A 66,868-nucleotide genomic window follows, 5' to 3' on the forward strand; every position below is an offset into this window, starting at 1 on the left:
CCTTGGGGGTGTGGTGTGGGAGGGCGACTGTGGGGAGAACCCAGCTTTGCACTCTGCAGGAACGAATGGCGAGTGGCGAGCTGCCCCAGACCCCGCCGGTCCCAGAAGCTGCGGCCCCCAGCACCCGTCCCTTCCCTGAGTGCACCAACAGAGGGGCAGGGCAGGGAGAGCCGCGGGGGGCGGGGGAGCAGAGGCCAAGGCTGGGGCTGGGCTGACCTCAGGGTCTCCGAGCGACAGCTCCAAGTCCGCCTCCCCTCCCGCTGCTTCCTGAAGATGCTGAGTGGCTGAGTGGCCCGTTCTTCCTGACGCCCCACGAGCCTCCTCCGTTCTCTACTCCAGGGAGCACAGCGACCCAGTCCGAGGCGGGGGACTGGAGAGCGCGGACACACAGAGCCGCGCCGTCACCCCCGCACGTGACCCTGCCCCTCCGCGGAGGCCGGAAGGAGTCTGCCGTCGTCCGGTGTCCACGCCACAGCCAGGGCCAGGGCCGCGTCACAATAAAGCAGGCTCACATGCTCACCTGGGGCTGCGTCCTCCAGGCAGGAAAGGGATGGGGAGCCTTGCGCCCCGCCCCCGGCTCCCTTGGCCACTCCCCCCTCCAGACAGGCAGACGCCAGGCCTCAGGGCAGCCACACGGGCCCTAGGTCAGGGGCCCAGGGCCGCGTCCACCAGGCGGGCTGGCTTGAAGCCCCATCCCTGCCCCTCCGAAAGCTCACCCCAGCACTTGGCTGACAGACAGAGCCACAGTGTCCGCCTCACAGGCTCCTCCTAGGATTGGAGCCACGGGGCGGGGGTGGGGGCGGGGACAGGGTGGGGGCAGCATTCCCTAAATTCCGCGGTCAGACGCCACGGCAGAGCTGAGGGGCACGGCGTGGTGGAAGAGTCCATTCCCGGGACTTCACGTGCGTCTCCTGCACTGCGCATGGTGCTCAGTCACCACTCCCTGTGGAATCCCCCACACGCGTGTAGCCCGTGAAGAATCTCTCGGTTCTCCACGTACCCGCCCTGAGCCCCATCACTCCCGTCAGTACCAGCGCCCTTCCTGGGGCGGGGGAGGGGGGCGGGGCAGCAGCCCCTCTGCACTCCGGGTGCTGCCTGGTCACCAGGTCAGGGTGCATCCTGGACTCGGGCCGTGGGGGCACTCGGTGCTCCCAGGGAACCCAGGAAGGCCCGGCGCTCCGGGTCAGGCCACCCACACCCTTGCAGGGCCGCGTCTGGCTGCAGGGCTGTGGCCGTGAGCCTGGTCCAGGAGCTGCTGCTGCCTAACCCCAGCCGGCCCTGTCCGGTCACGTGGAGAGGCCTCGTGGCTCCGTCCCTGTCTGGGTAAGAGCACCACCCATCCTGGGATGCCTGCTTAGCTTTTTCTCTTTGCAAACCCAAAGCTACGGGCTGGTTTCTTGTCTTGACCCGAATCAGTGCTTGTGTGGACACTGCGGGCCCCTGCACGGTTTTTAGGCCCCACCCTCTTTGTCCCAACTCAGGGCCGGATCCTGGGACTGGGACTCAGCTCTTTCAACAGCTGGGACCTCCCGCTGGTCGGGGTGACTGTAACGCCTGAGGTGGGCCTGCTTTGCTAAACTGTGGTTCCTGCCGTTACACCTCTGCAGATGGGGCTCGCCACTGGCCTCTGGGTAGGTCTCCCACGACGGGGGCCACCACGACTTCAAGCGAGCTGATCTGACATTTGTTGAAGGTCACTTGGTGGAGAGAGGTTGTGGGGGACCAGCCGGGCGACCTGGCCTTGCTGTGGCGGAGGCGGGGTTGGGGGGGAGTCCAGCAGGGCTGGTGCTGGGGGCAGCACAGTGGTGGGGGCCATTGGAGGAGGAATTTCAGGACCTGGGAGGTGAGGCAGCGAGGCTGGGGCTCGGAGGTTCCACTCCCAGCAAAGGAAGAGCTGGCAAAGGCCCCGGCCCCGCGGGGACCAGGGAGAGAAGGTTCAAGGCGTGAGGAGGCTGAGAAGTCAGCCCCAGGCACACCCTGCAGCCATGGGTTCACGCACACAGGAAGTGCAGTGGGAAGGTCGTTGCGACCTTGACCTCCTGGGGGTCACCAGAAGTGCGGACAAAAGCCCTGACGGCTGGGAACCGTGACCTGAGTGCACGTCTCCTGCGCTCCAGGAAGACCCGGCCCTGTGGACTCGCAGGCGCCCTCACACCTGCTGCTTGCCACTGCGGGTGGTGGCATGGATTTCCTGTGGACCGCGTGTGACCGCCCCTCAAGCACACCAGGGACACTGCAGGGGGAAGCAGCAGGCGCCCGAGACAGGGCAGCATCACCACTCCCATGTGCCTGGCGCGCCTGCACTGGCATCCAGCACGCCTGGCTGTGCCAGCCCAGGCACAGGACCGCCTTGTCCAGCACAGTCCCTGACGGGAGCCACGCACTCGGCTCGATGCCTGGCGATGACCTCGGGCGAGAAGCAGGAGCGCCTGCAGAAACCCGGGAAGGCGAGTGATGGCCCCTCCCCCGGCCTGGACACCGGCCACCCTGCTCCGTCATCATGGGAGGGGTCTTCTTGTCAAGCAGCAGGGGTCAGGCACCCCGGGGGGGGGGCGCTAGGCTAGCACGGGAGCGTCACTCAAGGAACAGAGACGTCATCGGAGGGTGCAGGTTTACTGGCGGGACACACAGATGGGTGCTGTGCTGGGCGCCCCGGCCACCGCTGCGAGTCGGCGGCAACAGCTCAGCTTCCACCCACCCCCACCCCGGGAAGCTCCCCAGGACCTGTCAGCTGCACCACTGGAGCCAAGCACAGCGTTCTGGTCCGGTGACCCGGGAAGGAGTCACGGCAGGGACAGGTCTGAGCTGGCCCTCTGGCGTCGTCAGTCCCTCCCGGCTCCCTCGGGGTGAGCGGCCGTGCTGGAGCCTCGCTGAGATAGCACACAGGGGCCGCCAGGACTCCAGACGAGGTGGGCACAGGTACCGCAGCAGGTGCACCGTGGCTCCGGGTGGAGGAAGCCAGAGAGAGCACCGGGGAGGGGGCAGGGACGCTGCCCCCTGCAGACGCAGCCCCTCTGTGTGGGGGGTGGGGGTTGTCTTTGGCCCTGTCCCTGGCCGCTGCCCATCAAATGCCAGTATGTCGCCGCGTCACCCCGGTCTCAGGGGCCAGCACTCAGGCCTGGTCCGCCGGCCCAGCCACCTCTGCCACACAGAGGCCAGCGTGTGGAGTGAGCTGGGGAAAGTGCTCCCTGTATTCCGTGTCCCGCAGCTTCCTGTACACGTACATCAGCAGATCTGGAAATGTCTTCTGGAAGTAGCAGGCAGGGTCTCCGATCTGCGCCTTCATCCTGAAACAGCACAGAGGAAGGCTGGCCACGCCCGCCCCAGGCGCCCTCCCCAACACAGCCCTGCACACACCCCACCACCCGCCGGCTCCAGCCAGGTGTCGCACCGGGTCTCAGTCATTTCATCGCCTCACGGGAGCAACGCACAGCACGGCCCCTACTTGCAAAAAAAAAAAATTCCCAGGACCCCAAGGGCCCCGAGCTGTGCCCTGAGCTGTGCCCCGAGCTGTGCCCCGAGCTGTGCCCCGCCGGGCTCTGCCCAGCTGCCCTGTGCCCCGAGCTGTGCCCCGCCGGGCTCTGCCCCGCTGCCCTGTGCCCCGAGCTGTGCCCCGCCGGGCTCTGCCCCGAGCTGTGCCCCGAGCTGTGCCCCGCCGGGCTCTGCCCCGCTGCCCTGTGCCCCGAGCTGTGCCCCGCCGGGCTCTGCCCCGAGCTGTGCCCCGAGCTGTGCCCCGCCGGGCTCTGCCCCGCTGCCCTGTGCCCCAGAACAGGCAGGGAGAATGGGGAGAGCCTGCGGGACACCCCCCCCCGGCCCAGGCTCAAGGCAGACAAGCGTCCTCTGCCCAGCAGGCCGAGCAGGACCTGGACTGGACGTGAGCGGGAGGAAGGGACCCGGCACCTGCCTCCTGTTCCTGTCCTCGTGGATGTGCTCCCCGATGTTCCGGATGAACTTGAGCAGGTCCCCCACGCTGTTCTTGTAGAAACTGCCGCTGTCTTTGTAGAACGCGTTCATGTCCCTCATAACGCCCTTGTGGATCTGAAACGCAAACATGACGCAGACACGTGGGGTCGCCAGGGGAGGGAGCACCCAGAGGCCCAGCACCGACTGGAAGGCACGCCACAGCTACCAGCGGTTACGAAAGAAGAGTGGAGGCAGAAAGCCACCAAGGCGCCCAGGGGAGCTGGCGGTCTCAGGCAGACGCACAGAGCAGGATTCTCCCACAGTGCTTTGCACGGGTCCTGGGGCTCCACAGCATCACTTCTGCAGCCTCCCATGGACAGACGCTTGCCTGGCCTCTCGGGCTCTGCAGGAGGCTGCTTCCAGGACCCTCGGGACCCCAAGTGCAAAAGGGCACCAGTCCCTTACGTAGGATGGCACAGAGCCTGCCCGGACCTGCCCAGGCTGCCCATGCTTCTGAGGTTGCCTCCTGGTGACCTGTCGCCTGAATTCAGAGCAGGTGCTGTGCCCCGGGTGACCTGTCTCCTGTATCCAAGGCAGTGCTGTGACCTCTCGGTGACCTGCCGCCTGTATCCAGGGCGATGCTGTGACCCCTGGGTGACCTGTCGTCTGGATCCAGGGTGGTGTTGTGACCTCTGGGTGATCTGTCGCCTGAATTCAGGGCAGGTGCTGTGACCTCTGGGTGATCTGTCACCTGTATCCAGGGTGATGCTGTGACCCCTGGGTGACCTGTCGCCTGGATCCAAGGCAGTGCTGTGCCCCTGGGTGACCTGTCGCCTGGATCCAGGGCAGTATTGTGACCTCTGGGTGACCTGTCGCCTGGATCCAGGGTGGTGTTGTATTCTGTTTGCCAGGTAGGTGTAACAGACGCGCATCGCAGGGCGTTTTTGATGGAGGTTGGCTGACCGCAGGTGCAGAGCCTGTGGCTCCCTCGGGCTCAGCGTGCACAGTGCCGCAAGCTCCTCCCTTCTCTGAGGTCCAGAGCCCCTGGGAGCTGGATGTCCCAGGTGGCAGGAGCGGTGGCCTCACTGGGCTCCAGGCTGACTCGTGGCGATGGGCGAGCAGCCAGGGCCACCGTGAGGGAGACCAGGCAGGGAAGGCGTCACAGCACCTGCTCCCGCCGGCCCAGCCTTACCTTCCGGGTCCAGCGGGCGAAGCTTGTGTGGCGCTCTGAGGGCCCGGGCTGCAGCAGCTGTAGGAGCCGGCTTCCAGGCTTCCGACTTTTGATGTCAGATTCGTTGCCCACGTTCCGAAGCGTCCTGAAGCGGCTGGGACGGCAGAACCTCGTTACCGCCCCCCCCCCCCCCCGTTCTCTCTCTCCAGAAACTGCATCCTCTCCCTGCTCCCAAGAGGCCTCGCTCCAAGCACGCACAGCTCCGAGGCCCTGGGCCGCGGGTCCCGCCCTCCTCCCCGTCCACCCTGCAGGCCCCGGTGGCTTACTCCTGCCATGGCCAGAAGAAGGGGTGGTCCAGCAGGCGGCCGAGCAGGTCCCCCACGTCGTCCCCCGGGCGCAGCAGCTGGCGGGCGAGGTCCTTGCTCTCCTCGTCTGGACAGCGGTGCACAACCTCACCAGGAGGTTTGGCCTTCAGCTCCTTGAAGGGCACGTCCCCGTTCTGGACCACGTAGAGGACCAGCCGCCCCAGGGCCTGCACGAGAGCCAGGGTCAAGGCACAGCCAAGGTGAATGGGCGGAGCCTCGCACACAGAGCGCCCGCAGGCAGTGGGCCCTGCAGAGTCCTGGCCTCGAGGGGATGGAATGCTGGTGGGGGGGAGGCCCTGGATCCGGAGCCCCGCTGGACAGACGCAGGAGCAGTGGAGCCCCAGGAGTCAGACCCTGGGGGCAGAGGGGTCAGCCCGGGAAGACTGCCCAGACGCCACTCAGGGAAGGGGCTGACCTGGGGGCCCCGGGCCAGGAGGCCAGGGTCGGGTCAGCCTGTGAGCTGCCGTCCACAGGGGCTGGGCCCTGCCCTCTCAGGAACTGCGGCTGCCCAGGGTCTCCACCTGTGGGGCCAGGCTGGGTCTCCCCAACAGGGCTGGGCCCACCCCGCCACCCGACCTGTGAGTTTCCCGAGGGGCTTTGCTGCTGGCCCCCTTGAGAGCCAAACACAACTTCCAGTCGCCTGGGCAGACGCCACGCTCACTGCGTGCTGGGGACAGAAGCTCCTCCCAGAGGAGTCTGGGAAAGAGGTTGCGGGAGCCCGGGGGTCCCAAAGGCACAGGAGGCCCAGGGTCCGCCCCCACCTAGTGCAGGAGGGACCAGGCAAACGGCAGCCGTGCAGGGCGGGGCTGGGGGCCTTCCCTCAGCGTCCCCTCGGTCCCGGCCGGGCAAGGGGGCAGGAAGGAGGACGGGAGGGGTGGAAGCGGGGACGGGGTTACCTCAAGATCCCGCCTGACCTCCGGCGCGGCTCCGGCCAACTGGACACTCTGGTCGAAATCCGCCAGGCGAAAATTGCCCCTGGTGTCTGCCAGGGGTGGGGGAAGCGTGTGAGGCCCCCGCTCCCCCACCCCACCGCAAGAGCCAATCACTGAATCACGGGACGCCAAGCACAGCCGCGCCCTCCCACACACAGCCGCACACACGCGCACAGCCCCACACACTCAGCCGCCCCACTCAGGCTTAGCCGCACCACATACACACAGCCGCACACACGCGCACAGCCCCACACACTCAGCCGCCCCACTCAGGCTTAGCCGCACCACATACACACAGCCGCACCCACACACACACAGCCGCACCCACTCAGGCTTAGCTGCACCCACACACACACAACCACCCCCTCACACCCACAGCTGCCCTGCCATGCGCAGCCGCGCCCACACACCCACACACGCACAGCTGCCCTGGGCCCACATGCATAGCCACGCCCACAAAGGCACAGCCATGCCCACACACTCAGCCACCCCCTCACACCCACAGCTGCCCCCCACGCACAGCCACGCCCACACACGGCCGCCCCCCTACACCACAGCCACCCCACTATCGCCACCCCCAGGTCCGCTCCACTCCATGGCGCTGGCTGTCCCTCTCCTGTCACGGAGTCTGACACTGGGTTCCCGTCCGATGCTGTGCATCCCATGGTTCCCACACATGTATTTGGAAGAAGACACCACCACTGGGGGTCCCACAGAAGACAGCCACTGCCCCACGGACCGAGAGGGCCACCGCTCCCTGCCCCTCAGCCACGCAGGCACGGCGCGCTTTGCCGTCTGCACAGCTCTGCCTCCTCCGGAGGGTGCGGGGGCTGGCGGCGCACAGCCCAGTGCCAGATGCTTCTTTCACCTTTCACACTGCACTCGTGCCCCCTCCCCGTCTCCTGCTGTCTCCGCCTCTTTCTGAAGGGTGCTGGCGGGCACGCATGGCGGTGTGCGGGCTTTCTCTAAGCGCACATGGGGGGCAGCGGCCGGGCGCCTGGGCCAGGTGAGGCTCCTGTCCTGGAGTTGAGCCACTCCGACAGGCGCATCCTGGTCTCACCGCCTCCGCCTGCGTGTCTGATGACAAACGATGCGGAGGAGTGTGCCACACGCTTGTCACACGCATGCCACACACCTGCCACGGCCCCTCAGCCAGTCACATGGTTGTCTCTGTGTTGTTGGGCTGCCAGGGTTCTTGGCGCAGCATGGAGACGGTCCTTTACCGACACAGCAGCCATGCTCGCTCTCGACTGCACACGACCGGGCAGCGCAGAGACCTTAATGAGGCCAATTGCTTCCCGCTCCGCACCAGCTCATTCCTCAGCCGCGCCACTGATACACCTGGGAGCCGCCTGTTTCTCCTCCGCCTCGCAGGGAGCGTCGTGGTTCAGGCGCTACTTAGGCCTGTGAGCCCCTTCGAGTGGGTGTTTTCTGCAGGGTATGAGGTTGGGGTCCGTGGGGTGCAGGGTCTGTGTCTAGTGTTCTCTGTTCTCTGCGTGTGTCAGCGTCGGCGTCCGTGTCCAGTGTTCCCTGCGCGTCAGCGTCCGTGTCCAGTGTTCTCTGCGCATGTGGCGTCCGTGTCCAGTGTCCTCTGCGCGTGTCAGCGTCCATGTCCAGTGTTCCCTGCGCATGTTGGCATCCAAGTCCAGTGTTCTCTGCATGTGTCAGCGTCCGTGTCCAGTGTCCTCTGCACGCGTAGGCGTCCGTGTCCAGTGTCCCCTGCACGTGTCGGCGTCCATGTCCAGTGTTCTCTGCATGTGTCAGCATCTGTGTCCAGTGTTCCCTGTGTGTGTCAGCATCTGTGTCCAGTGTTCCCTGCGTGTGTCAGCGTCCGTGTCCAGTGTTCCCTGCGTGTGTCAGCATCCGTGTCCAGTGTTCCCTGCGTGTGTCGGCGTCCATGTCCAGTGTCCCCTGCACGTGTCGGCGTCCATGTCCAGTGTTCTCTGCATGTGTCAGCATCTGTGTCCAGTGTTCCCTGTGTGTGTCAGCATCCGTGTCCAGTGTTCCCTGCGTGTGTCAGCGTCCGTGTCCAGTGTTCCCTGTGCTTGTCAGCATCTGTATCCAGTGTTCTCTGCGCGTGTCAGCGTCCGTGTCCAGTGTTCTCTGCACGTGTCAGTGTCCGTGTCCAGTGTCCTCTGCACACGTCAGCATCTGTGTCCAGTGTTCTCCGCCTGTGTCGGCGTCCGTATCCAGTGTCCTCTGCGCGTGTCAGCGTCCATGTCCAGTGTCCTCTGCACACGTCAGCATCTGTGTCCAGTGTTCTCCGCCTGTGTCGGCGTCCGTATCCAGTGTCCTCTGCGCGTGTCAGCGTCCATGTCCAGTGTCCTCTGCACACGTCAGCATCTGTGTCCAGTGTTCTCCGCCTGTGTCGGCGTCCGTATCCAGTGTCCTCTGCGCGTGTCAGCGTCCATGTCCAGTGTCCTCTGCACACGTCAGCGTCTGTATCCAGTGTTCTCTGCACGTGTCATTGTCCGTGTCCAGTGTTCTCTGTGTGTGTCCAGTGTTCTCTGCACATGTTGGCATCCACGTCCAGTGTCCAGTGTCCTCTGCCTGTGCCAGCGTCTGTGTCCAGTGTTCTCTGCGCATGTTGGCATCCGTGTCCAGTGCTCTCTGTTCTCTTTAGGCATCGGCACCCATCCAGCGCCATGTTGCAGACCCGTCTGCCCACCCTTTGCTGCCATGTGGCTCTCATGGTTTCTCTGCTCCTCCTCGCTTGTCTCCTGGGCTGCCGTTTCCCTCATTCTGTGGTGGAATGAGAAGGCCATGCCAAGATGGCCGTTGGCAACAGAAACTGCCTGGCAGCAAGCTGATTGGATGGTTTCGGAAACCACATGACAACGGAGCCTGTCTGGCAACAGGCTGTGATTAGATGGCTTCATAAACTGCCTGGCAACAGGCTGTGATTGGTTAGGGCATAGACCTCCCCTTGACCAGATTGGCTGCCTTGGCCATATAAGCTGCTGTAGCAACTGAAATAAACGAGTCTGCAGGCTGCTCGCTTCAGGCCCACCTTCACCCGACTCCCGGGGTCTGTGTGGTGACTCCACGCCTCTTGCCCCCACCACGCTCCTCCTCCCAGAACGAATCCACCGCAACATCATGCTGTTTCGGGCTGGGGTCCAGGTGCTGCCTTGTTCTCTGGAGTCTGTCTCCTCTCACCAGGGATGCTCTGTTTGGACCCAGCTGTGCCACCAGGGCCATGATGGCTGCCACCTGTGCTGGAAGAACTCACTTCACGGCCCCCTGGCTGGCTGGCAGACTGCTCCAGGAGTCCACATTGCTGGAGCCAGGGAGATATGAAGCCACCTGGTGTCACCAGCCTCGGCCGACCGCTACCTGACACTGGGCTTGGGGGCGGCTGCCCTGGGATTCTGAGTTGGTTGACCCTGGAATCAAACGTTCCAGATTCTCGCCAGGCCTTTCCTCCATGGTGGGAGGTGAGGAGGCCGGAGGGCTCCGCCTTCCACGCGGGAGGGCGGGGCCTGTTAGAAAGGCGGCTGTCCACTGCTTTCCTGCCTTCGGCAGAGGGATGGGGTGGCAGGAAGCCCCTCACCAGCCCCAGGCCCTGCTTGTGTCCTTGTGGGAAACAAATCTCCCCCACTCCCTGGTCTCTGCAAGCAGCCACGCAGAGCGGACACAGAGACTCACCCACGAGGATGTTCTGTGGCTGCAGGTCCCCATGGGCATAGCCGCAGCACATGTGCAGCTCCCGGACAGCCGCGAGCAGCGTGGCCAGCACCCTCCGGGCACGTAGGTCCTCCTGGTCCTCCACAGCCTCCTGCCGGTGCTCGTGCAGGTACTCCTCCAGCGTCCACTCGCACAGCGCCACACACACGTACTGGCGGCCCCGGTGGCTCTCGCACCCGTACAGCGTCAGCAGGTGGCTGCTGGGCCGGCCGCTCTGCAGGCAGGACAGCTCCTGGCGTGCCCGCCTGCTGCCCACCGCGAACACCTTCACCGCCACCTCCTGGGCCTCGTACAGCCCCAGGTAGAGGCCCCCTTCGGTCGTGGGCGCGATCTGGTAGTCCTGGTCGAGAAAGATCTTGAGCTTGCCAATCATGGGACGGTTCATCCCGTGGAGACTGCTCAGGGCTGCCCCCCAGCGCCGGCTCTGGGGCCTCCAGTCCTGGGCGGGGACCTGCGGTCGCTCTGGAGCTCCAAGACTGAGAAAGAACCGGGCGAGGTCGTTGTTGTAATTCCTCCTGGCGATGCCGACCAGGTCCCCGCAGTCCACGCTGGCCCCTCTTTGGCACAGCAGCTGGGCCACCTCGCCCAGGTCGAGCTGGGTGGCCACGAGCAGCGCCGTCCTCCCCTCGCTGTCCCTGCCATCCACCTCGAGGCGCTCTTGCTCCAGGAGCGCCCTCACCGAGCCCAGGTGCCGCCTCTCCACAGCCAGGATCAGGGCCGTCTTGCCCTCGGCGTCCTGCCCGTTCACGTCCGCGCAATGCCGCAGCAAGAGGCGGACCGTGTCCTCGGTGCGCTCCGCCGGGCAGCTCAGCAGCGCATGCGTGAGCGCGCTGCGGCCCATGTTGTCCCGGGCGCCCACGTCCGCGCCCATCTCCAGGAGCGCCCGCGCCGCCTCCACGTGGCCCTTCTCGGCCGCGTCCATGAGGGCCGTGGCGCCGCCCTTGCCCAGCGCCTGCTGCTCCCGCGTGGTCTCTCGGGCCAGATTCACCCGCGCGCCCCTCTGGTGAAGGAACCGCAGGGCCTCGACCCGCCCATTCCCTGCGGCCTCCATGAGCGCAGTGAAGCCGTGGGCGTCGCACTCGTTCACGTCCGCGCCTCGAGCCAGGAGGAGCTGGAGCACACGCACGTTGCCCTGCAGCCCCGCGACGATCAGCGGCGTGGCCCCGTTCCTCTTGCGCAGCCCGGGGTCGGCGCCATGCTGCAGCAGCAGCTCCACGATGTCCGGCTGGTCCCGCTGCACCGCGCTGTGCAGGGGCGACCAGCCCCACTTCGGCTCCTGGAAGTTGACGTGGGCCCCACGCCCCAGCAGCTCCCGGATCCGCGCCACGTCCTCAGCCGCGACCGCGGCCATCAGGGAGGGGCCGTCGGCTTCCGCCCCGTCCCCGCTGCTGGGGGGCCTGGGTCCGTCCTGGGGGCCGTGACGGTCCTGGGTGTCCATGGCGAACGCCATGCTGGCCACAGCTCTCTGCCTCGCTCAGCCCTGGGGCTCAGGCTGGGAGTGAGGGAAGCAGGTGCTTCGTTCGGTCTCACAGCAGCGAGAAGGCGCTGGAATCAGAGAGGTCAGTTTTACGAGCAATCTTACGTAAATACACTGCGTGGGGTTTTTAGGGTTTTTCAAATTTGTTCAAGAGGAAGAAGAGGATGGGGGGATGGAGAGACACGTCCTCCCGTCCCATCCACTGGTTCACTCCCGAATGCCCCCAGTGGTTGGGACCCGACAAAGCCAGAAGCTCAGAAAGAAATCCAGGTCCCCCGGGTGGGCGGCAGGAGCCCAAGCGTGCGTCCAGCCAGGGAGCGCGGGGCAGGGCGCAGCTCCAGGCGCACGCCACCTCCCCTGGCAGAAGCCTGGCGTTCCGAGTGGTCTGAGCGAGTGTGCGTCTGCAAGGGCCGCTGACTGCCGCCCGCTGCGGAGGCAGCCGGGTTCACCCCGTGGCCACGCAAGCGTGCTTCTTCCCTGTCACTAAGTGGTCTTGTTTCAGATTTATTTATTCATTTGAAAGCAGAGTTAGAGAGGGAGTGGGAGAGACAGAAGAGAGGGGACAGGTCTTCCATCCACTGGTTCACTCCCCAAATGGCCAAATGGCCAGTGCTGCGCCAAGCCGAAGCCAGGAGCCAGGAGCTCACCTGGGTCTCCCACTGGGTGGCAGGCACCCAGATACTTAAGCTGTCCTCATCTGCTTTCCCAGGCCATTAGCAGGGAGCTGGATCGGAAGTGGAGCAGCTGGGACGCGAACCGGGGCCCGCACGGGATGCAGGTGTCACGGGCGGCTACCCACTGTGCCACATGGCCCACTTGTGCCCTTTTTTAACCTGCGTTTGTTGTTGTTTGGTTTGTTTGTTCATTGCTGAGAGACTGAGAGAGCTTCTGTCCTTTGGTTCGCTTTCCAAATGCCTGCGATGGCTGGGACTGGGCTGGGCTGAAGCCGGGAGCCAAGAACCAGATCCAGTCTCCTATCTGTGTGGCCAAGACCCAGCCACGGAGCCCTGGCCCCTGCCCACAGGGTGCACTCACGGGGGCGGGGGGCTCCAGGGCAGGCTGCAGATGTCCCGACCCGCGCCGCGCCTGCCCTCCCGTCAGCTTGGGACAACGTGCCTTGTGAAACTTCTCAGAAGTCTCAACGAGACTGCTGCAAATCCGGCTTTTTCAGCTCCTTTCCTCGCGGTAGCTTGCAAGGGGCGGAGTGACCGGTCTGCACTCAGCCCGCACTCACTCCTTTCTCTCAGGATCACAGAAACCACCCCAGCAGAAAGACACACAGCCTTCGAAAACAAGAACCCTCCGGGAGCAGGTCAGAGGCACCGCGGGGCCTGAGCTCACTCCCTGCGCGGGCGGCCGGGCACAGCCCGGGAAGCCACTTCCTGTTTCCTCAAACACCGCTCGGACGGCAGGGAGGCCGGCGGTCCAGCGGAGGCCACTTGTGGGACAAGGTTCACGCACCCCGTCCCCGACGCTCCTGCAGGCAGATGAGCGACAGCCACGGCCGGCAGCCCGGACCCAGCCAGCTCCAGGCCAAGGGGCCTGGGGAGGCAGCAGGAGACAGCCCACGTCCTTGGGTCCCTGCTACCCACGTGAGAGAATAAGATGGGGGCTCCAGGCTCCTGGCTCCTGCCTGGCCCAGCCCTGGCTGTGACCGTGAACCGGTGGATGGAAGACCTCTGTCTCTCCCTGTAACTCTGGCTTCCAAATAAATAAATGGGGCGGGAGAGGGAAGGGGGAGAGAGGGAGGGAAGGAGATCGAACCCACAGGGAAGCAGGGAGGCGGAGCCCCGGCAGTCCCGCAGCCTGGAGCCCGCTAGACCCCCGGGCAGCCCCCACTGTTCCCCCGTGCACGGAGCAGCCAGGTCGCAGCCCACCCGGGTCTGATGGGCTGTGCGGCACAGGTGCGGCTGCCGGGAGGCTGAAGCCTTTGAGTGCAGACCCTGTCGGGCAGGGTGGGGGCTGGCAGGCGCCCAGAGGGAGCAGAGGAGGAAGCAGCGCCAGGGGAAGCCTGGTGGCCCTGCGGGGAACCCTCGGTCTGGCTTTTGGTTTCGTTTTCCCGAGACTGGAATGAGCCTCGTCTGGGTTTCCCCTGCCCACCCCCCAGCCCCTCCTGCTGCCCCCTTACCTCCCGGGCTGCTGCTCCTGCTGCTTCCTGGACAACTGCTGGCCCCAGAGCCTGTCCCTGGGGCAGGAGGGACGGCCGGAGGAGGGGAGGTGGGGCTCACCGCACCTCGCTCCCCTCCCCCCTCCCCCGCCCCCTCCTGTGACCGCTCCGGGGAAGGAATGGACGCTGGGCCAGTTGGCAGGAGGTGTGTGGTGAGGGTTGGTGAAGGTGTATGCTTGAGGGGCCCAGCACAAAGCCAGCTGCTGTGGAGAGCACGGGGCCGCCCAGACCCCCACAGCTGTGCAGAGCGGCCCCTCTGTGCTCAGCACCACATGGGCCCCAGCCTGACCACGCCGCGCGGCCCAGGGGGTCCCCAGTCACCTGGCTCTGGGCAGTGAAACCTGGGACTGAATGTCACCCGGCTCACACTCAGCAAACCTGTGTCCAGGGCCAGGGCCACACCCCGCCCTCCTCCCCTCTGCAGCCAGTGAGGGCAGGAGGGGGAGGAAGCAGCACTCAGCCTGCCAGCCTGGGGCTGGGGCTGTGAGGCTCCTGGGCCGGGGGTGGGGGGTCGGGGGGGCAGGGGAGCCATGGCGGAGGTCAGTCTGGCCTGCTGAAGCTGGACCACGCCTGTGCCAAGGCTGTGAGGCAGGCAGGAGGGAGCCTGGGCGGTGCCGGCTCAGGTCAGAGTTTGTGGAGGGTTCCCAGAAACAGTGGTAACAGTGGTGCCTTGGGGGTGGGGCCTGGCCCCAAGCTGCCTGGGATTCCGGAGGAGCCCAGAGCCGGAGCTGCCTGAGAAAGGAGCGGCCCCGCTCGGCCGCCCGGAGGGGCCAGGTAGTGAAATCGATGAGCTCATTAACAGTTTCAGTATTGATATCTTGAGGGTCCTTGCTGTCTACTCAGGTCGGAATTCTGGATGTCAGCTCGAATAAACCAGGTGACATGGTAGGTGTTAGCATTTATTCAGTGAGAGAAATACACAGGAAATGAGGGCTTTATTAGGGGAGAGAGAAGTCTTGAAGCCCTAGCTGGGTCCACACCAGGCAGAGAGCAGGCCGGGAGCCACATGGAGCAGGGCGTGCAATGAGAAGCAGCCACAGGTAGCGTAGCGTGGGCAGGACAGCAGAGGCAGAGCAAGGCCACAGGCCCAAAGAAGCGGGACAACAAGGGGCGACCCACCATGCTCCAGGCCTTTTATTCACCTCCAAAGGGGGGTGGTTCCATAGTCTGATTGGCAGGCGGGCATACAAGTGAGGTCAGGTAGGGGCATGAGAGCACACGGGGCAGGGTGAAGGTGTGGTCTCCAGCTCACTAATCTCATCAGTTTTATACCTTCAGCTGCTGTGTCATTCCTGCCTGAGTCTGTGGCAACACCTTTGTGACCCAGGACCTGGCCCCGCCCATCCCTGGGCCTCACCCTTCTCTGGTCCCGCCCCTCTGTGGTCCTCATCCCTCTCTGGCCCCGCCCCTCTCTGGCCCCACGCCCTCTGGTCCTGAGGTGCTGGCTCTGTGCTGAACAAGGGGCCCATTTGCTCAAACCCAACCGGGCCGGATGGATCGTTTTAGAAAATCTACGCCCCAGGGCTCGGTGCTGCTCCTGCAGTGCCCGCATCCCCTGTGGGCACCGGCTCCAGTCCCGGCTGCTCTACTTCCGATCCAGTTCCCTGCTAGTGGCCCGGGAAAGCATTGGAAGATGGCCCGAGTGCTTCCAGGAAGGAGCTCCTGGCTCCTGGCTTTGGCCTGGCCCAGCCCTGGCTGTTGTAGCCGTGTGGGGAGGATCTCTGTGTGTCTCTTCCTGTCTCGGTGCAACTCTGACTTTCAAATGAATAAATAAATATTCCAAAAAGAGGAAAATCCTGCACCCCTCCCCCACCCCAGCCCCTGGGTCCGCAGACGGGAGCCCGTAGTTTCTTCCCTTTTGATTTTTATTTATTTATTACAGGCGGAGAGGGGCAACAGACACAGAGCTCCACCCACGAGTCACTGCCCAGGGCCCACAGGCACCAGAGCTGGGAGCCTGGGAGCCAGGAGCTCTCCCGGGGGCTCCCCGTGGCTGGCAGGCGCCCGGTTATCACCCTCACGGGGTGTTTGTGGGCACTGAACTGCAGCCAGGAACTGGGCCTGGGACCCCGCGCTCCGGGCGTCCCAGCTGCTCGGCCACACGCCCGCCCTGGGGCGTGCAAGTAAGCACGTCCCAAGGTGGGCTGTCACACCCGCGCACGACAATGCTTCCTGATGGCTCTCAGTTTCCACTCAAACAGAGCTGAGGCCATTCATAATTCAAAAAAAGTCAGGAATCACAAAGCCCAAACTAGGAACATGCCAGAGGAGGGACTACGCGGTCTGAGGGTGGAGGGACCAGGATCTGATGGAGGAGGGGCCAGGATCTGATGGGGGAGGGACCAGGATCTGATGGAGAAGGGGCCAGGATCTGATGGAGGAGGGACCAGGATCTGAGGGAGGAGGGGCCAGGATCTGATGGGGGAGGGACCAGGATCTGAGGGAGGAGGGGCCAGAATCTGATGGGGGAGGGACCAGGATCTGAGGGAGCAGGGACCAGAACTGATGGAGGAGGGACCAGGATCTGAAGGAGGAGGGCCAGGATCTGAGAGAGGAGGACGTCCCATTTAAACAGCAGCCCTCATGCTGGGTCATTGCCAGAGGGGAGAGTAGATCCACAGAGGACACAAGTCTCAGACTCAGCCAGGTGCACGGCGGCCATCACCTCGGGTGTCTCAGCACAGAGCAAAGGCCAGGCCTGTTGCCCTCCCTGGGCCCATGCACACAGGGGCCAGGCCTGCTGCCCAGCCTGGGCCCATGCACACAGGGGCCAGGCCTGCTGCCCTCCCTGGGCCCATGCACACAGGGGCCAGGCCTGCTGCCCTCCCTGGGCCCATGCACACAGGGGCCAGGCCTGCTGCCCTCCCTGGGCCCATGCACACAGGGGCCAGGCCTGCTGCCCTCCCTGGGCCCATGCACACAGGGGCCAGGCCTGCTGCCCTCCCTGGGCCCATGCACACAGGGGCCAGGCCTGCTGCCCTCCCTGGGCCCATGCACACAGGGGCCAGGCCTGCTGCCCTCCCTGGGCCCATGCACACAGGGGCCAGGCCTGCTGCCCTCCCTGGGCCCATGCACACAGGGGCCAGGCCTGCTGCCCTCCCTGGGCCCATGCACACAGGGGCCAGGCCTGCTGCCCAGCCTGGGCCCATGCACACAGGGGCCAGGCCTGCTGCCCAGCCTGGGCCCATGCACACAGGGGCCAGGCCTGCTGCCCTCCCTGGGCCCATGCACACAGGGGCCAGGCCTGCTGCCCTCCCTGGGCCCATGCACACAGGGGCCAGGCCTGCTGCCCTCCCTGGGCCCATGCACACAGGGGCCAGGCCTGCTGCCCTCCCTGGGCCCATGCACACAGGGGCCAGGCCTGCTGCCCAGCCTGGGCCCATGCACACAGGGGCCAGGCCTGCTGCCCAGCCTGGGCCCATGCACACAGGGGCCAGGCCTGCTGCCCTCCCTGGGCCCATGCACACAGGGGCCAGGCCTGCTGCCCAGCCTGGGCCCATGCACACAGGGGCCAGGCCTGCTGCCCTCCCTGGGCCCATGCACACAGGGGCCAGGCCTGCTGCCCTCCCTGGGCCCATGCACACAGGGGCCAGGCCTGCTGCCCTCCCTGGGCCCATGCACACAGGGGCCAGGCCTGCTGCCCTCCCTGGGCCCATGCACACAGGGGCCAGGCCTGCTGCCCTCCCCAGGACACCTCCACACATGGGGCCAGGCCTGCTCCTCTACTGGGGACGCGTCCACACATGGGGCCAGGAGTGGGCGGGAGTCCTGGGCAGGGGACAGAGAGACTCAAGGCCAGGTGAGCTGTGCGGAGACCGCAGGGGTTGATCTGGGCTCGAGGACAGGTGGGCTGCATCCAGCAGCAGTGAGAAGAGGGGGGGGTCCTGAGGAGCGCAGCGGCGGCCTGGGCAGCTCCGTGGCCAGCGGTGTGGCCAGCTGAGAGGGCTCCCTGCTGGCCTTGCACCTGGGCGACTCGCTGGCCCTCCCGGGCCCTGGGTTCCAGGGCCGTGGCTGGGGTGTGGATGGCAGCCCCCGCCCCGGGAGCTCCGTGGGGGCTGTGACGTCCTTGCCGGGGCCTGTCCCACACGGGCAGCCGCCACAGCAGAGCACCTGCCACCGAGCACCCTGAGCCCTGCCGGGTGGAGGCACTGGAGCGGGCGAGACCACGGCCTCCCTGCGGGCTGCAGAAGACGCACTCACCCTCCAGGAGGGAGCCCCCTGCCGGGCCCTGCAGAAGCCGCAGGGCTCAGCGTCTGTCGTGCTCTCCCCCTGCCCAGAGCCGGCTGGGGAGTGCCACACAGGGGGCTCGGGGACACAGACTCACCCGGGCGCCTCCCCTCTGCACCTGCGAGTGTGACCGCAGAAATGGAGGGTTCTTGTCTTCTCCCAAGGAAGAATTCAGGCGTGAGACAGAGTAGTGGAAAGTAAAGTAACAAGGTTTATTAGGGAAGGGACATCCACAGGAACAGATGGGCACCTCTCCAGACAGGACCTGAGAGAGAGTGCGGTCGCTCGGACAGGGGAAGGAGCGAGGTTACACGGTTGAGTGGAGAGATTACACCCAGCCAGGCAGGCGGGCGGCTCAGCAGAGAGGCCGAGGGCTGAGCGCGCCAGCCATCCGGTTGAGGCCGGGGAGGGGGGGGGTTTAAGGGGATGGGTCTTTGTCTTCACACATTTCCTCCTGAAACAAAGGACTTTATGGCTGTAAATATTAAGAAGCTCCTATCTGAGTTTTCCCCTGAAGGTATCAGACAGGAGGGAGCCTAGCTGGCGCCATCCTGGGTTCAGAGGAAGGGTGAGCAGGACCCCCTGGAGAATGGGGATCCGGAGCAGGGTGTTTGAAATGCAGATACTGGGCTGCACTGGGAGATTGTGGAAGATTTGTCAGGCAGAAGGGGCGGGGACCTCCACTTGGCAGGTTATCAGGTAGAAGGGGGCAGGGCAGGATGCGAATACCCGGCTGCCCCTGAAACACTGTCAGGATGACTCTGAGATGCAGACGCATGTGCTGGACACAGACGTCTTCTCTTTAGGCCTGTCACACGCACGTAAGCTCATATCTGACTTCCCACCTGACAAGAGCACCTGTATTTGAAGGCCAGAAACTTTCCGAATAAACCGAGTGGAAACGGATACTTCAGCGAATCCAGAGAAGGGACGAGGGGTGCGGGACCAGCAGCTCCTGGCCCCACGGCTGTGCCAGCAGCTGCCACGATTCTGGCTTCCACGCGATGCTGCGCAGCCGTGGGAAGATATCCCAAAGAAAGAATTCAGACAGCACCAAAGCCAAGACTGCGTGGCCAAGGCTGGCCACAGGGGGGCAGCAGAGGATGGGAAAGGACTCAGCTCCCTAGGGCTCCGGTGTGCAATCAGCATTGGGCGAGCCTCCTGTGAGTCCCTGGCCCTGTCCCGGGTGTAGACCGCACAGGCCAGCCTGGGCATCGTTCGTTTTAATATTCACACTCTTAATGGACACAACTCGACCAAACTCTGCCACAAATTCTGAGACATTTCAAGCCGCGTGGGATCGGCAGCGGAAGCCATCGGCAGTGCACCTCACGGGGCCCAGCCCCGGCTCTGCAGGGACAAAGGGAGGCAGCATGTGCTCCACGGAGCTGCTGCTGGGAGCCGAGCAGGGCCTGCGGTAGAGACCACGCTGGGGTCGGGTTCCCTGGGCAGGCTCCCCTGGGAGACCTGGACCTGGGACGCCATGGCAGGTGTTTGAAGGGCGGGGGAGGGAGTGGGGGAGAGTGGCCCTGGGTGGGGCGGGGGCAGAGCCCTGGTCCTGAGACCCCGGCTGCAGGCTGTGGCTGTGTGGGCCTGGGTGAGTCACTGAGACCCCTCCCCCCGAAACAACTCATGCTGGACTGGTCAGTGGTCCATTCTCCCCACCTGCCACGTGCCCGTGAAGCCCACCTTCAGGGCGCCCAGTATGCGCTGGGGGCAGGAGCCGCGTCTGAGAGCCTTGTGCGTCCTGGGGGCGCCGCCGCCTCCAGGAAGCAGAGCTGGGCCCGGGCTCCCCAGCCATGAACTGAGGCCACCGTGACTGGTGGCGCAGACGCTGGCTTCAGCTTTGGGTGGGCACAGGGCATGCGCTCAGTAGGCACCCAGTAGGAGGTGGCGGGAATGGGAGAGGGTCCTGCCCCTCCCGTGAGCCGCCTTCTGTCCAGGGTCCCACGCAGAACCCCCTGTCAAGGCTTAGGGTGTGGTGCTGGGGTCCACGCAGGCTAACGGCAGGGGCAGCAGAGCTCCGCATGTGCCCAGCTCGTGCCGGCAGCTGTTTCAACACAGGGACACGTGTGTAGGTGGCAGGCACCAGAGACGGAGGAGAGGGGCTGGCAGCATGGGTGGGGCGGGGGTGGGGAGTTGACACCTGCCACCCCCCCCCCCAGCGCTGGCTCCCCGCCCGGTGGGCAGAGAGCAACGTGGACGTGATGTCACACAGGCCGAGTCCGAGCCTGCACACAGCAGCCCAGCCCACGTGAACCAAGTCACAGTCCTGCGGCCTTGCTGGGACCCAAGCCCTCCGCTCCATTCTGCCCACGGCGCCACACCCACGCGCTGCACAATGGATTTTATTGTTTGTGTGACAGGAACACGGCACACAGAAGCACGGAAACCGGGGTGTCCACAGCACTCCCACCACGGCAACCAGCTCCGGCTGGGGCCAGCCAGTGAGCAGAGAGCTGGCCAGCTCCGAGTCCCCTCGCGCTCAGAGGCACAGGCAGGGACGGGGGGTCAGCCGCACCCTGCGAGGTTCTCCAGCGGACAGAGGCAGAGGCCATGGCCAAGAAGCGCTGCCACCAACACGGGTGCCCAGCACCCACGACCACGGAGACGCTGCCACCAACACAGACACTGAGCGCCGGCACAAAGCCGGCACCGAGCTGCACTCACAGGGCTACTTCCGGGGGCACCAAGGGGCTCCCAGGCCTGGGCTCCTGGGCAGGGATCAGCTTGGGGAGGCCGAGGTGCCACTGCGTCCCAGCATCTGCGTCCCATCCCAGGTGGCCGCGGGCCTGCCCTCGGCTCCCCAACACCCGCACCTCTTCCTCCCTGTGCTGGGTTCCGGGACATCCAGGGACGCCCCTCCCCCCACTCCCCTGCCGGCCTGTGGGTAGGGCTGGCTGCTTCCACGGGCTCCCACGGGGTCCTCGGGAGCCCCACTCACGGGGAAGGGCCCCGCTGCACCACAGCCCAGGGCCACCCGCAGAGACCACCGAGAGCAGCTGACCACCGTCCCGTGGGCTCACAGGCCGAGCTCTGGGCCGTCAGGTCCTCAGCCTGGGTCAGGGCCACACTGCTCGCTGGCCTGGAGGAGCCTGTGGGGCTGGACACGCGGTCCAAGCAGAGGCCCTGGGTGGCCACAGGCCGGTGAGGGCAGGTGAGGGCGTGCCGCCTGCAGGGCCCCTTCCCTGCACTGGGCGAGGACTGGGCAGCCCAGGGCACCCTGTGTTTCCCAGCCGCTCCCCCAGAGCCCCGCCCACAGCCTCCTTCATGCCCGGGGCTCTGTGCACGGGGTGGGGTCCGTGTATCGGAGGAGGGGGCTCCAGTAGCCGTGACCTCTCCGACCTTTGCCATGGCTGCACACTGCTTTGCAGAACCCGCGCGGGGGAGAGGGCAGCCCGGGGAGGGGGCTGCCCGGGCTCAGGTGTGTGAAGGCCGGGGTGGGGCTCCGGTGGCCAGGTCCCGGTAGGCGGGCGACTGCAGGAAGCGCGGGTAGGAGTCTTTCTCCATCAGTGTCCGCGCCTTGCCCTGCGCCACATCGAAACAGGCGGCCGTGGCGCCCTCCAGGTTCCTCTTGGTCAGCTCCCGCGTCTCATGGTCGAGGTTCACCTGGGTCAGGGCAGGCACGGTGAGCGGGGGGACAGGACGGGCTCCTGGGTCCTTGCCAGCCGCTTCTCAGCCCAGGGCCCGGCCCTGCTCCAGGGGCGTCCCTGCTCTCAATTCACAGGTGCACACAGGACGTCGTGAGGGAGAAGCCCGCTCTGTCCCCTGCCTGCGCAGCCCTGGAGAAGCCCCCGGTGCTGCCCTGCTCCCCCCCAGCCTGCCAGGACCCAACCAGGCTGAGGGCACCGCTGCTGCCCTCCCCGTGACCCAGAGGGACAGCCACGGTGCCACCTGTCACCTGCCCACTGCCACCCGCCCACCTGTCACCTGTCCATCTGTCACTTGCCCACCTGTCCACCAACCACCTGTCTACCAGCCCACTGCCACCTGCCCCCTGCCCACCGCCCACCTGTCCCCTGTCCGCTGCCCACCGCCCCCACCCACCTGCCCACCCTCCTCCCCTGCTCTCGGCCCGCGGCACTCTGGCCTCCGTGCCTGCCCCTCGCAGTTGCCGTGTCTGACAGCCGCTCCTGATCCCTCACGAGGGGAGAGGCCGGCCTCCTCCAGGACAGGCCGCTGGACACTCCCCCCCGGAGGAGCCAGGTCAGTCCCGTGGGCATCTGTTCAACGGCTCCGGGCATCACTGTGCAGGGAGGGCCTCTCGCTGTGGCCCTGTGACCACTGCGGTGTCCTGGGTGTAACTGGAGCCCCGGACCAGAGGTGCTCAGACACGAAACGCAGATGCAGAGCCAAGGGTCACCATGTCTGTCCACCAGGTGGCGCCACGGACTTTGTCAAACCCACGGAGGGACGGCTGACCTGGGGCCAGGGAAGGCGTGGGACAACAGCTGGCCAACTCCCCGGGCGGTGGGTGGAGCCCCCAAGCAGGTGTCCTAGGGGTGCACAGAGGCCGGCCGTGGGCACAGCACCCAGGGCTGGCTCAGAGCCTGGCCTTCGCCTCTGAGCCTGGCTCTCAGTGGGGAGGGAGCAGGGGCCCTGCGGGGCGCTGACCTCTCGCGGGGCCTCTGTGCAAATGAACTCCTCGAAGATCCTGCGGGCCCTGGAGGCCAGCTTGGCCGCCGACCGCGTCTTCTTGAAGTCCTCGCAGGCCAGCCAGAACTCCAGGTTCTCCTCGCTGAACTCCGTCTTGAGGAAGGCGCGGAAGGCGGCCACTCCCTCTGGGGTTAGGGGAGGAGGGGGAGGGTCAGCGGGAAAGACAGCAGCTGCAGGCAGAGGCTCCATTCTTAGGACGTCACCCCCCACCCCCCGGCCCTGCCTTTGTGTTCCCCGGGGGTCAGCGCCGGGCGCCCGGGGCCGTGGCCCCACTCACTTCTACTGCCCAGCAGCAGGTCGAACGACTCCCTCCAGCCCAGCGTGTCTTCCGAGGGCTTCCCGCTGCAAACAGCCACCGTGTCACATTTTCAGGAAAACAAGGGCACGGCCAAGCCCACACAAACCCCAGCACTCAGGACAAGGCGCTCGGCGGCAGGCGGCAGTCCCACACGCAGGGGTCCGTCCCACGGGCAGTTCCAGCCTCCGTCCTGTGTCCAGGCCGCCGCTCCCTGACTCCCACATGCCCAGAGCCCAGCGCCTGGCGCAGCCGACACCCAGGAGGGGAGGGCTCCCCGGCCAGGTGCACAGGCGCCCTGGAGGCTGAGCCACTGCCAGGCCCACGTGCCCTGGCTGCAGTCACCGCCAGGGGCTTGGGGCCCTGCAGCCTCCCACCCCCACCCCCGCAGCCGGTCCTGCAGCCCCTACCTCTCTCTGCTGGGCTTCCTGGGGTCGCTGCCCGCAGGGGGGCTCAGCTCCGGTCCCTGAAGGAAGTCGCCCAGGCGCGCCTTGAACTCTTTGGCTCTGCAAGATAAACCCAGAGCTCGCAGGGGCTCCCCATGCGCTCGGCCAACACGGGGGCTCGCAGCGCCGGCCCTCCAGTCTGCAGCAGTGCCCCCTGCCGCCTCCTGCTCCGCACTGCCAGGGATCCGGGTTCTCGGGCCTCGGAGAAGGCTCCCTTTGTGTGCACGGCCGGCGGCCTCCGCCCTACCTCAGTCCAAAGCCCACAGGCCGGAGAGCTGGCCCGCCCCCACCTCCCGTGGCCCCACAGGCCCCCTCACCTCTCCAGGCAGGAGGCGGGGAACGCGCTCAGGGTGCGGCACATGGCTGTCACCAGGGAGGGTGCGAGCTTTGCAGGGCCAACAGGTACACCCGGCTACTTCTGGCCCTGAGCGCTGCGGCTTTTGTGCCCTCGGCGAAGGCGGGGCTGACACCACCGGCCAATCGCGGAGCTGGTCAAGAGCCGCCAGCCAATCAGAGAGCCGGGCCGGGCGCGGCACCTCTTTCCCACGGCGGCCTGGGGAAGGCACAGCTAGTGGGGTCTGCATGTGCTGGGCGCTTGGCACCTACGCAGGGAAGTGCGGGTGTGGGGCGTGTGCTGACCGGGAAGCCGAAGCTCGCAGACGGCAGCTCCTCCCGGGCTCAGGGTTGGATCCCTAGGGAGCGGGTGCCAGGGCCCACGCGCTAATCTGGGTCAGGGCAGGTGGGCGTGATGTGGCGGCCAGAGCAGCTGGGAGGCCTCCCCCCTCCCCACTCCTGGCCCGCTGGGTCCCCAAGATGCAGACGCAGCACCCTGATCCCAGGGCTGTGGTGAGCACAGGGTCACTGCCCCTGGCAGCGGGCAGAGGACCAAGGGGCAGGGGGCTCAGGGGCCTTGGGGGCGTCCCTCCTGCCGGCCCAGGCTCCTGTTGGGCTGGTGTGGATGCACGTGTGGCAGCGAGGGTCTCAGCACCGCCCTGCCCACACAGCCTGCAGCTCTGGTGCCGCAGGCCCCAGGGCCCGCCCTGAGTGTGCAGTGCAGGCGTGGTGGCGCTCTCCATGCCCAGCCTGCCCCTGGTGCCAGCGCCGGAGCATGGATAGCCCAGGTTGAGTCAGCCGCAGGAGGACTGCGGACAGCAGCCGCTGGCAGGTTGGCACAGCAGATCAAGGCGTCCAGCGCTGGTTCAGGTCGCGGCCGCTCTGCTTCCGGTTTGACCCCTGCTGATGCCCATGGCCCCAGTAGTCGGGCCCCTGCTGCTCCCGTGGGAGACCAGGCTGGAGCCCCAGGCTCCTGGCTCAGCCTGGCCCGGTCCTGTCCACAAGCCGCGGAAGCAGCACGGGTTTCTCTCCCCCTTGTGGTGCTGGGCGGCTGCTGCCTGCAGCGCCCTGGACGCGCAGAAGCTGAGGGGCCACAAGCCCCAGGTCCCCAGCTGCAGAGCGGAGGGGAAGGACCCCATGCCCAAGGCCACCTCCGCGTGCTGCGCCTCCTCTGCAGGCAGAGGCTTCCTGAAATTCGAGTGCACCCCAAATCCGTGTCTGCCCCAGCAGTGACCTGGAAGCCTGCGGCAGGGCTGTGAACCCAGCAGGCCCACCTGGGACCAACCCGATCTCGCCTCCTCCTGCCATTCCCGCAGCAGGGATCACGGGACAGCGCTGCGGGCTGAGGCCTGGACTCCCACAGTGCCCAGCCACACCACCTGTGCCTCCTCTGCCCTCCAACCCCACCCGAGCGTTCCCATGGGGCTTTGTCTACCAGGACAGGGGAGGACGTGAAAACTGCTGTGTCCAGCCTGGCACGGATGACCCAGGGCAGTGCGCACGCAGCTCCAGCTGTGGCTCTGCAGAGAGCCCTTCCTCCCCTAAGGCCCTCGGCTAACGTCTGGGCTGGCCGCGCTGCAGGATCTCTCCCCATTGGCTCAGGGAGCCCCTGGCCCGCCCCTGGAGGGGAGCCAGACCCTCAGCCCCCAGAGCCTCGGGGATGCCCCACCCTCCTGGACCGCCTGCAGGTGGACAGAGCGCTGTCTCTGGTGTGGCTGCTCATGGGCGCAGCACCTGCTGCTCTGTGGGCTTGTCTGCCCAGCTGTGGGATATGGGTCACCCCCTCCACACCCTGAGTGCACCTGCCTCCAGGCTCCTGAATCCCCTGAGCATGGTACGCAGGGCCCTAGGCCTCCCCTGTGCCATCCACAGACACTCATGCCCCACCCCCGCCATCTCACTGACCCAGGGCGACCAAGGGGCCATCTGGTCCCAACACTGCCCCCCAAGCAGGAGACCTGCCTGAGACCCCCAGGGTCTGGATGGCCTCCTGGTCCCACGGTGCCCAGGCAGGTGCTGCCCCCAAGCTTGTGCCTCTGTGCACAGGCAAGAAGCCAGCACGGGGTCCCACAGATGCTGCTGGCCACGCGGGAGGCAGGGACCTGGCCCCAACGCCTCCCAGTCTCCAGCCAGGGCAGCAGCGACGCTGGACCCGGGAGGGCACACCCTGGGCTCACCTGGGAGCCACAAGCCCGGGCACACTGGTCCCACTGCTGGGGTCAGGGCCCGCCCTCTGCCTGTGCCTTCCTGCTCAGAGCCCTCTGGGAGTCTGGGCTGTCAGCGGCAGGCGGGGCGGGGCGGGGGTGGGGCGGCAGGGGCTCCCAGCTCAGCAGCCAGGCAGCCAGGTTGTGTGGCGCCCCCCCCCCGCCCCCCGCCCCGCGGGGAGGAAGCCGGGACACGTGGGAGTGCAGCAGGCAGGGTGGGCGGGCGCAGGAGGCCCTGCAGAGGCTCAGCGGCAGCTGGCCTGGAAACGGCTGCAGGTGGCCGTGCATGACGTCTCGCGGAGACCGGCGCCAGCAGGGCCACGCGCTGAGCTGTGTGACGGCTGCGCCTGCCTCACTGGCCGTGTGGCTGCAGGGTCCCACATCCCCAGCCTCCCGGGTGCCCTCCCTGGCTCCTCTCTGCCCAGTGGGGGTGCTGCCTGGGGCTGGGCCTGGACCCCCTGCCCGGCTCCCGCTGCGGCCTGCCCAGAGCCACAGCCTGTGTGCCACCTGAGTACCACGTCCAGGATGGCACCGTGCCCTGGGCACTGCCCCCATCTGCCCACGGGGTGGTGCTGGTTAATGACCTCTGTGCACCTGCAGTGACTTCTGTGAGGGGCCACACGCGCCCCGGTAGCCCTGGCTCCCCCCATCTGCTCTGATGGCCCTGGCCCCCCCACCAAGCGTCCCAGTGGCCCTCACTCTCCCCCCACCCCATGCGCCCCAGGTGGCCTTGTTCCCTCCCTTCCCTGTAGGCTCTGCTCTGACGCCTGTCCCTCAAGCATCCAGAGCCCGCGTGGGTCCCCTCCCCCAGTTACCTGCCCACCCCCTCGCGGCAGCATGAGGACCTGCGTGGATCCGGGCATACCTGGGCAGTTGGGAGACCCTCGCCCCTGGTGCCTCCCCAGGGGCTGGCCTGTGGGGCCTGGACGGGACAGGAAAGGGGACGAAGGACCCGCTTGCTCACTCGCTCTCTGGCTCTTCCTTTTCTAGCCAGACACCGCAGAGTGCCAAGTGCCGAGTGCCAGTCCAGCCCAGCACCCTGCTGACGGCCTGGGAAGGCAGCGGACGACGGAGGACGGCCCAAGCGCTTGGGCCCCCGCATCCACACGGAGACCAGGGGAGTTCCGGGCTCCTGGCTTCGGCCTGGACATTTGGGAGTGACCAACACACGGGAAAACTAACTCTCTCTCTCTCTCTGCTTTCAAATACACGAAGCCCTCATTTGAAAGCGCCATGGGGCAATGGCAGGTGAAGGCGTCCCGGAGTGGCACGCGGTTCCGCAGAGCAGCGGGGGGCGGCGCCGGTGCTGCCGCCGCTGTGCCACGCGCGTGATTTGCAAGCGCGTGCCCTGCAGTGATTGTATTCAGAACCAAGTATGTGAGGAAATATGTTTAAAAACGAACACTCCTGGTCACGTGTGTGGAAGCCACGCTGGCGGATAATGAGGGAGGGAGAGCCGCGAGCAGCTGTGGGTCTCGGGCCCCTCGCCTGACTCACGGGGTCATCTCTGGGGTTGAAGTCCTAGTTCACGTGTGAAGGGCCCAGGGCAGCGCCCGGTACGCGGGATCCTTCTGTGCCCGCCCCCCAGCACTGGGAGCCGTGATGGCTGTTCAAGGCCACCGTGGGGGGACTCTGTCCTGGTTCTCGCCGTCTGAAGACAAGCGTGCTGAGCCCACGGCCCTGGTCCACTTTCTTGGGGACGGCAGCTTCCAGGGGTGGCCCAGGTACCCACAGTGGGGCCCCCACTGCACCCAGCCTGCTGAGCAGAGCCGCTGCGTTCTGACCACACAGAACCGGCCCCCGGCCCCGGGGAGCACATCCAGACCCCGCAGGGCTTTGGGACCTGGGGAGGGTCCCAAAGCCTGGGTCCTGAAAGCCTCTGGTGAGGACAGAGACTGACACGGGGGCGCCACGGGCGGCACCCAGCATTTCAGCTCTGGCTCGGTCGCCAGGTCCCCGGGGCCTCCAGGGGGTCCCAGCGTCCTGGGCAAGCCCCTCTTTCATTAATGCTGGAGCTCATGGGGCACAGGAGTGAAGGAGATGCGGCCCCAGGCCCTGGCGCGGGGACACGTGGTGAGTCCCTCCTGGAGAGCTCAGGGCGTCCCTGGGCTGTGGTGGGCTCCTGGCCCGGCTCCCCAGGGGCTGGGGGTGGGAGAGAAGGCTGGGTCCTGGCTGGGGGGGTAGCACAAGGCTGCCAGGCTCCTGCAGGCTCGGGAGCAGGCTGCGTGGGGTGGGGGAGGGCACCAGGGGAAGGCAGAGCCTGTCGCCATGGCAACAGGAAGGGCTCTGCCAGGATGGGCACCCAGAGGGCCGGTGCAGCCTTTGCTGTCCACCGCCGGCGTCCTTTCCCTTCTGATGGGAAGAGGGCAGGGGCTTGCTCTCAAGGAGAGCTCTGGAGAGAGCCGGGTGCCCTGTTCTCACGGCCGCCTTGTGTCCAGGGTGGCCGGCGTGTGTGGGCACCTGTGTGTGCTCCAAGCTGCCTTGTACAGGCGAGCACGGCAACCCCACTCCTCCACAGGCGGGGACAGGCACGGTCACGGTCGGAACCCAGGACTACAAGTCCAGGTCCCAGCTGAGGTCGTGAACTTTGAGACCACAGGAGCCCTGTAGGGGCAGTCCCGGCCCCCTCCTGCAGTGCCCTCCTAGAATGTTCCAGAATGCTCTCTCCATCTGCATCACAGCCTGATCTGTGTTCATCTGTCCAGTGCTGGAGCCAGGTTGACCTGAGTGACAGGACCCAGACCCCACCCCTGAGTGTCAGGCCCAGACCCCTCTCCCCTGAGTGACAGGGCCCAGACCCCTCTCCTAAGTGGAAGGGCCAGACCCCTATCACAAGTGACAGGGCCCAGACCCCTCCCCTGAGTGACAGGGCCCAGACCCCTCTCCTGAGTGACAGGGCCCAGACCCCACCCCTGAGTGACAGGGCCCAGACCCCTCTCCTGAGTGACAGGGCCAGACCCCTCTCCTGAGTGACAGGGCCCAGACCCCTCTCCTGAGTGACAGGCCCAGACCCCACCCCTGAGTGACAGGCCCAGACCCCTCTCCCCTGAGTGACAGGGCCCAGACCCCTCTCCTGAGTGACAGGCCCAGACCCCTCTCCCCTGAGTGACAGGGCCCAGACCCCACCCCTGAGTGTCAGGCCCAGACCCCTCTCCTGAGTGACAGGGCCCAGACCCCTCCCCTGAATGATAGGGCCCAGACCCCTCCCCTGAGTGACAGGACCAGACCCCCTCCCCTGAGTGACAGGGCCCAGACCCCTCTCCTGAGTGACAGGGCCCAGACCCCTCTCCTAAGTGGAAGGGCCAGACCCCTATCACAAGTGACAGGGCCCAGACCCCTCCCCTGAGTGACAGGGCCCAGACCCCACCCCTGAGTGACAGGGCCCAGACCCCTCTCCTGAGTGACAGGGCCAGACCCCTCTCCTGAGTGACAGGGCCCAGACCCCTCTCCTGAGTGACAGGCCCAGACCCCACCCCTGAGTGACAGGCCCAGACCCCCTCTCCTGAGTGACAGGGCCCAGACCCCTCCCCTGAGTGACAGGGCCCAGACCCCTCCCCTGAGTGACAGGGCCAGACCCCTCCCCTGAGTGACAGGGCCCAGACCCCTCCCCTGAGTGACAGGGCAAGACCCCTCTCCTGAGTGACAGGGCCCAGACCCCTCTCCTGAGTGACAGGCCCAGACCCCTCTCCTGAGTGACAGGCCCAGACGCCCTCTCCTGAGTGACAGGACCAGACCCCTCCCCTGAGTGACAGGGCCAGACCCCTCCCCTGAGTGATAGGGCCCAGACCCCTCTCCTGAGTGACAGGACCAGACCCCTACCCTGAGTGACAGGCCCAGACCCCTCTCCTGAGTGACAGGCCCAGACGCCCTCTCCTGAGTGACAGGACCAGACCCCTCCCCTGAGTGACAGGCCCAGACCCCTCCCCTGAGTGACAGGCCCAGACCCCTCTCCTGAGTGACAGGGCCCAGACCCCTCTCCTGAGTGACAGGGCCCAGACCCCACCCCTGAGTGACAGGACCAGACCCCTCTCCTGAGTGACAGGGCCCAGACCCCTCTCCTGAGTGACAGGGCCCAGACCCCTCTCCTGAGTGACAGGGCCCAGACCCTCTCTCCTGAGTGACAGGGCCCAGCCCCCTCTCCTGAGTGACAGGGCCCAGACCCTCTCTCCTGAGTGACAGGGCCCAGAACCCCTCCCCTGAGTGACAGGGCCAGACCCCTCTCCTGAGTGACAGGGCCAGACCCCCTCTCCTGAGTGACAGGGCCAGACCCCTCTTCTGAGTGACAGGACCAGACCCCTCCCCTGAGTGACAGGCCCAGACCCCTCCCCTGAGTGACAGGGCCCAGACGCCCTCTCCTGAGTGACAGGGCCCAGACCCCTTTCTTGAGTGACAGGGCCAGACCCCTATCACAAGTGACACGGCCAGACCCCTCTCCTGAGTGACAGGCCCCAGACCCCTCTCCTGAGTGACAGGGCCCAGACCTCTCTCCTGAGAGACAGTCCCAGACCCCACCCCTGAGTGACAGGCCCCAGACCCCTCCCCTGAGTGACAGGCCCCAGACCCCTCTCCTGAGTGATAAGGCCCAGACCCCCTCTCCTAGATGACAGGCCCAGACCCCCTCCCCTGAGTGACAGGGCCCAGACCCCTCCCCTGACTGACAGCCCAGACCCCCTCCCCTGAGTGACAGGCCCAGACCCCGCTCCTGAGTGACAGGGCCCAGAACAGCTCCCCTGAGTGACAGGCCCAGACCCCCTCTCCTGAGTGACAGGCCCAGACCCCCTCTCCTGAGTGACAGGGCCCAGACCCCTCCCCTGAATGACAGGGCCCAGACCCCCTCTCCTGAGTGACAGGGCCCAGACCCCTCTCCTGAGTGACAGGGCCCAGACCCCTCTCCTGAGTGACAGGGCCCAGACCCCCTCCCCTGAGTGACAGGGCCCAGACCCCTCTCCTGAGTGACAGGGCCAGACCCCTATCACAAGTGACAGGGTCCAGACCCCTCCCCTGAGTGACAGGACCCAGACCCCTCCCCTGAGTGACAGGGCCCAGACCCCCTACCCTGAGTAACAGGGCCCAGGCCCCTCTCCTGAGTGACAGGGCCAGACCCCTATCACAAGTGACAGGGTCCAGACCCCTCCCCTGAGTGACAGGGCCCAGACCCCCTACCCTGAGTAACAGGGCCCAGGCCCCTCTCCTGAGTGACAGGGCCCAGACCCTCTCTCCTGAGTGACAGCACCAAGACCCCTCTCCTGAGTGACAGGGCCCAGACCCCTCTCCTGAGTGACAGGGCCCAGACCCCTCCCCTGACTGACAGCCCAGACCCCCTCCCCTGACTGACAGCCCAGACCCCTCCCCTGAGTGACAGGCCCAGACCCCTCCCCTGACTGACAGCCCAGACCCCTCTCCTGAGTGACAGGGCCCAGACCCCTCCCCTGAGTGACAGGCCCAGACCCCTCTCCTGAGTGACAGGGCCCAGATCTACTCCTGAGTGACAGGACCAGACCCCTCTCCTGAGTGACAGGGCCCAGTCCCCCTCCCCTGAGTGACAGGACCAGACCCCCTCCCCTGATTGACAGGGCCCAGACCCCTCTCCTGAGTGACAGGGCCAGACCCCTATCACAAGTGACAGGGCCCAGACCCCCTCCCCTGACTGACAGCCCAGACCCCCTCCCCTGACTGACAGCCCAGACCCCTCTCCTGAGTGACAGGGCCCAGCCCCCTCTCCTGAGTGACAGGGCCCAGACCCCTCCCCTGAGTGACAGTCCCAGCCCCCTCTCTGAGTGACAGGGCCCAGCCCCCTCTCCAGAGTGTCAGGCCCAGACCCCTCCCCTGAGTGACAGTCCCAGCCCCCTCTCTGAGTGACAGGGCTCAGACCCCCTCTCCTGAGTGACAGGGCCCAGACCCCTTCCCCTGAGTGACAGTCCCAGCCTCCTTCCCCTGAGTGACAGGGCCCAGCCCCCTCCCCTGAGTGACAGTCCCAGCCCTCTCTCCTGAGTGACAGGGCCAAGACCCCTCTCCTGAGTGACTGGGCCCCGACCTCTCTCCTGAGTGACAGGCCCAGACCCCCTCTCCTGAGTGACAGGGCCCAGACCCCTCCCCTGAGTGACAGGGCCCAGACCCCTCCCCTGAGTGACAGGGCCCAGACCCCTCCCCTGAGTGACAGGGCAAGACCCCTCTCCTGAGTGACAGGGCCCAGACCCCTCTCCTGAGTGACAGGCCCAGACCCCTCTCCTGAGTGACAGGCCCAGACGCCCTCTCCTGAGTGACAGGACCAGACCCCTCCCCTGAGTGACAGGGCCAGACCCCTCCCCTGAGTGATAGGGCCCAGACCCCTCTCCTGAGTGACAGGACCAGACCCCTACCCTGAGTGACAGGCCCAGACCCCTCCCCTGAGTGACAGGCCCAGACCCCTCTCCTGAGTGACAGGCCCAGACGCCCTCTCCTGAGTGACAGGACCAGACCCCTCCCCTGAGTGACAAGCCCAGACCCCTCCCCTGAGTGACAGGCCCAGACCCCCTCTCCTAGATGACAGGCCCAGACCCCCTCCCCTGAGTGACAGGGCCCAGACCCCTCCCCTGACTGACAGCCCAGACCCCCTCCCCTGAGTGACAGGCCCAGACCCCGCTCCTGAGTGACAGGGCCCAGAACAGCTCCCCTGAGTGACAGGCCCAGACCCCCTCTCCTAGGTGACAGGCCCAGACCCCCTCTCCTGAGTGACAGGGCCCAGACCCCTCCCCTGAGTGACAGGGCCCAGACCCCTCCCCTGAGTGACAGGGCCAGACCCCTCCCCTGAGTGACAGGGCCCAGACCCCTCCCCTGAGTGACAGGGCAAGACCCCTCTCCTGAGTGACAGGGCCCAGACCCCTCTCCTGAGTGACAGGCCCAGACCCCTCTCCTGAGTGACAGGCCCAGACCCCTCTCCTGAGTGACAGGCCCAGACGCCCTCTCCTGAGTGACAGGGCCAGACCCCTCCCCTGAGTGATAGGGCCCAGACCCCTCTCCTGAGTGACAGGACCAGACCCCTACCCTGAGTGACAGGCCCAGACCCCTCTCCTGAGTGACAGGCCCAGACCCCACCCCTGAGTGACAGGGCCCAGACCCTCTCTCCTGAGTGACAGGGCCCAGAACCCCTCCCCTGAGTGACAGGGCCAGACCCCTCTTCTGAGTGACAGGACCAGACCCCTCCCCTGAGTGACAGGGCCCAGACCCCTCTCCTGAGTGACAGGGCCAGACCCCACCCCTGAGTGACAGGCCCAGACCCCTCCCCTGAGTGACAGGGCCCAGACCCCCTCTCCTGAGTGACAGGGCCAGACCCCTCTTCTGAGTGACAGGACCAGACCCCTCCCCTGAGTGACAGGCCCAGACCCCTCCCCTGAGTGACAGGGCCCAGACGCCCTCTCCTGAGTGACAGGGCCCAGACCCCTTTCTTGAGTGACAGGGCCAGACCCCCTCCCCTGAGTGACAGGCCCCAGACCCCTCTCCTGAGTGACAGGGCCCAGACCTCTCTCCTGAGAGACAGTCCCAGACCCCACCCCTGAGTGACAGGCCCCAGACCCCTCTCCTGAGTGACAGGGCCCAGACCTCTCTCCTGAGAGACAGTCCCAGACCCCACCCCTGAGTGACAGGCCCCAGACCCCTCCCCTGAGTGACAGGCCCCAGACCCCTCTCCTGAGTGACAGGCCCCAGACCCCTCTCCTGAGTGACAGGGCCCAGACCTCTCTCCTGAGAGACAGTCCCAGACCCCACCCCTGAGTGACAGGCCCCAGACCCCTCCCCTGAGTGACAGGCCCCAGACCCCTCTCCTGAGTGATAAGGCCCAGACCCCCTCTCCTAGATGACAGGCCCAGACCCCCTCCCCTGAGTGACAGGGCCCAGACCCCTCCCCTGACTGACAGCCCAGACCCCCTCCCCTGAGTGACAGGCCCAGACCCCGCTCCTGAGTGACAGGGCCCAGAACAGCTCCCCTGAGTGACAGGCCCAGACCCCCTCTCCTAGGTGACAGGCCCAGACCCCCTCTCCTGAGTGACAGGGCCCAGACCCCTCCCCTGAATGACAGGGCCCAGACCCCCTCTCCTGAGTGACAGGGCCCAGACCCCTCTCCTGAGTGACAGGGCCCAGACCCCTCTCCTGAGTGACAGGGCCCAGACCCCCTCCCCTGAGTGACAGGGCCCAGACCCCTCTCCTGAGTGACAGGGCCAGACCCCTATCACAAGTGACAGGGTCCAGACCCCTCCCCTGAGTGACAGGACCCAGACCCCTCCCCTGAGTGACAGGGCCCAGACCCCCTACCCTGAGTAACAGGGCCCAGGCCCCTCTCCTGAGTGACAGGGCCAGACCCCTATCACAAGTGACAGGGTCCAGACCCCTCCCCTGAGTGACAGGGCCCAGACCCCCTACCCTGAGTAACAGGGCCCAGGCCCCTCTCCTGAGTGACAGGGCCCAGACCCTCTCTCCTGAGTGACAGCACCAAGACCCCTCTCCTGAGTGACAGGGCCCAGACCCCTCTCCTGAGTGACAGGGCCCAGACCCCTCCCCTGACTGACAGCCCAGACCCCCTCCCCTGACTGACAGCCCAGACCCCTCCCCTGAGTGACAGGCCCAGACCCCTCCCCTGACTGACAGCCCAGACCCCTCTCCTGAGTGACAGGGCCCAGACCCCTCCCCTGAGTGACAGGCCCAGACCCCTCTCCTGAGTGACAGGGCCCAGATCTACTCCTGAGTGACAGGACCAGACCCCTCTCCTGAGTGACAGGGCCCAGTCCCCCTCCCCTGAGTGACAGGACCAGACCCCCTCCCCTGAGTGACAGGGCCCAGACCCCTCTCCTGAGTGACAGGGCCAGACCCCTATCACAAGTGACAGGGCCCAGACCCCCTCCCCTGACTGACAGCCCAGACCCCCTCCCCTGACTGACAGCCCAGACCCCTCTCCTGAGTGACAGGGCCCAGCCCCCTCTCCTGAGTGACAGGGCTCAGACCCCCTCTCCTGAGTGACAGGGCCCAGACCCCTCCCCTGAGTGACAGTCCCAGCCCCCTCTCCTGAGTGACAGGGCTCAGACCCCCTCTCCTGAGTGACAGGGCCCAGACCCCTTCCCCTGAGTGACAGTCCCAGCCCCCTCTCTGAGTGACAGGGCCCAGCCCCCTCTCCTGAGTGTCAGGCCCAGACCCCTCCCCTGAGTGACAGGCCCAGCCCCCTCTCCTGAGTGACAGGGCTCAGACCCCCTCTCCTGAGTGACAGGGCCCAGACCCCTTCCCCTGAGTGACAGTCCCAGCCTCCTTCCCCTGAGTGACAGGGCCCAGCCCCCTCCCCTGAGTGACAGTCCCAGCCCTCTCTCCTGAGTGACAGGGCCAAGACCCCTCTCCTGAGTGACTGGGCCCCGACCTCTCTCCTGAGTGACAGGCCCAGATCCCCTCTCCTGAGTGTCAGGCCCAGACCCCTCTCCTGAGTGACAGGCCCAGCAAGCCGCACACTGCTCACTGCCCAGTACCGCTCCTGGCCTCTTGCTCTTCGGGCCTCAGGGCACAAAGCTAGATCGTCTTCACATTGGCCAATGCCGCCTCGGGGGTCCGCCCTGCCTGGTTACCCACTGACCAGCTGCACCTGTCAGTGATCAGCCCAGCAGATCCTGCGCGTGACCCCCGTGCTGCTCCCCGGGCGACCCCGGCATTGGTCGTGCCCGGGTGGGGACCTGCGAGGACGTCCTGGGTTGTCACCTGGTCTTGCTGCGGTGCAGGCCACTGTGCGGCTCGGCCCCTCCTTCAAATGGCACAACAGTCCTGAGCACCTGACCGGGTGGTCCTAGGTCTTACCTAGGAGTGGGATCGCTGAGACTACTTACAGAAGGGGAAGTTGAGGCACAGAATGGATCCTGAGACTGCCCAAGACTGCGCAGCCAGGGAACACCCAGGCCAGGACCTGAACCCAGGATGCTGTGAAGGGGGCAGGGCTTGGCTGTGGGGCGGAGCAGTGCACCTGCAGGCCTGGCCTCAGCCGGACACAGGTTCCTGTGCTCACGGCCTCTCTGTGCTGGTCCGGGGAGGCCTGCTCAGTCGTCCCCAGCCTGGCTGGTCCTCCCGGCACCCTCCCTCCTGCCCATTGAAGCCTGCCAGGCTCCACCTGCAGGGCCGCCTTCTGACCCCACCCCAGGGCCACACCAGCGGGGCGAAACCAGCCCTGGTGCCATCCAGGGGTCCCCCGGCAAGGCCACGCCCCAGTCTGTGCAACAGCAGGGAGAACAAGCCACAGACGATGTCAGGGATGGGCAGACGGCGTTCAATCAGACGCAGGATCGCCAGGCCAAGAGACCGTGGCAGGCCAGCTTTCACTGCCCGCAGTCCTGCGCCTGGAAACCCTGCACCGAGGGCTGCGGGTCCCCGCAGGGTCTCTCCCTTCTCCAGGGCCTTGGGCCTCGGTGCAGCTCGCTGAAGGCTCCTGGGGACAGGGAGTGTCCGAAGGGAAAGCCACCTGGTGCTGAGGCACTACTGACCGAGGGTCAGCTGGGACGGCCAGGGGCCGACCGTGGGCGCCACAACCCAAGGAGAGCCAGACCTGACGCTTGCCAGCAGTCCAGGGGAAAGGCCGAGGAGGGAGAGCAGGGCATGAGACCGGACCCTGCCTCACCCGACGAGGTGGCCGGTGTGGGCCCTGGGGCAGGCGGGCGCACGGACTGCAGCGTCCTCGGAGGAGCGGCGCGTGACCCAGGAGCCTGCAAGGCCTAGCACAGCTCCGGGGCTGGGCCTCGCGCTCCTCCTCCCTGGAAGCCCTGGAAGCCCCCCAAGCCCCTGTGAGCCGGCCTGGCTGGCAGCCAGGTGCCGCCGGGATAGCTCCCAGCCAGCAGAGGGGGCCTGTGCGTGGGAGCTTGGGGGTGGGGGGTGGGACAGGTGCCTGGGCCACTGCATGGACACGGGCAGCTAAAGGCCCAGGCCACCCCACCACGGTCTCTCCAGCCTTTTCTTCTCGCCAGATGCCTGCTCCTGCCGACAAAAGGGCTTAGCCGGCTGGTGAGCAGGTGGCCAGCAGCTGCCCCATCCACCAAGGAGCTTGTGGGGGGAGGGGCCGAGCCGGCTCGCTGCCGCCAGCTGAGAGCAGCCCCTCTGCCACACCAGGCACCACGTCTGGCCTCGGGGTGCGCCTGGGTGGAGGCTCTGCCCTCTCCTGAGCAGGGCGCTCTGTCCCCGCAAGACCCCCAGCTCCTTCCCCTCACTGCCCTGCCCCCCTTCAGCCAGGCCAGGCATCCAAACAGCATTCCCTGGCCCCTCCCCCACTCCTGCAGGACAACCTCTCTGCGCTCAGCCCCCTCCTTGGTAGACAGACACCAAGGGCGTCACCCAAGCCCCAGGACCCTGGAAATGGGGCTGGGCTTTCTACAGAGGGGCTGAGATCAGGGGAGGCCGCAGGCGGCCCAGACCAGGAAGCGGCGACCCTGCAGGACAGGAAGGGCCCCCGAGGAGCGGGTCTGCGGGCCCCGGGACTCACAGGAAACAGGCCTTGGGAGCCAGCCCTGGAACAGAGAGACGCCCACGTCTGCTGCCAGAGCCGCCACGGCCACGGAGCGCCACGCTGACTCAATGTGGCCTGCAGGGTGGTGGCAGGGGCCGAGCCGGACAGCAGCTGACTGATGACAGGCCTGATGGCAGGCAAGCCATGCAGCGTGGCCTGTGTGAGTGCACACTCCTCAGTGTGGCCTGTGTGAGACACACTCACTCCTCACATGGCCTGTGTGAATGCACGCTCACTCCTCAGTGTGGCCTGTGTGAGCGCGCACTCACTCCTCAGTGTGGCCTGTGTGAGACACACTCACTCCTGAGTGTGGCCTGTGTGAGTGCACACTCCTCAGTGTGGCCTCTGTGAGACACACTCACTCCTCACATGGCCTGTGTGAATGCACGCTCACTCCTCAGTGTGGCCTGTGTGAGCGCGCACTCACTCCTCAGTGTGGCCTGTGTGAGACACACTCACTCCTCAGTGTGGCCTGTGTGAGACACACTCACTCCTCAGTGTGGCCTGTGTGAGTGCACACTCCTCAGTGTGGCCTCTGTGAGACACACTCACTCCTCACATGGCCTGTGTGAATGCACACTCACTCCTCAGTGTGGCCTGTGTGAGACACACTCACTCCTCACATGGCCTGTGTGAATGCACACTCACTCCTCAGTGTGGCCTGTGTGAATGCACACTCACTCCTCAGTGTGGCCTGTGTGAGACACACTCACTCCTCAGTGTGGCCTGTGTGAGACACACTCACTCCTCACATGGCCTGTGTGAATGCACACTCACTCCTCAGTGTGGCCTGTGTGAATGCACACTCACTCCTCAGTGTGGCCTGTGTGAGACACACTCACTCCTGAGTGTGGCCTGTGTGAGACTCACTCCTCACATGGCCTGTGTGAGACACACTCACTCCTCAGTGTGGCCTGAGACATACTCACTCCTCAGTGTGGCCTGTGTGAGCATACACTCACTCCTCACATGGCCTGTGTGAGACACACTCACTTCTCTGCTTGGCCGCCCGTGAGTGCACACTCATCCTTGGCATTGCCCGTGAGGTACACGTACTCCTCACGCCCGCACCTGCACGCAAGGCCGGGGAGCCGAGAGCTCTGCCTGTGAGGCCCGTCTTTCGTTTCTTGCCTCTCATCACTGTGGTCCTGATCCATCCTGGGAACTTCCGGTGTGAACACGTGGTCAGGAGACCCAGGATGAGGCAGGCACCCCGGGACCTGCGCCCCGGGATGAGCACGCGGCCGCCTGCGCTGTCACAGACGAGGACAGAAACTGTTACACTGACTCCCCTTGGCTCCTACGGCTTGTGAGACATACAGCTGGGGGTCACACCAGAGTGTGCTGGGGCGACCCGGGTCAAAGGTCAAGCCCAAGTGATCAGGAAAGTGTGGGGGTGTTGTTATGTATTTCTGCTAGGCCATCACAAAACACACCAAACACCGGAGTAAGGGAAAGTGTTTACTGGGGAAACCAGCAGACCGGAGGGAAGGGGCAAGGAGGGAAAAGGGAGAGGAGAGTATAAGAGAGAGAGACAGAGACAGAGACAGAGACAGAGGAGAGGAAAGGAGGAGAGGAGCCCAGAGAGCCACGTGTTCAGGAACAGGTCCTTTTAAAACTTTGCCGGAGGGCGGGCAGGGAAGCAGGAGCAGCGAATCCCATTAGGATGGGGGTTGGGCCATGTGGCCACCTGGCTTTCACGGGGCGGGAGGCGGGGGGAGCCAGGGCCTAGGATGTACATCAGGGTGTAGATCGCGCCATAGAAAAACTGCTCCAGTTTCCTAACAGTGACCTGGGTTCTTCTGTCTCATGGCTGGGGCGAGCAGGCACGGGTGGGGGCAGCACCCAGGGCTGCGTCACACAGCTGTGCAGGGAGCAGGATAGACCCTAAAATGGACTGGATGGCGTCCCTGCCCCGTGCACGTGTGGAAACCCTAACCCCAGGTGCAGTGTCTGGAGGGGCGCAATGGGGGGTGCGCGCATGTCCGTGCCTTTGGCAGGAGGAGCTGCAGGAGCCCCCCGCCCTGTGTGGACTCACAAACCCGCCCTGCGACCAGCGCTCTCCAGGGCCCACCATGCCGGCAGTGTACCCTAGTGCCCGGCCCTGCCCTCAGCCACGGCCTCACTGGGCTGACACGACAGCTCCTGTTCCCACGTGTGCTGCGTGTCCAGGCGTGGACACGAGGCAGAGCCTGGGGGGCCCCAGACACCCAACCAGGTCCCACGGCAGGCGAACACCCCAGGGAGGGGCCCTGATGGCGTCCCACAGAGGGGAGACCGGGGCCTGGGGCCTTGGAAGGCTTGGGGAGGGCCGTGAGCCCACTGGGCCCCGTGGGTCCATGGGGAGCTCGCCACGTGCACCAGGACCTGCTGCCAGCCTGGCCGACCAGAAGTGAGGGCAGTGGGCTGGCTGAGGCCTGACCTACAGGGCGGACAGCAGATGCCAGGCAGGCGGGGATCGGACAGCTGTGGGGGTGTGTTCCTGAGAGAGGTCTCCAAGGAACCAGGTGGACCAGGCCCCGCCCCCCACAAGCCTCCAGGAGCCCCAGGCTCCGCCCAGCAGCCACAAGAAGTCCCACCCTCTCCCCTTCCCGTCTCCTTGAGCAAGGGCAGAAGAGAGAAGCCGGCTGCCCCCTCCCCTGGAGGCCGGGTGTGCACTGCGCACGCCCCATCCCCACACCAGCAGCCCGGGAACAGGGGCGGTCATTTGCATAACAAAAGGCCCTTTCATTGAACCCGAAGGACTCTTCAAAGTCTGGCCTGCCTGCCTGGGAGCGTCCTAAACCGGGAGAGGATCCAGCCTTTGTCACCAGCAGCCCAGCCGACAGACAGGGGCCCCGCCCGCCTGTGCGCTTCCCGGTGCCTGCCGCGGAGCACGGGGACCCGCCGCACACGGGGACGAGTCATCCGAGTCATCTCTCCCCGGCGCTCAGGCCGTAGGCGGCGCTAATAAAAACGCACCTGGGGTGAGGCGCTCTTCACGGCTTCCAAGCCGCTCTCATAACCCGAAGCCACCCACAGCCCTGCCTTGCTGGCGGCCGGCCCCGTGCAGCCGCGGCGAGGAGCCCACGTGTCCGTGAAGAGTCAGGCGGCCAGAAGTGTGGGCAGAGGGCCAGGGCCGGCTCCGGCTCCAGCTCCGTTTATTGTATTCACAGCCTGGTCGGAAGGAGGCAGCGGGGTGCGGGCCGCGGCTCAGCCGGGCGCCACCGGCCCCCTCTGCCATGCTGGGGAGCAGGAGGGCTCGGGGCACTGGGACATCTGTGTGAGCTTTGGGAAGACAAGTCCTAGGCGACCCGGGGCAGGAGTGAGGGCAAGAGCGGAAGCTGCACCCCACCCCGGATTCCGGTGACCCCACTCCATGTCCACCGTCCGCCGTCCGGGTCGCAGCAGCGTGGGCAGTCCTGAGAGGTGGCTCCCTCCTGCAGAGGCTCATGCTCCGTGGCACGTGGCGGGGGCTGTGTGTGCCGGAGCGGCCTGGCCCCTCTTCCTGCTCCTGCTCCGGGGGGTGCAGCTGTGCGGCACGGGCGGGATGGCCTTGGGGAGGACACCGTGGCTCCTCTGCCTGCCGCAGACAGGGCCGGCGCAGTCCTGGTGCCGCCCCCTGATCCCGTGCACACGGAGGCGCAGCTGCCGCGTGAGCCCAGGTCTCACCTTCCCACCCTGTCCTCCATGGCCCAGCGTGACTGGGCCGCCTCGGGTTCACATGGCGCCCACAGTCCGAGGGATGCCACTTCCGGGCTTTGGTTTGCTCTAAGCGGCAGCTTCCGGGAGTCCCAGGGAATCCAGTCCCTGTCTGAGCCCCGGCCGGTGACACGCCAGCCCCAGCTGTGTCCCTCACCCTCGAGGCCCCCAGTCTGGTCCACCTGTGGCACCTGGACGCTCGCTGTGACCTGCCAGGGGACTCCAGGGTCAGCCGAGGTCCTGAGCTCCATTTCAGATCGTTTGTTCAAAGCCCCCTGCCCACCGGAAGCCCAGGAGAGATCCGCGTTCCTGGGCCCACCCAGCTCTGGCCCTCAGTGTCTCTGGGTTAGGGTCCGGGGCCTGAACGGGCAACGGGCTCTCCTGAAACAGCCACCCAGCGGGTCCTCGTGCCCCAGGGGCCTGCAGGCCGAGGGCAGCTCTGCGGGGTGGGCCCTGAGGTCTTGGGTCACAGCCGTGCCCAGGGCGCTGCCCGAGCTCGCTCAGCCCCACACAGGCCCCAGGGGCCGAGCAAACGCGGCATCCGGGAAGCAGTCCACAGCCAAGCTCAGCGGTCGAGCGGAGGAAGACGCTGATGGAGGTAGCCTGGGTGCTGATGTGGGGGACAGGGCCTGGGGCCCGGGACGTGGGCACGCTGCGTATTGCACTAGATGCTGTGGACACCGCTCTGGGCTGGACCACAGACCGCAGCGTCCAGAAGTGGGCATCCAAGACCCCTGGGCCTTCTGCGGGAAGCAGGGCGAGGGCAGCTGGAGTGGGTAGGGGTGGCGCAGGGCGAGGCAGCTGGAGGGGTAGAGGTGGCGCAGGGCGAGGCAGCTGGGGGGGTAGGGGGTGGAGCAGGGTGAGGCAGATGGGGTGGGTAGGGGGTGGAGCAGGGAGAAGCAGCTGGGGGGTAGGGGTAGAGCAGAGTGAAGCAGCAGTGGGGGGAGTGGGGTGAGGCCGTGGGGAGGAGTGGGGCAGGGCGAGGCAGCTTGGGGGGTGGGGGTGGAGCAGGGCGAGGCAGCTGGGGGGGAGTGGGGCGTGGCAGTGGGGAGCCCCACCCCCCAGGAAGTCCTGATGCTGGCCACTGTCCCACATGCTCCTTGGGAGGCCCTGAGAGGAGCCACCACGCTCCTCGGCACGCCGACACGCGCACACACGCGCACATGCCTCGTGGAGTGAGGGAGACGCTGGGCACAGGGAGGCCGCCCACAGTCACTGGCGGAACGCTGAGCCCCAAGTTCAGACACTCCTCCTGGGGATGGCCCCGGGCCTGAGTCTGCAGTCCGGTCCACGTGGGCCTCACAGGCAGTGCAGCCGCCCATTTGCATGTGAACAATGTGTAACACACCCTGTCAGAATTTAATCACTTCCAGCCGCTCAGCTCAGCCAAGGCCGGTCCTTACCTGTGCAACCGGGAGGCCCCCTGGGGCTGCAGGGCAGGGGCAGCAGGGAGGGGGCGCCCTCCACACCTCAGTGCACGCCCACTCGCCAGCCCTCACGCCAGCTGACCGTGACCCTAACACCGTGGCACTGGGGGCCTCCGTGGCCTTGTCCAGCTGAGGCCAAGGAAGGAAGCGGCACACCGGCGCCACCTGTGGCGGGAGGGCTTCACTGCAGCCCAGGGCTGGCGCCCAGCCACGGATCCTTTCTGCCCGGCTGGAGGCGTTGCCCGAGGGCTCCTGGGTGCCACCACCATGTCCTCTGCGACTCAGTCCCCCGGAGACTGGCTTGGTCCCGGCTCGTCCTCCACGCCTGGTCTCCACTCCCTGTGCCACCATCAGCATCTCCTGAGCTCCTGGGGCGGCCCCTGTGTACTCAGCCATCCTCCGGGAAGAGCGTCCTTCCAGGGTGGCTCACGGGCGCCTTGGCCACACGTCCCGAAGGCCGGAGGTCAAAAGGGGCCTTCCCCAGTGCGCTCCCGGGAGCAAAGCGGAGGGGGTCCAGCCGCTGTATGAGGAGTGGACAGACGGGGGAGCCTTGGGCCCCTGGGAGCTACTGGGCCCTGGCCCTCACCGCCGTGTCCTGGGAGACCCCAGGCAGCTTTGCCAGTCTGCAGGTGCCACGGGAAAGGCTCCCGGTACAGCCCGGGGACGGGATGGGATTGTCCAAGCCGTGTCTTGACAAGGGCAGCTGTATAGGTCAGAGGTCACAAAGGACGCCTCCCAAGACCCTCACGGGGACGCCGAGGAGGGGAGTCTCATGTGGTCCCGGGCAAAGACCTCGGCCCTGGGCCGCTCAGGAGAGAGCCGGCTCCCTGGAGGTGGTCTGCCCAGGCCACCGGCCGCCACAGTGGGAGAAGCTGGGGCTCCCGGGGGGCCTCTGTCCAGGCCGTGGGGCCCCTCCCTGGGCAGGCCCAGTTCCTCAGGAGCCTAAGTGAGCAGGGTGGGAAGAGGGGGAGGCTGTGGGAGACGCACCTGCGAAACAGCAGGGCAGCTCCACCTGGCAGGGGCGGTGACCCAGGGCAGGGGCGAGCCAAGCCAGCACAGAGGGGGCTGGGGAGGGAGCTCGGCGCTGTGGGCTCCAGGGGGAGCCGAGGCTTCCTGCTGCGGTCTAGCTGAGCCTCCTCTGGCTCTGGGACAGCAAGTCCAAGTACAGCTGGGACCTCAGGAACCGGGGGTAGGAGTCCTTCTCCATGAGGCTGCGCACCTTGCCCTGGGCTTGGTCAAAGCAGGTGAGCGAGGGCTCCTGCATGTTTTTCCTCGTGGCCTCTCGGGTCTGGAAGTCGATGTTCACCTGCAGGGTGCACACAGGGCGAGGTCGCGGCCGGCACGCCACCCCACCCCCGCCCCGCAGCGAGGCGGCCCCACCCAGCCCCCGGGGACTTCTGGAGCCAGACGCACCCGGCATCAGTCTGGCAGCAGGGACTTGGAAGGGAAGCAGACGCTCGAGGTTGGCCTACGCCGCTGGGGATAGTGGCGGCAGCCCAGGCACACCGAAGCCTCCCGCCGGAAAGCCCAGGGCTTCCCCCAGCCGCAGAGACACAAACTCCCCGCGCAGAGCGGCCAGCACGCGTGTCTGTCACAGCCGGCTCGGCCGGGGCCCCGGGTCGCAGCTGCCCGGTGAGCCAGGGTCTCCCTGAAGGGCCCGGGCCTGCGAGCCCTCTCAGGGCCTGTGAGCTCTCTCAGGGAGCATCTGCGTCAAGGCCAGAGCGACACAGCCGTAAATCATCAGTTAGCGATGACGACCGAGCGGCACAAGTACCTGCAAGGACTCACTAATGAGCCTCGCCAACGGTGCCCGCGGTGGCCGAGGCCGCGCCGGGTTACGCTGGGTGACGACGCTCCGTGAATTTAAGAGACTCCGCCAGGCCTGGATGCGAGCCCAGAGGACGCCCCGGGTCTGGTGGAGCACAGGCTCAACTCCACCCACCCTGGCAAAATCCCCGCGGCCCTTGGGCTGCAGCAAGGCTGGGCTTCGGCCCTTCCCCCTCCCGCAGGGCCGCCCCGGGAGAGGCACGCATGCCAGGGCCCGCACAGGCCTGAGGGGCGCCGCGGCCGACGCACCTCCCGTGGGGCCTGCACGTCCACAAACTCCTCGAAGATCCTGTGGGCCCTGGAGGCCAGCTTGGCCGCCGACCGCGTCTTCTTGAAGTCCTCGCAGGCCAGCCAGAACTCCAGGTTCTCCTCACTGAACTCCGTCTTGAGGAAGGCGCGGAAGGCGGCCACTCCATCTGCGGGAAGAGAATCAGGGAGAAGCCATGGTCAGCACGGGAACAGGAGCCAGGCGGGCACGGGGCCCTCTGCAGGGACCTCATGGGAAACACGTGGGAGCCACAGGGTCAGCGGAGGCCACGAGAACTGCCCAGCTCCTCAGGCCCTGGTCGCATGCGAGCTGTCCAGGCCCTGACCCGCGTCGCTCACCGGGCAGCACAGGGCGAGCGCCCCAGCGCCAGCCGCCACGGCCTTCCAGGCTCCAGAGCGCCTGTGTGCCTGCCCGATCACAGCTGTGAACTGATATTAATCTCCCTTTTCCCCGGATGATTCCGCGGGGGAGGCCCCGCGCATGTTTGATTCGTCAGTGACGTCGCCACATGGGGCCTCCCGTCAGCACACGGCAGGGACAGGGGCTGGCACTGATGCCCCGGGCACGTCGGCAATGCTGCGATTTTAAAACTGTAATCGCGGATTTGGACTGAATGCACTCTGCCATAGCAAGTGACAGCCATAGCTTTCGTCGGGAAGGTGGGAGATGCTGGAACGAGGCAGAGCCGCCCTGGTCCCAGCTGGTCCTGGCGACCACGCAGGTCTCTGACCTGCTCCAGAGAGACCAAGCCTCAGCGGCTCTGGATTCCAGTGCCGGGTGGGCAGGTGAGCCGGGAACCCAGCCACACTCACCACCACACCCACAGCCACACCCACAGGTCCACACACACAGCCACACTCACGGCCACACACACAGCCACACTCACGGCCACACTCACAGGCCAGGCTCCTCCAGTCCCGCTGGGGGATGGCACCTGTGAGTGCTCAAGTTCAAGTCCCGGCTGCTCCTCTTCCCATCCAGCTCTCTGCTGTGGCCTGGGAAAGCAGTATAAGATGCCCCAGGTCCTTGGGCCGCTGCACCCACGTGGGAACCTGGAGGAAGCTCCTGGCTCCTGGCTTCCTCCTGGCACAGCCCTGGCCGCTGTGGCCATTTGGGAAGTGAACCACGCTGACCCGCAGGTCACTCTCGTCTGCTGCAGGAGGGAACCAAAGCTCAGAGAGGCAGGAGCCAAGTCCACTGCCTGTGGCCCGGCTGCCAAGGGCAGTGCAGGAGTCCCCAGTGGCTCCGTGAGCCAGGTCTTCCCCAGGCAGTGTGCACTGGGAGCCAGGCGAAGTGGGAGAAGGGAGAACAAGCCAAGAGGGACCAAGAACAAAAGCAGAGAGACGGGCAGGTAGAGATTACAGGGCAGTGAGCCTGAGGCAGAGAGGGGTCCCTGCAGGTGCCTGGGAAGGAGGAGCCCTCAGACCCTGGGCACTGAGCTGCACCTGGGACCTCAGACCCCGGGCACTGAGCTGCCCCTGGGACCTCAGACCCCGGGCACTGAGCTGCCCCTGGGACCTCAGACCCCGGGCACTGAGCTGTACCTGGGACCTCAGACCCCGGGCACTGAGCTGCCCCTGGGACCTCAGACCCCGGGCACTGAGCTGCACCTGGGGCCCTTAGACCCCGGGCACTGAGCTGCACCTGGGGCCCTTAGACCCCGGGCACTGAGCTGCACCTGGGACCTCAGACCCCGGGCACTGAGCTGCCCCTGGGACCTCAGACCCCGGGCACTGAGCTGCACCTGGGACCTCAGACCCCGGGCACTGAGCTGCCCCTGGGACCTCAGACCCCGGGCACTGAGCTGCACCTGGGACCTCAGACCCCGGGCACTGAGCTGCCCCTGGGACCTCAGACCCCGGGCACTGAGCTGCACCTGGGACCTCAGACCCCGGGCACTGAGCTGCACCTGGGAAGAGCCAGGGCTCAGGGCCGTGGTAGGGAAGCAGCAGACCGAGGCAGGCGCCTGGCAGCGCCTGTTCTGGGCCCGGCCCCAGGCAGAGGGGTGCCTCAGCGGTAAGCTCTTGGCCTTCACAGCACACAGGAGAGGAAGTTAGAGAGGTAGGGGACACATGGACGCGGGCAAAGCCAGCCGTTCCAGGGCAGTCCCTGGTCTCCGCTCTGTGTGCACTGACCCATGTGTCGGGAGAGGAAGCAGAACACAGCTGGGAAAGCAGAGCAGTGGGAGAGCAAGGGGGCCGGGCCTGAGGCTCCCAGGCCTGGGGGTGGGGATAGCTTGGCTGTGGCCCACCCAGGAGTTCTGACCAGAGCCAGGCCCGTGCCCACGGTGTAATTCAGACCGCACGGACGCCCAAGTCTCCTCGCTGTCCACCCTGGCCGGGCAGCACCTGCTCTGAGTCCCTGGTGCCCTCATCACCGTCACAATGTCCGGGCCGACTCCTGGCCCAGACAGCCACTCCACAGGAAGGCAGGGCTCTGATATCCCCTGCCTGGGGTCAGCCCCCACCTCTCCGCCTGTGACACGGGAGCCGTGCGGGGGCGACTGCCTGGGTTGGCACCCGTGGCTCGCGGGCTAGACACCCGCCCTCTCAGAGAACATGGCATTCCCCCCGTGGGATGCAGGGCATGGCCACAGGTCAGTGACGGTCGGCAGGGGTCTGGCGCAGCCACTGTCCCTCCCGGGAGACGGTGCCCGCCCTCTGATCACCCCTTCCTGGACAAGAAGCCCAGGTCCAGGAGCAGGGGCGGGGGCTGCAGCCGGGCAGACACTGCTCGAGGTTCAAGGGCCTGGGATGCTTGTGGGGGGCTGAGGCCGCCGGCTGCCCCTGGGCGGCCCACGCACCCCTGCGCTTCCAGCCTGAAAGGGCCCAAGACTCCACAGGGCCTCCCGAGTGGGCTGGTTCTTGGCCAGCTGCGCACAGGGCCATGGCCACGGAGCTGGCCAGGCACCTCTGGGAAGCTGGGCAGGGCCTCAGAGGCGGTGGGGGGTGGGCCTTCCTGGGCGGGTCCGGTCCTGACATCAGCAGGGAGAGACAAAGGCTCACGCGTGCACACAGCACGCAGAGGCCCCTGCAGACTGCACCTGCTCTCGCCGCCCCTCTGCTCACCCGCCCCTTCCCAGTCCTTCCTCCCCGGCCCAGACTCCGGGCATGGGACAACGCAAGCGGGGGGGAGGAAGGGGCTGGAGCGCAGGCCCCCCCGCCCCTGCCTGCAGGTTCTGTGTTCAGACCGCCGGCAGCCTCTGGATGCCACCCCTCCCCCCAGCAGGGGCTCCCTGCCCCTCCCGCCTGCCCATAAGCAGGGCTGCTTGCTCCCCTCAGGCACCGCACCCCCCCACCCCCGCCGCCGCCCCCTCCTCCACCTCATGGAGGGGTACGGGCAGCTGGAGGGAGCTGCTTCCCCGGCTGGGGTGAGGCTGGTGAGTGTGGGCTTGGCCAGCTGCTGTCCTCCCCACGCCTCAGTGTCTGTGCTGGGCAGATGCTCACAGCTCCTCCACGGGGGCACGGGATGCGGTGGCCTCACCATGTGGAGCACACGCGAGGGGATGCATGACCTCACACATGGAGCACACGTGTGGGGATGTGTGACCTCACACACGTGGAGCACACACAGGGGGATGCAGTGACCTCACACATACAGTGTACACATGTGGGGATGCGGTGACTTCACACAGGGAGCATATGCATGGGGATATAGTGACCTCACACATGGAGCACACATGTGTGGCTGTAGTGACCTCACACATGTGGGGCACACGTGCGGGGATGCCATGACCTCACACATGCAGTGCACACGTGTGGGGATGTGGTGACCTCACACACATGGAGCACACACGCACTTGCAGAGCGCTGGGCCAGGGTCGGCGTCACAGAGGCCTTGCCCCCCTAGGATGGAGCTACCTGGTGCCCTCAGGGCAGTGGAAGGGAACAGGGGCTGCCACCCCTCACTGCCTGACCCCCTAAGGAGTCCAGTTCTGGGGGCATCAGTCACGTGAGGAGCAGGGAGTTGGCCTGTGTCCTGAACTCGCCGCACACGTGGTGCCTCCGGAGCGTCCACAGTGTCCGCCCGTGGCCCAGCCGCTGGCAGTCGGCTCGCTCCGCCCTCCATGGCGCTTATATAAGAGAGAAACTGGGTCACCGGGAGCAGCGGGGCGGGGGCAGGGCGCTGAGCGAGCTCTGTGGTCCAGGAATCTGGGCGGCCAGTGCCCAGGTGGGCACGAGTGTAGCCCCATCCCCAGGCTTGGGAAAGGCCAAGGTCATGGGAGAACAGAGAGCCAAGCTCTCTGTGGGCGGAGAGACGGCGAAGGGTGGGCTCCCGGGCGGGCCCAGGACAAGCGAGGCCAGGTCTGCACAGCCCCAGCCCAGGACCAAGCTCTGGCTGGAAGTCGGTGATGGGGCGGTCAGCGCTTGCCCCGCATCGCCCGTGAGGCAGGAGGGGAGAGCAGCCACGGAGGGCTGCGGCAGGACGGCGGCAGGAGGCAGGCGGGCACCGGCCACCCTGTGGGTGACGCTGTCGAGCTGTGGGCTCTGCTCCGCTGGCGAGCACGGGCACAGCAGCGGGTGGGTGCCTGGGGGGCATTCTCGGGGCTGGGGGCGGCTGGGAGACCCTTCCATCCAGCCCCACGCTGAGCACAAGGGAGCAGCAGTGCCCAGCCAGGATGCAAGGCCAGGAGGGTGAGAGGAACCTGGCTCCAACGCCCTTCCCTGTTCTGCAGGGAGAAGCTGGGCCCGGCAGCCAGGACAGCAGGGGAGGCCGTGAGGGCAGCCACTGGCCACTGGGAGCCAGGGCAGGCCGGCCCTCACAGAGCTCCGCACACCGGCACCGCAGCCGTGTCCAAGGACAGCTCCCCTGCTGGGTTGGAGGGGCGGCACTGCAGGGACCAACCAGGAGCGGATCAGACACACCCCCAGGCTCCTGAGACAGCTCCCCAGAGGGGCAGGGCAGGGAGGCGGAAGCCCAGGCACTGAACAAGACCCTCACCTGGTCCTAATGCTATCTGACCTCCGACTTCCAACCTCCGGCCTTGAGCTGCCTCAGGGGTCACAGGACACGGATGCCCGTTTTCATAGAGGTCTCTGTGCTGTCACAGCAATGTCATACACAGCTGTCCCAGACACACGTCGCCACGTCAGCTGCCGCAGACCACAGGCCCACCGAGTGCTCACCGCCGGCTTGCAGACGGGCAAACTGAGCGTGGTGGTGGAGGCCACGGGTGCCGGGTGCCAGGCGCTGTCCACCTGCCCGTGCAGATCTCCCAGCAAGCTTTCCATGGCTACGTAACGAATTCCTGCATTGTCTGTACACCTGCCTGGCGCCACTCAAAGTCACAACAGCCCCGGGGACTGCCGGGAAGCAGAGGGCTCCCTGCCACCCACATCCAGAACCTCACCACCTCCTCCAGGGGGCGCTACCTGCAGGCGGCAGGAGCTGTGGCAGGGGCCAGCATGTTTCCTGCAGGCAGGCCCCTCACTGTGCCCCCCGCCCCAGGGTGCCGGCGCCCGCAGTCAGGAAGGACCCACACGCACTCAGCCCTCGCGCTCCCAGAGCAGCGCCCCGCCTCCGTCACCCCGCGGAACGCCGCGTTCCAGGGTTGGCCGCATGCAGTGGACGGACGGCACATTCTAGAACCACTGGAGGGATTTCCTGAGCTGGTCACTGGTGTCTGCAGGGCTGCTGGGCGGGTGTGTGGCCAGCCCAGGTCACTGTTGAGGGGAACAATTTTTAAAAACTAAGAGCTCCTCTGTCGGCCTCCTTTTCTCAGAGGGAGAGGAAGAAACATCATGTCTGCAAATGCAGGCGAGCTTCCCACATCCCGTCCCACAGGCCAGCGGGGACCCCCAGTGCTCCCCGTGAACGGCAAACAAGGCTAAGTTCAAGATGAGCTCCAGGGCGGGGCTCAGCCACCCAGGCGCGGGGTCCAGTGAGACAGGACAGGGACAGAGACCCTGCCTGCACCTGCACCTCAAAACCAGAGTGTGGGGGCCGCGCTGAGGTGCAGTGGGTTGGCGCCCTGGCCTGCAGTGCCGGCATCCCATACGGGGCACCGGTTCGAGATCCGGCTGCTCCACTTCCCATCCAGCTCTCTGCTGTGGCCTGGGAAGGCAGTAGAAGATGGCCCAAGTCCTTGGGCCCCTGCACCCGCATGGGGAACCTGGAAGAGGCTCCTGGCTCCTGGCTTTGGATCAGCACAGCTCAGGCCGCTGCGGCCAGTTTGGGGGTGAACTAGCAGATGGAGGACCTCTCTCTCTCTCTCTCTCTTTGCCTCTCTTCTGTCTGTGTAACTCTGACTTTCAAATAAATAAATCTTAAAAAAAAAAAAAAAAAACCCAGAGTGTCGAAAAGAAGAAGCGGGGGTGGGGGGGCACATGGATTCATGCTCAGCAGTGCCAGCGCTGCCAGGAGCTGGTCACACGGCCCGGGGGAAGACCTGCACCCTGGGACGTCTTCCGCACCCGGCAATGGCCGTGGTGCGGAAAGCACATGCCAGCAAACGCATGCACACGCACAAACCCACATTGGCACACACGTGCATGAGCACAATACTCGCGCACATATCCTCACACATGAGCAAACCCACACCGGCACACGTGCACATAGGGGCAAACATACACCCTCACACATATGCACATGCACAAACCCGCACACATACACATGCATGGACATACACATGAGCAAACGCACATAGGCACACATGCATGAACCACAGCACATACCCACCGCATGGTCTGTGCGATGCCCATGCTCATGCACACAAGTGAACACGGAGTTGCACACGTGTGCACTCATGCACGCACACACATTGGCACATGCATGAGAAAACACAGCTGCACACACACATGCAGGTGTGTGCGTGTACTCGCTCGCCTGCACACCCCGTCAGGGACAAGCTCCAGAAGAGCGCACGCAGACACCAAGTCCAGCGCTACTGACGAGCAGGAGAAAGCGCCACAGAGACGCGTCAGAAGCCCTTCCCTGCCAACGAGTCCTCAGCGACTTCAAGTCCTTTGGCAAGTGGTTACTTCTCAGACCTCGTGGGTGCTTCCCCTCTTGGCGTGGCGTTGGTGAGCAAATAGGACTGTAAACACAACTGCTCCAAACAGCTGCTTTCCAAAGGTTCCCGAAGCAGCCTGAGCTCCGAGCCCAGGAGGAGCCGGGATCACTCGGTCCCTGTCCCGGCCGCGGGAGCCGCTTCAGCTCCCAGGCAGATTTATGTAACCCTGCAGGCAGCGCTGCGTCAGACGCCGCCCAGGGTGCCCCGAGCTGGCGGCAGACCGCGCCCCGGAACAGGAGGCCAGACTGGACCCGGCCCCCGGCGAGTCCTGCAGCAGCCCCTTCAAAGTTGGAGAGGAAAACGACTAAGAGTCGGGGCCCCCTGAAGGCCGCACCGCCGCCCAGGAGCAGAGCCAGACTGCACCCCACCTGCTCCTGGACAGCCTGGACCGCTCACGGGGACGGGGACCCTGCAGGACGAGGCCCCTCCCCATGCCTGCCTCCCGAGCCTGCAGACGCTGGCCCTGTCTGTAGATTGTAGCCTGCTCCAGGCCCGGGGCCGAGCAGAGGGCGTGGGGTGCTGTGTAGACTGAGGTCGGGACACAGCTGTGGTGGGATGCTGTGTAGACTGAGGTCGGGACACAGCTGCAGTGGGATGCTATGTAGACTGAGGTCGGGACACAGCTGTGGTGGGATGCTGTGTAGACTGAGGTCGGGACACAGCTGCAGTGGGATGCTGTGTAGACTGAGGTCGGGACACAGCTGCGGTGGGATGCTGTGTAGACTGAGGTCGGGACACAGCTGTGCAAGCTGTGCAAGATGGAGCACGGGGGCGGGGGAGGCGGCAGCATGGGGCGTCACAGGGCGGGGGTGGGCACTCCGGCCACGGCCCTGGACCTCCCAGGGCACCGCAAGGTCTCCTCAGCTCACGTGGGGTCCCTCGGAAGGCCGTCCTGCGCCCTGAGCCCCAGGCCGCCCCAGAGCTGGATGGCTGCAGGGCCACAGACGGGGTCTCCAGGGCCCCGGTTCCGCCAGCGACTAGGGAAGGGGCCCCTTCCTCTCACCAGTGTTGGCTCCCCCACCCCCACGGCGCGGGCCTGGGAAGGGCGGCGGGACCTGCGGCGGGATGCAGGGGCTCAGAGCACCTGGTGTCCCCTGACCCTCACAGACCCTGCCTCAGAGAAGCTTCCGGAATCCCACAGCGGGGCAGAGCGGGACCAGGCGAGCTCGGATCTGAGAGTTGCCCTCAGACCTCCAGACCCTGCCACTACCTGCGCCACAACTCCTCCAGGTGGAGCCGGGCCACCACGGCCACATGGCCACACGGCACAGCCAGCACCGGCAGTTCCTACCGGGCTCCAGGGGCACTCGCCTGGCACTGGGTAGAGAAAAGCACCTGTCCCTAAGCACACGCAGACCCTCAGAAGCCGCCCCATGGAGGGCTCCGGGTGCTCACTCGGGGGCCAGCGGCCCCAGGGACTTGACTAGGTGAGTCAGGCGCCGGCCGGAAGAGAAACCAAATGACCCCGAGTCGAACCCAGCCAGGGAAGGAGGCGAGGACTTGACGACGCTCGTTCAGCCCAAGGCACGGCGCAGCTGCACGAGGCAGGTCCCGAGTCCCACACTTGCCGCCACCGTGGCAAACGCCTGGCACAGCTCTCTGCTTGGCCTGCGCCATGCACACCGTGTGCGGTGTCCACGTGGCTGCCCTCCTGCCGCGGGGTGAGCCATGGAGGCCACCGCTGCCGTGTGCCCCGGCCTGGCCCCCACGTCTCACTGTGAAATCTACCTGCAAGCATTTGTCCATCACTTACTGGGAAGGGGCAGAATCGGAGGGGACGCTGGGCGAAGCTGAGAGCCAACGACTTCTAAAGACACCTGCGGAGACCAAGGGCCTCTGCCAAGGCCCCTCAACTGCATGTTGACCCTGCAAGGTTAAGATCAAGAGCACGGGGCCAGGGCCGGCGCTGTGGCAGACCTGCAGTGCAGACATCCCATATGGGCGCCGGTTCGAGTCCCGGCTGCTCCACTTCCAATCCAGCTCTCTGCTATGCCCTGGGAATTAGATGAAGGTGACCCAAGTCCTTGGGCCCCTGCACCCACGTGGGAGACCCAGAGGAAGCTCCTGGCTCCTGGCTTTGGGTCGGCCCAGCTCTGGCCGTTGCAACCACCTGGGGAGTGAACCAGCTGATGGAAGACCCCCCACCCCCCGCCTCTGCCTTTCTATAACTCTACCTTAAAATAAACAAATAAATCTTTTTTTAAAAATCAAGAGCACGGGGCTGGCACTGTGGTGTGGCGGGTTAAGTCACCTCCTGCCACGCCAGCATCCCGTGTTGGAGCGCGGGTTTGTCTCTGCTTTTGCTCCAGCTCCCAGCTGAGGCACCTCGGAGAGCAGCAGGGGGTGGCCAGGGGCTCCGGCCCTGGCCCCACGCGGGAGCCCCCGTGGGAGCTCCTGGCTCCTGGCTTCATCCTGGCACAGCCTTGGCCGTTGCGGCCATTGGGGGAATGTCTCTCTCTCTCTCTCTCTCTCTCTCTCTCCCCCCCTTTATCACTCCGCCTTTCAGATAAATAACAAAATATTTAAAAAAATAAAATCCGGAGCAGGTCAGACTCCGACCCACGCCCTCAGCCTGCGTGTTGCAGACTGTACTGCGCAGTTCAGCAGGCCCAGCTCTGGCAGCCGGGACGCCCGGCTTGGGGGCGGCTGCAGGCGGCCGAGGCTCCCTGGTTCCTCCTTGCCCTGCTCTGTGCCCCCTCCACTGTGTGTAACGCCCTGGGGTGTCAGAGCCCCAGGAATGTGGGCTCGCCCACGAGGAGAGAGAGGCCAGAGCTGAGGGCGCCTCCCCACACTGCACACGCACGACCTCTGCCTCAAGGGGGACCAGAGGGCAGCAGGGGCTGGGGGAGGGGCACAGCTGTGCGCAGGAACTCCCAGGACGACAGCCCGGCCGGAGACCCCATCAAGGCCAGAGCCACAGGGGGCAACGGGCCTCACAGTTTCACAGGTAATACGCAGCTGGAGCCGCAGGCCCCCAGCCCGGACCCGCACTCTGAGCTTGGCTCTCTGGCATGGCTGCGACCACGAGGCTCCGGGGACCTCCCAGAGCCCAGGAGAGGGGAAGGAGGCCAGCGCCTGGCTTCCACCCTGTTGTCTCCGCCTCGCGCCGCAGGGACCAAGGCCGGCGGGGAAGGTCACTTACACTTGTGTGCCAGGAGCACGTCGAACGAGTCCGCCCACCTCGCCGCCTCTTCCGTGGACAGTCTCCTGGGCAGAAGAAACAGCCGTGAGCGGGCCTGCCATGGTTCCCTCCCCCATCTCCGCGGTCTGCTCCGGAGAGCAGGGGGCAGCGGGGCGCGAGCCAGCCAGGCACTGGGGGAGGAGAGGACACGGCCGGGCCGGACACGGTCAGGGGCAGTGCAGAGAAACCCGTCCTGGCTCCCGCCCATCACCTCGCGTCTCTGCAGGGGGTCACGCGAGGCAGCGCGTGCACAGGGAGAGCTGCTCCTGGGTTACCTGGATCCAGGCATATTTTTAGAGTTTACTTCCAAATCGAGAGCTCAGATTGACAAGCAGAGGCAAGGAGTGTCCCTCCCACCCACAGCCCGGCCGTCTGGGGCGCAGAGGGGACCCGAGCTGGGATCAGTCAGCGATGCACCAAGAGGAAGACAAACTCCCCTCCACTCCCACCCAGGGTGCAGGGGGCTGCCGTGGGCAGGGCCGGCCAGGCAGTGGAGCGGGGGACGCCACTCACTTGAGAGCGCGACTGGGTTTGTCGGGAAGGATGGCCGTGAAGTCGCTGCAGGAGTCCGACTTGTGCGACAGGCACCCCAGGCGCGTGCGCATCCCTTTGCTCCTGCAGACAGCGTGGGCAGAAGGTCAGGGGCTGCGGTGGGCACAGCTGCCGCCCCCCACGCAGCCCCGGCCCACAGCCTCACAGAGGGGGCCCCTGGAGAAGCCGGCCTCCCACCCAGCTGACTACGGGAACAGCGCCGGGCAGCCCGGGAGTTTCTAAATTAGGATTCTGTGCAGGAGGCTGGACTTCACGCACCGCGGCCTGTGGCCCCCAGACCCAGCGGGGTAGGGGGCAGGGGGCCTGGCCCTGCAGAGCCTCTGCAGAGATCAGGACTCCCAGGCAGCCACATCCTGCCAGGTCCCCGCTCGTCCTACAGCCGGGCAGATGCACGGACAGCCAGGCCCCCAGGCAAGCCCAGTGCCCACAGCTCCTGTTCATTTCTCTCTCAGGTTCTCTAGTTCCCGAACACCCGCGCGATGACGGTATTGCCGTCTCTTCCCCACTGCCACTGTCAGCCCCGTGTGCCTCGCTCGGCCAGGGCCTGGCATTCTGCTCCCTGCGGGTGCCGTTTGTATAAATAAAGCTTTATTGGCACACAGCAGCAGCCAAGGTCTACACCTTCAGCCACAGACTTCTGAACCACCGGGATGAGAACATCGAATCCCTGGCCCTCGACACATGAGCTTTGCTGACTCCTGACCTTCGGCCACGGCCACTCCTGGAGCTGAGGTCACAGGTGGGGGAAGGGCAGGCGCGTGGGGCAGTGGGTTAAGCCGTCACTCAGGATGCCTGAGATCAAGGCCTGGCTGCTCCACTTCCAATCCAGCTCCCTGCTGACGCACCTGGGAGGCAGAGGTGGTGGCCCAGGTGCTCGGCCCCTGCACCCACCTGGGGGACCCCATGGTGTTCTTGGCTCCTAGCTTCAGCCCAGCCCAGCCTGGCTGTGCAGCCATTTGGGGAGTGAACCAGCACATGGAAGATCCCCCTTTCTCTCTCTCTCTCTTTCTCTGTGACTCTGCCTTTCAAGTAAATAAATCTTTTATAAAAAAAGCAGGCAACACGGGGGTAGGGGTTGGTGGACAGAGCAGGACTTGAGCTCTCTCCCCCGCGAACAGGATGGCGCGTGGGCACCGACCGTGTGGAACGGGCTCCATGGCTGCCGTCCCGGTGACGAGGGCTCCTCTGGCCTCGCCGCTTCCTCCTTCCCACAGACCTGGGGCTGAGCACAGAGGAGCCCGGCTCCAGCGCTTTCTCACCAGCACGGGGGTTTCCCTTGCGACCCGCCACTGTCTGCTCCCTGGGGGCCGCGCACCTGGCCCCTGCCCCTGCCCCCGCCCCGCCAGGCCGAGCCACGCAGCTCCCCTAGGACCACGGGCACCACGATGCTCGCCTGGCAGCTCACAGGAGCCCCCGCAGCGCGGCCCACGAGCCCTCGGCCTCAAGGGCAGTGTGGACGGCCACTTCGCCAGAGGCCCTGCTCAGCAAGGAGACAGCCGGCCACGGCCCCGGGAGCAGTGGCGCGGCCTCCAAAGGCCTGCAGAGCCCCAGGCGCCGTCCGCAGGGCCCCAGTGATGTGCACAGCCTTCGCCAGGGTCTCTGTCTTCCCAGCTGAGCCCGAGCGCGGTCCTTCTCAGGTGCAGAATAAGGAGAGCAAGGCCCAGCGTTAACAAAGAGACCAGACCCGCTGCCCGGCCTGCTCTCTCGCTGGGATCCCGCCCCAACACCCGAGCTCGCGCACAGCCCCCTGCCGCCCCAGAGTCACAGGACCCCCGCAGGCTGGCAGGGCTGCAGCAGAGGCAGCTCCCACCCACAGGGCCGCAGCTTCGCCGTCCACTCGGCACCCTCCAGTGCAGGCCCAGGCCCGTGGGACGCGCCAGGGACAGGTACCTGCGGGGCATCAGCAAGGCAGCCATGCAGACATCCGCTTCGGGCCCGGGCCGGAACCAGGACCAGCACCGCGCCTCTCACCTAAAACCGAGGAAGCTGCCGTGAGGGGCCGCCCTCGCGTGACTGACACCCGCCCAGCACAGCCCCACGCGCCCCAGCCCTGCCTCTGCCGCCCTCGGCAAGGGCGCCCAACCAAGGATGGACACGCACGGTGGTGGGCAGCTTTCTGCTGCTGGCCGTCAGCGGAAAGTGGGACGCGCGCCCCAGGGGAGGCCAGGGCTGGCCGGCCACAAATCACCGCTCCCTCTCAGGGGCTGGGGGTGGGGCCTTGCCACACGCCCTGATTGGCTCCCTCCAAGGGCACCTGCCCAGGTAGGACAGGGAGGCTGGGGGACACCGAGGGGCTTGCCGGGCACTGTCCCCACCGTGCACGTGCAGAGATGGTAGGGGCAGCCCAGGGAGGCTGTGGGGGCTGCCTGAGTGGGGGAGGAGGCGCCGAGGCCCCCTGACCTGAGTCAGGCTCCCGAGGGCCCCTCTGCACCCACCCGGGGAAACTGACTCTGGCCCCAAACACAGGCTCTGTGTTCAGACTCCTGACTCGGGGGAGGCCCTGGGCTGCGCCGGCACACAACTCCTCCAAGAAGACGACCAGGACCGACAAGAACTTAGGGATCCGTCAGCTCGCGGAAGGGCCGTCCCAGGGACCCAGGAGTCGGGCACCGAAGACCCCCCACCCTGAGAGCAGGGTCCTCGCCACAGCCAAGGCCATTTGGGGCAGGGGTCCCCGCCCACCACCCCACGGCGCCCACACCCTTCGGGAGCTGTCACTCGCACGCCTCTTCCAGACCCAGCACAGCTCAAATCGCCCCTCGGGTCCCCAGCCCTGGATTCCGTCACGTAGGGGCCTCAGGGAACCGCGGACCCCCCCAACAGGGGCAGAACCGGGGGAACCCAGAGCCCAGGAGGTTCCAGGGTGTGACTGCACCAGACTGGACGGGGCACGGTGCAAAGAGAGGCGTCAGGGAGAGCAAAGGTCTGAGAATTGGGAGAAGCGGAGAGAAGGCAGAGCGCGGGGGTGGGCGGGGGTGCGTGCAGGGCAGGTGATGGCAAGCACGGGACATGGGACACGGACATGGGCGGGGAGAGGGCAGCCGAGCAGCACTCACCGTCGTGGGCCGGTCCTCATGGCCTGCAGGTCCCTGCCAGCCGGTGGTCAGGGGAAAGGGGAGGCCCTTCCTTCAGCTGCCCAGCCTTGGCGAGGACGGGCAGTGTGCAGGGACACACGGGCGCGCACACATCCACACGCATCCACACGCATGCATGCACAGCCCGGCAGCCCGCGGCCTCGCACAAAGCTCCTCTCTAGAGCCTGTCACATCCAGTGAACGCCGAGGCAGCCTGCGGCCGGCGGGCGGGCGGCTGCGCGGTCACGCTCAGCTCCTCGGCGCCCCAGCAGCTCTGGCCTGGCCGCCCCCTCCTGCACCTGCCTCCTGGCCTGGAGCTTCCCTTGCAGCAGCCCGGGCGCCCTGCTGCTCCCACCAAGATCTGGATTAACTCTTTCAGGCCCCCAGAGAGCTGGAAGTCCAGGTTGGGGGTCGGCTTTGGAAGCTGCTGCCGCTGCAGGCACAGGGAGCAGGGAGCGTGGGGGTCCGGCCCCAGACAGCAGCGAGCGCAGGAGCCCAGCGAGCCGGATCTCCTTCCCGGGGGAGGGGGCTGTCCCTGTCCTGCCGGGTGTGATGGGATGTGATGGAGCCCCGGGGCAGGTGACGCGGCCAAATGCCACCCCTCCTCCCTCCCGGCTCTCCCGTGCCGTGCCGGGCCAGCCCCGTTCTCCCTGCCTCCTCCAGACCCTCACCCCCCCCCCCCCCGCAGCCCTTCCCCTCTCCCACCCCGCTGCCTAATGAGACATTTCCACCGCCTCCTCTGCCTGCCGGAGCGCGAGCCCAACTCTGCCTCTCACCTGGCTCCCACCCTGGGCGCTCCCCTCGCTCCCCATCCATCACCTAGCAACTTCCCCGGCTTGCCTGTGTGGCGAAGCGAGACTTTCCCCTTTGTTCTGCCCGATCCGCAGCCAGCCCGTTCTCCTGTCCAGGTTCTCCTCGGGCCGCTCACCGGCACGCACCTTCCCGCCGCCCGCCTCCGCCCACAGGGTGCTCAGGTCCTCCAAGTGGGCAGCCTCGGCATCACTGGGGATCCTGCAGGACTGGCCAAGCCCAGGCCCCGCCCTCAGACCTGCAGACTCGCAGGGGGTGGGGCCCAGCCCCGCAGGTGACTCCGGGCCGCTGGGGATCCTGAGGCGGTTCCTCACTCCCACCAGGGACCAGCCATGGGCAGTGGGATTCTCTACGGAAAGTGACGAATCCACAAGCCAGGTCCGAGACCCCATTTGCCCAACCTCCCCCAGCACATGAGGCTGTTCCTCGTGTCGCTATCACCCCAGACCGCAGTCCCACGTCCCAGGCAGGCGGACGGTCCAGACAGGGACACGACACCAGGGAAGTGAAGGTGTCCCCCAGCTGAGACCGCACAGCCGCTGCCCCCAGCCTTCCCGGGCAGGGCGGCCAGCGGTGACCTGTGTTCCGCAGCCAGGCCGCCCCTCTGTGTCTCTCCGACAGCGCCCGCAGGGCCTTGTTGGGTGACAAGACGGGAAGCGAAGGAAGAGCTTTGCACCCCTGGGACCCCTCGCTCTGGCGCATGGGCAGCAGAATCAGAGCCCACCAGCACCGGGCCAGTGCCCAGCGAACACTGGCATGTGCTGGACACTGCTACCTCCGGCCTTAGCCACAGCACGCGCAGCAGGCGGGGGCCGGCACTGAGGTGCAGGGGGCAAAGCCACCGCTTGTGACACCGGCACCCCATGGCAGCACACCGGCTTCGGCCCCAGCTTCTCCACTTTCCACCCGGTTTCCTGCTGATGCACCTGGGGAGGCAGCAGGAGGCGACTCGAGTGCTTGGGCTCCTGCACCCACGCGGGAGCCCGGATGGCGCTCCTGGCCCAGCCCGGGCTGTAGCGGCCATTTGGGGGATGAACCAGCCCTGTGTCTCTCCTCTCTCTCTCTCTCTCTCTCTCTCTCTCTCTCTCTCTCGTACACTGCCATTCAAATAGACAAGTAAGCAAATCTTTTCTAAATGTTTCACAGGCCGACAGCTTCGTCAGCCGCATGCCATGGGGAGAGACGGGGCACGCGTGTCGTGGGAGCAGAGCTGGCGCAGAACTCGGCGTGGACACGGTCTCCAGGGAACGCGGCAGACACCGGCCCCGCTCTGGCCTCCCAGGCACACTCTGCCCTGCCCAGCACGGACTCCCGGGCACCCTGCCCTCCGCGGCAGCCGCTGCTCCCCGAGCCCCGGCTGCCCGCCCGGGCCCGCACTGCTGGACAGCTCCGCAGCCCGCGGCCCGCTCGCTCTGGCCGTTGCTGTCCTGGCCCTCAGGCCTCTCCGGCTGCTTTCTCTCCTCCGCGCCCCTGGCCGAGCCCGATTTGCAAGCTGGCCACCGCAGCTGCTGAGTGTCTCAGCCTCGTCCCACGCCCCGGCCGTGGGCGCTGCCTCGTCTGGCCACCCCTCAAGGACAGCTTCTGGCCTTACTTCTCCCGCCTCTGCCCAAGACGCCACTGGAGGGGGCTCCACAGCCCTCCTCGTCCTTATTCTCGCCTGTCTCACCTACCGCCCACCACTGCTCACACGCACGCACGGCCTGTCCCCTCGCCCAGAGTCCCCACCTGGCCCCGCCCCTGGGCCCAGCTCCTGTGAGCCCCCCGCCAGGCCCACATTTGCCCTCCAGGCAGGCCCGCAGGGCAGGGCAGGTGCAGCCGGGATGCCTGCGTCCCACACTGCAGAGCCTGGGCTCAGCCCCTGCCAGGAGGCAGTGCTGACGGCTCCTGTCACCGTGCAGGAGGCCTGGGCTGAGTCCTGGGCCCCGGCTTCGGCCCCCACCCATTGTGGGCATCTGGGGAGTGAACCCGTGGACAGGAGCCCTCCATCCACCCCCTCTCTCTCCCTCCCTCCCTCGCTTCCCCTCCCGCCCTCGCTCTTTTTCTCTTTCCCTCTCCTCTCCCCCTCCCTCCCTACTCTTCCCTCCCTCTCCCCCCTTGCCCTCCCTCCCTCCCTTCCCCCCTCGCCCTCCCTCCCTCCCTCCCTCTCCCTCCCTCCCCCTCCCCTTCCCTCCCTCCCTCTCCCCCTTTCTCCCTCCCCCTCCCCTTCACTCCCCTTCCCCTCTCCCTCCCTCCCTCCCTCTCCCCCTTTCTCCCTCCCCCTCCCCTTCCCTCCCCTTCCCCTCTCCCTCCCTCCCTCCCTCTCCCCCTTTCTCCCTCCCCCTCCCCTCTCCCTCCCTCCTTCTCCCCCTTTCTCCCTCCCCCTCCCCTTCCCTCCCCTTCCCCTCTCCCTCCCTCTCCCTCCCCTTCCCTCCCCTTTCCCTCTCCCTCCCTCCTCCTCCCTCTCCCTCCCCTTCCCTCCCCTTTCCCTCTCCCTCCCTCCTCCTCCCTCTCCCTCCCCTTCCCTCCCCTTTCTCTCTCCCTCCCTCTCCCTCCCCTTCCCTCCCCTTTCCCTCTCCCTCCCTCCTCCTCCCTCTCCCTCCCTCCCTCTCCCCCTTTCTCTCTCCCCCACCTCAGAACTCCCTCCTTGAGAAGGGGCCCCCTCAGCTCCACCAGGCCACAGGACCCCTCCCCACCGGCCATGCCCTGGAAGCAGCAGCGCCCATCACCTCCGTGCCTTGGACACAGCGGTGGTTAATAACCGTCCACCCTGAGGACACTGAGACCGGGAAAAGTCTGGAAAAGCAGTGGGTCCCTGCTGCCTCCCGGCCAGCACTGGGGTCGGGCGCACCGACCGACACCTGCTCCGCAGCAAAGTGGCCCCCGGTGCCGTCATGCAGGCCACGCAAATGCGATTACGTGGGGGATAAAGGGGATGCGATCTGCACTCTAATATTTTAAAAGCCCTGACGGGGGAGGAGCTGGCTGCAAACGCCCAGTGAGGCTGGACCAGCGCAGCACTGGGCCGCACCACCAGAAGCTTCCGCGGCAGGCGGGGACTCTGGCCGGCGAGCACAGCTCTTCCGGCAACCTTCTGAAAGGAGTTTCCACCCCGTGGCTTCCCAGCCCCGTGGAAGCATGGATCAACACACGCGGCGTGGATGTGGCGTTCCCGTGGAGACCAGAAGGACACAGGGAAGGGCAGGACAGAAAGAGGCCACTTGGCCCAAAATTCTACTTTTTAAAAAACGCAACTCAGTTCCATTCCTCTGAGCATTGGCAGCCTCATTTCCCGTGCAGGAGCTCAGGCTCCCAGCTCCTTAATTTGAAACAACCCTGCCGCTGCGCACAGGGCACGGGGCACACGAGGGAGCCGGGGCGCCGGCCCGGGGCCGCCAGGCGCCGGGGAAAAGAGGAACACGGAGCTTCAGTCACAGAGAGGGGCCTGGGGTCCAGTTGTGCAAGTCACTGGTCTGTGACACTGCTACCCTCTGTGGTCACCCAGGTGACGGGGACACTGTTACCCCTCTGTGGTCACCCAGGTGAGGGGACACTGCCACCCTCTGTGGTCACTCACCTGATGGGACACTGCCACCCTCCGTGGTCACCCAGGTGATGGGACACTGCCACCCTCCGTGGTCACTCAGGTGACAGGGACACTGTCACCCTCTGTGGTCACTCAGGTGACGGGGACACTGCCACCCCCACAGCTGTGGTCATTTTCAGGGTGAGAGTGCTGGACTCCAGCTTCCTCCTCTGTCGACACTGATTCCTGTGCTTGCCCGTCAGTTCTCGGGGTTCTCATCGGAGTGGGCACTGGGGGAAACATCCTGTAAGCCCCAGTACTGTGTCTGTGGTGCTGAATTGGACGAGGCAGCGTGTGGTGCGCGCGATCATCGTGAGTGCAGGGGTGGGGCGGGGGGTGGCCTGGGGGAAGGAGGCCAGTCTTGCTCGTCCCGGCGGGCTCTGGCCTGGCAGGCACGAGCCACGCTCCCGGTGTTATCTTCGTCATGGACACGGGAGGCCGTGACAGGCACGCTGTAGGGAGGCCCCCAGCAGGCCACTGTGTCCCCACAGCCTGCGTCCCTCGGCTATTCAGTGAGCTGTACGGGCAGAGTGCAGTGTAGACAGTGCAGTGTAGACAGACTCACTGTTTGCCGCCTGCTCTCCCAGGTGATACAGAAGCTCCTGGGGGGAAATGTTGGGAGGGGGTTCCGGCAGCTGGCGGCAGTGGGGTCCCCCCAGGTCTCCAGGGCGCTCACAAGCCCCGCGGGTGCTCTGGGACCCAGGCTGACACTGGTCTCCCCGCCCAGCCTGCTTCCCGCACTCACTTGCTCCCCGCTTCCGTGTGTCTGCAGGGCAGTGTTGAGGTTACACTTTGGGGAGTTGGCAGTTAAACCCATGATGCCCCTAGGGCTCCTGAAAGTAAGAGATGGGGTGGCTTCCTGCGTTGACCCTGCCATCAGCATTAAGGAAGAAAACCCAGGGAAATCCAGCAAACAAGTGCAAGCGTCGTCGGGGATCCTGACCGCAGCTTCAGACTGAAAATGCCAGGAGACACGGAGATGTGCGTGCCGGTGGCTGTGTGACGACGTGAGTGCCGGTGGCTGCGTGACGATGTGTATGTCCGTGGCAGTGTGACAATGTGAGTGCCCGTGGCTGCATGATGACGTGAGCGCCCGTGGCTGTGTGACGACCTGTGTGCCAGTGGCTGCGTGACGATGTGTATGTCTGTGGCTGTGTGACGACATGAACCCTGGTGGCTGTGTGACAATGTGAGTGCCCATGGCTGTGTGACGATGTGTATGTCCGTGGCTGTGTGATGACGTGAGCGCCCGTGGCTGTGTGACGCCCTGTGTGCCAGTGGCCGTGTGACGATGTGTATGTCCGTGGCTGTGTGATGATGTGAGCGCCCGTGGCTGTGTGATGACGTGCGCGCCAGTGGCTGTGTGACGCCCTGAGTCCCTGTGGTTCCTTTTTGGCCCAGTTTCACGTGGGGTGGTTTTTCTGGAGAGGCTTCGCTGGGGGATTTGCTGAGCTCCGGCCTGCTGAGGTGAGACGCTCCCTGGAGTCGCTTTGCGATCATCTAGGGTGGGGCCGGGGGCTGCAGCCAGGAGTAGGCGCAGAGGGGCCCCCGGTTCTGCTCTCTTGCCTTGTGTATGTTGAGATGGTGACACAGGGGCCGGCGCTGTGGCGTGGCTGGTTAAGCCACTGCCTGCAGCCGGCATCCCATATGGGCACTGGTTCAAGTCCCAGCTGCTCCGCTTCCCATCCACCTCCCTGCTAATGCACCTGGGAAAGCAGTGGAGGCTGCTCCACGTGTGTGGGCCCTGCACCCCCGTGGGAGATGTGGAAGAAGCTCCTGGCTCCTGGCTTCAGCGTGGCTCAGCCCTGGCCATTGTGGCCATTTGGGGAGTGAGCCAGCAGATGGAAGACCTCTCTCTCTCTCTCTCTCTCTCTCTCTCTCGATTTATTTGCTTATTTGAAAGGCAGAGTTACAGACAGGCAGAGAGGTCTTTCATCTGCCGGTTCACTCCCCAGATGGCTGAGCCAATCCAAAGCCAGGAACCTGGAGCTTCTTCCAGGTCTCCCAAGAGGGTGCAGGGGCCCAAGGACTTGGGCCATCTTCCACTGCTTTCCCAGGCTTAGCAGAGAGCTGAACCAGAAGTGGGGCAGCCAGGACTCAAACCAGCGCCCATAAGGGATGCCGGCACTGCAGGTGGCTTTACTCGCTACACCACAGCACCAGCCTCTCCCCTCTCCCTCTCCCTCTCCCTCTCCCTCTCCCTCCTCCTCTCTCTCCCCCTTTCATCTCCCTCCTCCCTCCCCCACAGAGGCCAGCTCTACCCTCTGTCCCCTGCTGAGCTGCCTGTTTATACCTGCCAAACCCAGGTCTGTGTCTACACACTCCAAACCCAGGCCTGCGTCTACACCCGCCAAACTCAGACCTGCCTCTACACCTGCCAAACTCAGACCTGCTGAGTCCACGTCCTCAGTCCTCAGTCCTGTCTGGTCCATGTCCCCACAGCCTGGTCCACGTCCTCACGGCCTGGTCCACGTTCCCACGGCCTGGTCCACATCCTCATGGCCTGGTCCACGTCCCCACAGCTTAGTCCATGTCCCCACAGCCTGGTCCACATCCTCACGGCCTGGTCCATGTCTTCACGGCCTGGTCCACGTCCTCACGGCCTGGCCCACGTCCCCACGGCCTGGTCCACGTCCTCACGGCCTGGTCCACATCCTCACAGCCTGGTCCACGTCCTCACAGCCTGGCCCACGTCCCCACAGCCTGGTCCATGTCTTCACGGCCTGGTCCACGTCCTCACGGCCTGGTCCACATCCTCACAGCCTGGTCCACGTCCTCACAGCCTGGCCCACGTCCCCACAGCCTGGTCCATGTCTTCACGGCCTGGTCCACGTCCTCACGGCCTGGCCCACGTCCCCACGGCCTGGTCCACGTCCTCACGGCCTGGTCCACATCCTCACAGCCTGGTCCACGTCCTCACAGCCTGGCCCACGTCCCCACAGCCTGGTCCATGTCTTCACGGCCTGGTCCACGTCCTCACGGCCTGGCCCACGTCCCCACGGCCTGGTCCACGTCCTCACGGCCTGGTCCACATCCTCACAGCCTGGTCCACGTCCTCACAGCCTGGCCCACGTCCCCACAGCCTGGTCCATGTCTTCACGGCCTGGTCCACATTCTCACAGCCTGGTCCATGTCCCCACAGCCTTGTCCACGTCCCCACAGCCTGGTCCACATTCTCACAGCCTGGTCCACGTTCTCACAGCCTGGTCCACGTTCTCACAGTCTGGTCTACTTCCTCGTGGCTCTGGATCATGGCCCTGGTCCACGTCCTCATTGCCTGGTCTACATCCTCACGGCCTGGTCCACGTCCCCACAGCCTGGTCCACATCCTCACAGCCTGGTCCACATCCTCGTGGCCCTGGTTCATGGTCCCTGATCCATATATCTGAGTTCCTAGCTCTGTCCTTGCAGTCTGGTCCAGGGCCCCCAGGTCCTAGCTCTGTCCTCGCAGTCTGGTCCATAGCCCCAGGTCCTAGCTCTGTCCTCACAGTGTGGTGCATGGTCCCTGGTCCAGAGCCCCCAGGTCCTGGCTCTGTCCTCACAGTGTGGTGCATGGTCCCTGGTCCAGAGCCCCCAGGTCCTGGCTCTGTCCTCACAGTGTGGTGCATGGTCCCTGGTCCAGGGCCCCCAGGTCCTGGCTCTGTCCTCACAGTGTGGTGCATGGTCCCTGGTCCAGGGCCCCCAGGTCCTGGCTCTGTCCTCACAGTGTGGTGCATGGTCCCTGGTCCAGGGCCCCCAGGTCCTGGCTCTGTCCTCACAGTGTGGTGCATGGTCCCTGGTCCAGGGCCCCCAGGTCCTAGCTCTGTCCTCGCAGTCTGGTCCATGTCTCTGAGGTCCTAGCTCTGTCCTCGCAGTCTGGTCCATAGCCCCAGGTCCTGGCTCTGTCCTCACAGTGTGGTGCATGGTCCCTGGTCCAGGGCCCCCAGGTCCTGGCTCTGTCCTCACAGTGTGGTGCATGGTCCCTGGTCCAGGGCCCCCAGGTCCTGGCTCTGTCCTCACAGTGTGGTGCATGGTCCCTGGTCCAGGGCCCCCAGGTCCTGGCTCTGTCCTCACAGTGTGGTGCATGGTCCCTGGTCCAGGGCCCCCAGGTCCTAGCTATGTCCTCACAGTGTGGTGC

The 66,868-nt window shown here is 66.0% G+C and overlaps 4 protein-coding genes and 1 long non-coding RNA gene across 7 annotated transcripts in view; 2 read left to right on the forward strand and 3 right to left on the reverse strand.

Annotated features, from left to right (window-relative positions):
* The window catches only part of RGSL1 (regulator of G protein signaling like 1), a 52,755-nt gene extending 52,231 nt beyond the window's left edge, over positions 1 to 524 (forward strand). For all 3 annotated transcript variants that reach the window (XM_070056225.1, XM_070056226.1, XM_070056227.1), the window contains exon 23: positions 340 to 524. The gene's annotated coding sequence lies outside the window, so the exon portion shown is untranslated. The remainder of the gene's footprint in view (positions 1 to 339) is intronic.
* Positions 525 to 2,597: 2,073 nt separating this feature from the next.
* Positions 2,598 to 13,796, reverse strand: RNASEL (ribonuclease L). The gene is made up of 7 exons (XM_008253632.4): positions 13,664 to 13,796; positions 10,020 to 11,603; positions 6,336 to 6,421; positions 5,401 to 5,606; positions 5,096 to 5,228; positions 3,905 to 4,038; positions 2,598 to 3,287 (listed from the first exon to the last, which is right to left on the reverse strand). Exons 2-7 carry the CDS (start codon positions 11,506 to 11,508, stop codon positions 3,113 to 3,115), a joined length of 2,223 nt encoding a protein of 740 aa, XP_008251854.3. The 5' UTR covers positions 11,509 to 11,603; positions 13,664 to 13,796; the 3' UTR covers positions 2,598 to 3,112.
* LOC138845094 (uncharacterized) lies at positions 12,489 to 15,496 on the forward strand. The gene is made up of 2 exons (XR_011381807.1): positions 12,489 to 14,587; positions 14,981 to 15,496. It is a non-coding gene; the product is annotated as an uncharacterized lncRNA (long non-coding RNA).
* A 5,718-nt stretch (positions 15,497 to 21,214) lies between these two features.
* Positions 21,215 to 23,817, reverse strand: RGS16 (regulator of G protein signaling 16). The gene is made up of 5 exons (XM_002724275.4): positions 23,644 to 23,817; positions 23,291 to 23,386; positions 22,863 to 22,927; positions 22,544 to 22,710; positions 21,215 to 21,538 (listed from the first exon to the last, which is right to left on the reverse strand). Exons 1-5 carry the CDS (start codon positions 23,685 to 23,687, stop codon positions 21,350 to 21,352), a joined length of 561 nt encoding a protein of 186 aa, XP_002724321.1. The 5' UTR covers positions 23,688 to 23,817; the 3' UTR covers positions 21,215 to 21,349.
* Positions 23,818 to 40,001: 16,184 nt separating this feature from the next.
* RGS8 (regulator of G protein signaling 8) lies at positions 40,002 to 59,052 on the reverse strand. The gene is made up of 6 exons (XM_002724240.5): positions 58,362 to 59,052; positions 57,196 to 57,276; positions 55,267 to 55,368; positions 54,715 to 54,779; positions 44,542 to 44,708; positions 40,002 to 43,771 (listed from the first exon to the last, which is right to left on the reverse strand). The coding sequence occupies exons 2-6, from the start codon at positions 57,219 to 57,221 to the stop codon at positions 43,589 to 43,591; spliced, it is 543 nt and encodes a 180-aa protein (XP_002724286.1). The 5' UTR covers positions 57,222 to 57,276; positions 58,362 to 59,052; the 3' UTR covers positions 40,002 to 43,588.
* Positions 59,053 to 66,868: the final 7,816 nt, after the last annotated feature.

This window comes from Oryctolagus cuniculus, chromosome 13, assembly GCF_964237555.1.
Source record: "Oryctolagus cuniculus chromosome 13, mOryCun1.1, whole genome shotgun sequence".
Classification (NCBI taxonomy): Eukaryota; Metazoa; Chordata; class Mammalia; order Lagomorpha; family Leporidae; genus Oryctolagus; species Oryctolagus cuniculus.

What these genes read in the sequence shown, in the direction of transcription:
- RNASEL (XM_008253632.4), bottom strand. Translation starts at nt 11,508, where the DNA reads ATGGCGTTCGCCATGGACACCCAGGACCGTCACGGCCCCCAGGACGGA. An exon ending in AGGTCAGGCGGGATCTTGAG is followed by an intron (nt 5,607 to 6,335) that starts GTAACCCCGTCC and finishes GCTCTCGTGCAG; the next exon opens with GCCCTGGGGCGGCTGGTCCT. An exon ending in TTCTTCTGGCCATGGCAGGA is followed by an intron (nt 5,229 to 5,400) that starts GTAAGCCACCGG and finishes CTGCCGTCCCAG; the next exon opens with CCGCTTCAGGACGCTTCGGA.
- RGS16 (XM_002724275.4), bottom strand. Translation starts at nt 23,687, where the DNA reads ATGTGCCGCACCCTGAGCGCGTTCCCCGCCTCCTGCCTGGAGAG. An exon ending in AGGAAGCCCAGCAGAGAGAG is followed by an intron (nt 22,928 to 23,290) that starts GTAGGGGCTGCA and finishes GGCTGTTTGCAG; the next exon opens with CGGGAAGCCCTCGGAAGACA. An exon ending in CCTGCTGCTGGGCAGTAGAA is followed by an intron (nt 22,711 to 22,862) that starts GTGAGTGGGGCC and finishes CCCTAACCCCAG; the next exon opens with AGGGAGTGGCCGCCTTCCGC.
- RGS8 (XM_002724240.5), bottom strand. Translation starts at nt 57,221, where the DNA reads ATGGCTGCCTTGCTGATGCCCCGCAG. An exon ending in AAACCCAGTCGCGCTCTCAA is followed by an intron (nt 54,780 to 55,266) that starts GTGAGTGGCGTC and finishes TCTTCTGCCCAG; the next exon opens with GAGACTGTCCACGGAAGAGG. An exon ending in CGTGCTCCTGGCACACAAGT is followed by an intron (nt 44,709 to 54,714) that starts GTAAGTGACCTT and finishes CTCTTCCCGCAG; the next exon opens with ATGGAGTGGCCGCCTTCCGC.